This window comes from Somniosus microcephalus, chromosome 1 (assembly GCF_052327205.1).
Source record: "Somniosus microcephalus isolate GS21.2 chromosome 1, FLI_Smic_1.0, whole genome shotgun sequence".
Lineage (NCBI taxonomy): Eukaryota > Metazoa > Chordata > Chondrichthyes > Squaliformes > Somniosidae > Somniosus > Somniosus microcephalus.
In genome coordinates, this window is record NC_140987.1 from 351,523,006 (window position 1) to 351,595,094 (window position 72,089).

Here is a 72,089-nt window from a genome sequence, read left to right on the forward strand (position 1 = left end):
GAAACATGGCTGCAAGATAATCGTGACTGGGAACTAAACATACAAGGGTATTTGACAATTAGGAAGGACAGACAGGAAGGAAAGGGAGGTGGGGTTGCTATGTTAATCAAGGATGGAATCACTGCAATAGTCAGAACTGATATTGGGTCAAAGGATCAGGATAGTGAAAAAGTTTGGGTGGAGATAAGGAATAATAAGGGGAAAAAGTCACTAGTGGGCATAGTCTATAGGCCTCCTAACAGTTGCAACTCTGTTGGTCGGAGTATAAATCAGGAAATAGTTGGTGCTTGTAATAAGGGAACAGCTATAATCATGGGGGATTTTAACTTTCATATTGACTGGACTAATCAAATTGGGCATGGCAGCCTTGAGGAAGAGTTCATAGAGTGTATTAGGGATGGGTTCCTTGAGCAGTATGTAACTGAACCAACCAGGGGGCAGGCAATCTTAGATCTGGTCCTGTGTAATGAGACAGGATTAATAAAAAATGTCCTAGTAAAGGATCCCCTTGGAATGAGTGACCATAATATGGTTGAATTCCAAATTCAGTTTGAGGATGAGAGAGTTGGATCTCAAACCAGCGTACAGAGCTTAAATAAAGGAGTCTATGAAGGTATGAGAGTAGAATTGACTAAAGTGGACTGGGAAAACAGATTAAAGTGTAAGACGGTATAAGAGCAGTGGTCTACATTCAAGGAGATATTTCACATCTTTCAAGATAAATATATTCCACTGAGGAAAAAGGGGAATAAAAGAAAAGACAGCCATCTGTGGCTTAGTAAAGTAATAAAGGATAGTATCCGACTGAAAACAAGGGCATATAAAGTAGCCAAATCTAGTGGGAGGATAGAAGATTGGGAAGCATTTAAAAGCCAGCAAACAATAACTAAAAGATTAATTAAGAAAGGGAAGATAGATTATGAAAGTAAACTAGCAAAAAATATAAAAACAGATAGCAAGAGTTTCTACAGCTATATAAAAAGAAAAAGGGTGGCTAAAGTGAACGTTGGTCCCTTAGAAGATGGGACCGGGAAACTAGTGGTGGGGAACATGGAGATGGCAAAGACGCTGAACAAATATTTTGTATCAGTCTTTACAGTAGAGGACACGAAAAATATCCCAACACTGGACAAACAGGGGGCAATGGGGGGAGAGGAGCTAAACACGATTAAAATCACTAAGGAGATGGTACTCAGTAAAATAATGGGACTTAAGGCGGATAAATCCGCCGGACCTGATGGCCTACATCCTAGGGTCTTGAGAGAAGTGGCGGTAGGGATGGTGGATGCATTGGTGATTATTTTCCAGAACTCCCTGGACTCAGGAAAGGTCCCGGCAGATTGGAAAACTGCTAATGTAACACCCTTATTTAAGAAGGGAAGTAGACAAAAAGCTGGAAACTACAGACCAGTTAGCCTAACATCTGTGGTTGGCAAAATGTTGGAGTCCATTATTAATGAAACAGTAACAGAGCATTTGGATAAACATAATTTAATAGGACAGAGTCAGCATGGTTTTATGAAGGGGAAGTCATGTTTGACAAATTTGCTCAAATTCTTTGAGGATGTAACATACAGGGTGGATAAAGGGGAACCAGTGGATGTAGTGTATTTGGACTTCCAAAAGGCATTTGACAAGGTTCCACACAAAAGATTACTGATCAAGATAAGAAATCACGGGATTGGGGGTAATATACTGGCATGGGTGGAAGATTGGCTATCTAACAGAAAACAAAGAGTTGGGATAAATGGTTCATTCTCGGGCTGACAATCAGTAACTAGTGGTGTTCCGCAGGGGTCAGTGCTGGGACCCCAACACTTTGCAATCTATATTAACGATTTGGAGGAAGGGGCCGAGTGCAACATATCCAAGTTTGCCAACGATACAAAGATGGGAGGGAAAGCAGTGAGTGAGGAGGACATAAAAAACCTGCAAAAGGAAATACATAGGCTAAGTGAGTGGGCAGAGATTTGGCAGATGCAATATAATGTTGGAAAGTGTGAGGTGATGCGCTATCAATTACTCATAAAAGACTGAGAGTTAAGAGAGTAACTAAAGGCTTTTATTAACAAAAGAATGAAGGTCTGCCTCGAGTGGTCGACCGGTCCAGAATACAAAGGGGCTGGGGAGCAGTCACCTTTACACTAGGACTTGTGGGAGGAGTCAGCCGAGGCATGTCCAGGCATGTACACAGTGGAATACAAACAGTGGTTTACCACATGAGGTTATGCACTTTGGCAGAAAAGATCAAAGAGCAAGTTATTATCTAAATGGAGAGAAACTGCAAAGTGCTACAGTACAAAGGGATCTGGGGGTCCTGGTGCATGAAACACAAAAAGTTAGTATGCAGGTGCAGCAGGTGATCAGGAAGGCCAATGGAATCTTGGCTTTTATTTCAAGGGGGATGGAGTATAAAAACAGGGAAGTCTTGCTGCAGTTATACAGGGTATTGGTGAGGCCACACCTGGAATACTGCGTGCAGTTTTGGTTTCCATATTTAAGAAAAGATATACTTGCTCTCGAGGCGGTTCAGAGAAGGTTCACTCGGTTGATTCTGGAGATGAGGGGGTTGACGTATGAGGAAAGGTTGAGTAGGTTGGGACTCTACTCATTGGAGTTCAGAAGAATGAGAGGCGATCTTATCGAAACATATAAGATTGTGAGGGGGCTTGATCGGGTGGATGCGGTGAGGATGTTTCTACTGATGGGTGAGACTAGAACTAGGGGGCATAATCTAAGAATAAGGGGCTGCCCTTTCAAAACTGAGATGAGGAGAAACTTCTTCACTCAGAGGGTAGTAAATCTATGGAATTTGCTACCCCAGAGAGCTGCAGAAGCTGCAACATTAAATAAATTTAAAATGGAGATAGACAGTTTCCTAGCAGATAAGGGAATTAGGGATTACGGGGAGAGGGCAGGGAAGTGGACGTGAGTCTAGATTCGGATCAGCCATGATCCTATTGAATGGCGGAGCAGGCCCGAGGGGCCGTATGGCCTACTCCTGCTCCTACTTCTTATGTTCTTATGATCTTATAATAACTACCCCGCTGTGATACCAGCCCACCAAAAGTTAAACAAAGACTAACCTTGATTTGGCGGGAGATAAAGGCCTCTTTTGAGAAGTATATCTGGGAGACCCGGGGTAGCGATCGATGTTCTGAGAAAGATTGAGGTGCTGAGGAGGTTCACAGGATCCGGGGCTTCAGCTGGGCTTCTACATCGGTACGGAGTTCAAGCGGAGACGACGGAGGATCGAGCTTCGGGATGGGAGGTCGAGTCAGCATCTAGCCCCGGGGTCACTGTCGGGAGATCATCGACCAACCCTGTGATGCTGACAAGTATAGGTGAAACCTATATGAAAACAGTGAACCAACTGGGCTGTGCGACGAAACCCATATGAGAATGGTAAAACAGTTGGTCTCTCCCCGCACCGACTTCCAGGCCTGCTGACATCCAGCCTGTCCGTGTCCTTCACCTCGAGGAAGAAGAGAGAGTGTCGCAGCCCGCAGCGCTGACCACGTGGAGACAGGACGCCTGAAAGGATCAAAACGCAGACCTGTTTCAAAACTCTATACTTTCCAACTGGATTGGTGAGCATGTTTCTGGCCCCTCACAATCTGATCTAGATAGGCTTAGGGGGTGGGCATTTAAGGGTAATTTTAACAATGAGTTGTTATCCCTCGATGTTCCGTGTGTTTCCCCATTTCGTGATGACTTTTGTAAAGTATAATATGCCTGTATATATCTTAGCCAGTACTGTATTATGATTTGTTTTTCCCTCCCATGTACCTTATTGGTTTGCAGTTTGATTTGTTCCTTTATGCAATAAAGCTTCATTTCGTTTTTCATTAAACCTGATCTATAGAGTTTTCTCTACATTGTAGTTCCTGCCTCAAAGTCCAGTGTCTAGAACCTAAGGGGCGAGTGGGTTGAACCACTCAAGGTTTTACTGTGCAAGAGAGAGAGGCCTCTAGAGAGAGAAACCTCTGCGATCTAAAACCCCTTACAGTGCACCGTGGCTGCAGTGTGTACCATCTACAAGATGCACTGCAGCAACTCGCCAAGGCATCTTCGGCAGCACCTCCCAAACCCGAGACCTCTACCACCTAGAAAGACAAGGGCATCAGGCGCATGGGAAAACCATCATCTGCAAGTTGCCCTCCAGGTTACACACCATCCTGACTTAGAAATATATCACCGTTCCTTCATCGTCGTTGGGTCAAAATCCTGGAACTCTGTACCTAACAGCACTGTGGGAGTACCTTCACCACACTGACTGCAGCGGTTCAAGAAGCCACAACCACCAAGGGCAATTAGGGATGGGCAATAAATGCTGGCCTTGCCAGCGACACCCACATCCCAGGAACTAATTTTTTTAAATGCTACTGTACGCCTACTATTTACAAACTTACATTTTGTTTTGACTATAAACTCTTCTGTAACTTTAAAAACTGTTTTCACTTTATTTACACAGCGATGGGGCCGGCCTTTCAGTACCTTGCAGTAACTGCGCAGAGAGTTTGCACTATCATTATTAGATCAGTCAAATTCCATGTGAAAATATGAAGAGTGACATTAATTGACAGTATAATGGATTGCATACCCCAGACTGGAGGCAATCAGTTCCACCCGAAAGCACAAAATTCAGCTCTCTCATGCCTGTTCCTGCAAGCCACATTTTTTTGCACTCGAGTTTATCTATCTAACGATTGCAGCGTATTCTGATTTTTGTGTCATGCAAGAAAATTAACGTTTTTAGCATGGCCAAAAGAGCATTATGGGCTAGAAATTATGATACTGACTCACCCTCCCGAAACAAATTAAAAATAAAAGTAGTTTATTTACAATTGTTAATTTAGCATACTGGCATTTCAGTTAACCCCCCGCCCCCCACCCAGCCTGTCTCTGAGTTGCCACGGCGACCAGGACAAGGACAGCTGTGAGAGTGAGTTAGTTTTGCTTTGTCAATGTAAAGTCCTCTTTTGGTTGGGATTAAAGGTTTCAGTTTACAAATTAACATGATATATCTAGGGTTAGATTCCCAGTGAAAGGAACTGGACTCTGTAAAATTGTATTGAAGTTCCGACAATTACTTTTGTCATCTGTAATTTATATGTAACCTTTCCAGAAAAGATTACTTTTGCCTGGAAAGTATTCTTTGGTGAATAGTGGGTAGAGTATAATCACATTTTGCCTTGCTGTCCTGAGGTTGTGAAAGGTGCTATATAAATGCAAGTCTTTTTTTGTTTCTTTTTCCCCTTAAATACATCTATGCTATTCGCCTCAACTATACCTTGTGATAGCTTGTTCTACATTCTTATCACTCTTTGGGTAACAACGCTTCTCCACATTCATACTGATTCTTCATATGGTAATGTGTAATATGAGGAAATCAACTGCTGCCTGTAACCCTGCAACACTAAATGGATAGTGTTGGGGAAATTAATGCAAGATGAGAAGGGCTTCATTGTAAAGACTGAGATCAAAACCTTTCCTATCCTCTTGGAAAGGGACATAGTATACAGCCTTGATGGTGGCAGTCTGTGTGACGTTTCCAACTGCTTCAACGACTCCATCCAACTCTTCACCAAGTTGATCAGTCATTTACACTGTTACATTCTTCCAATCATCATCTGACAGAATAAAGGAGGTCCCTATTGGATTTATTAGAGACTATCTTATATTTATGACCTCTAGTTTTGAAATCCCCCACAAGTGGAAGCATTTCCTCTACGTCTACCCTATCAAACCCTTTCATAATCTTAAAGACCTCTATCAGGTCATCTCTCAGCCTTCTCTTTTCTAGAGAAAATAGCCCCAACCTATTCAGTCTTTCCTGATAAGTATATCCTCTCCGTTCTAGTATCATCCTTGTGAATCTTTTTGCAACTTCTCCAGTGTCTCTATATTCTTTTTATAATATGCCAACTGTGGTCTAACCAAAGTTCTATACAAGTTTAGCATAACCTCTTTGTTTTTCAATTCTATCCCTCTACAATTGAACCTCATGCTTGGTTTGCTTATTTATGGGCTAATTAACCTGCATCACTACTTTTAGTGATTTGTGTATCTGTACCCCCTGATCCCTTTGTTCCTCTACCCCATTTAGACTATTACATTTGCAGGGCTACGGAGAAAGAGCGGGGGAGTGGGACTAGCTGAAGTGCTCTTGCAGAGAGCAGGCATGGGCTTGACGGGCCGAATGGCCTCCTTCTGTGCTGTAGCCTTTCTATGATTCTATGACTATCCAAGCAGTATGTGGCCTCCTTATTCTTCCTACCAAAATGCACCACCTCACACTTATCTATATTGAAATTAATTTGCCAATTACACGCCCATTCTGCAAGTTTATTAATGCTTTCTTGCATTCAGTTACAGAGGGGCTATAGCTGTGTAGGGGAAAGGATTAATCACAGTTCACACTGGTTTAGTTAAGGGGCTGTAGCTGTGTAGGGGAAAGGGTTAATCACAGTTCAAACTGGTTTAGTTAAGGGGCTATAGCTGGGTAGGGGAAAGGATTAATCACCATTCGCACTTGTTTAGTTGAGGGACTATAGCCGTGTAGGGAAAAGGGTTTATCATAGTTTGCATTAGTTTAGTTACATAGGATTACATAGGATCACATAGGCTATACAGCACAGAAACTGGCCATTCAGCCCAACCTGTCCATGCTGGTGTTTATGCTCCACTCGAGCCTCCTCCCGTCTTTCCTCATCTAACTCTATCAGCATAACCCTCTATTCCCTTCCCCCTGAAAGGCTTATCTAGCTGCCCCTTAAATGCATCTATACTATTCACTTCAACCACTCCTGGTGGTAGTGAGTTGCACATTCTCACCACTCTTTGGGTAAAGAAGTTAGTGTCTATTGGCTGCGTAGGGGGGTGGGGCTAATCACAGTTTGCATTGGTTTATTTGGGCTGACTCTTAATTGCCGATTTAGAGTTAAGCAAACAACAAATAAAGACTGTAAATTAACAAAAATGTTAAAGGAACCTTAACAAATCAAATTAAAATTTTATTTCCGGAGGTGATGTTGCACTCCAGTTCCTCTGGTGCCCACCGGTCGTGGAAGGCCTCGAACGTGCCAGTGGACACAGCATGCTCCATCTCCAAGGACACCCGGGCGCGAATGTAGGCATGGAAGAGAGACAGGCAGTCGGACCAGTGACCCTCTTAGTTGGGCTGCAGCTGTGTAGGGGTGGGGATAATCGGCTGATTGACAGGGGGCGGGATTATTCAGCTGATTGACAGGGGTGGGGTTAATCAGCTGATTGACAGGGGCGGGGTTAATCGGCTGATTAGAACGTAAGAAATGCAGGAGCAGGCCACTCACCCCCTTGAGCCTGCTCCGCCATTTAATGAGATCATGGCTGATCTGATTTTGGCCTGAACTCCACTTTCCTGCCTGTTCCCAATAACCCTTGACTCCCCTGTTGCTCAAAAATCTGTCTATCACAGCCTTGAATATATTCAATGACTCAGCTTCCACAGCTCTCTGGGGTAAAGAATTCCAAAGATTCACGATCCTCTGAGAGAAGAAATTCCTCCTCATCTCCATCTTAAATGGGTGACCCCTTAATCTGAAACTATGCCCCCTCGTTCTAGATTCCCCCACGAGGGGAAACATCCTCTCAGCATCTACCCTGTCCAGTCCCCTCAGAATCTTATATGTTTCAATAAGATCATCTCTCATTTTTTTAAACTCCAATGAGTATAGGCCCAACCTGCTCAACCTTTCCTCATAAGACAACCCTTTCATCCCAGGAATCAACCTAGTGAACCTTCTCTGAACTGCCTCCAATGCAAGTATATCCCTCATTATATAAGGGGACCAAAACTGTACTCCAGGTGTAGTCTCACCAATGCCCTGTACAGTTATAGCAAGACTTCCTTACTTTTATACTCTATCCCCCTTGAAATAAAGGCTAACATTCCATTTGCCTTCTTCCACTTGCTGCACCTGCATGTTAACTTTTTGTGTTTCATGTATGAGGACACCCAAATCCCTCTGTACTGCCGCATTCTGCAATCTTTCTCCATTTAAATAATATTTTTATTTTCTATTCTTCCGACCAAAGTTGATAACTTCACATTTTCCCACATTATACTCCATCTGCCAAATTCTTGCCCACTCACTAAAGCTATCTATATCCCTTTGCAGACTCTTTATGTCCTCCTCACAACTTGTTTTCCCATCTATCTTTGTATCGTCAACAAATTTGGCGACAATACACTCGCTTTCTTCATCCAAGTCATTAATGTAGATTGAAAATGGTTGAGGCCCCAACACTGATCCCTGTGGCACCCCACTAGTTACAGATTGTCATCCTGAAAATGACCCATTTATCCCAACTCTCTGTTTACTGTTAGTTAGCCAATCACAGAAATCCCACAGTGCAGATAGAGGCCATTTCGGCCCATCGAGCCTGCACCGACACATATCCCATCCGATCCCTGTAACCCCTACACCAACACATATCCCACCCTATCCCCGTAACCCCACGTATTTAATCCCCCTAACACTAAGGGTCAATTTATATCATAGCCAATCAACCTAACCCGCACATCTTTGGACTGTGGGAGGAAACCGGAGCACCCGGAGAAAACCCACGCAAACACGGGGAGAATATGCAAACTCCACACAGACAGTCACCCGAGGCCGGATTCGAACCCGGGTCCCTGGCGCTGTGAGGCAACAGTGCTAACCACTATGCCACCGTGCTGCCAATCCTCTATCCAATCTAATATATTACCTCCAACCCAGTGAACTCTTATCTTGTGCAGCAGTAACCTTTTAGGTGACAGGGGGCGGGGTTAATGGGCTGATCGACAGGGGGCGGGGTTAATGGGCTGATCGACAGGGGGCGGGGTTAATGGGATGATTGACAGGGGTGGGGTTAATGGGCTGATTGACAGGGGGCGGGGTTAATGGGCTGATTGACAGGGGGCGGGGTTAATGGGCTGTTGACAGGAGGCGGGGTTAATGGGATTGACGGGGGCGGGGTTAATGGGCTGATTGACATGGGGCGGGATTAATGGGCTGTTGACAGGAGGCGGGGTTAATGGGATGATTGACGGGGACGGGCTTAATGGGTTGATTGACAGGGGGTGGGGTTAATGGGTTGATTGACAGGGGGCGGGGTTAATGAGCTGATTGACAGGGCCTAGCCCGACACCGCCTGTGACGTCAGTGGGAGTGAGGCCGCCGCTCGCTGCAGCCGGAAGCGGAAGTGCGGGCGCTGTTTGTTGTGAGTGGGGCGAGGGCTGACTTGATGCTGGTTAGTCGGAGTTGAAGATGTCGTCGAGCCTGGAGAGTATCCTTTCACCTCGGAGCCCAGCCTGGGCGGGTGGAGTGGGTCTGCCGGGGCCCTGTGCAGGTCATACCCCGGCCGCCTGTACTTCGAGCCCGGGCAGGCCGGTTCCTGGTTCGGTTGCAGCAGTCCAGACAGGCTGCTGGACGCGGGACGCCGGCCTTTCCCGGCTCCGCACCCGGCCGATGATTGGAGAGGGTCCCTTTGGTTCGGGACAGGGAAGCCCTCGGGGCCTGGGTGGATGGGATGGGACGGCTCTTTCTGACCCACACAGTCCACCAGCGGCCCGGGCAGGAATGGTGAGACTTGTGGATCGTGTTGGATCAGCTAAACTGCCCTTGCAGGGAGTGTAAGGGATTTTAATCAGCAGTACCTGGGCTAGGTGTTCACCTGAGCCTGGCAGGTTGTGTGGGAGACGGTCCATTGCTGAGTTAATCCACGATCATTCACAGCTTCACTTTAAATGTTTCTCCTCTTGGATACAAACCAAATCTGGCCATGGCATTAAGTGACCAGCTTTTGCTGGTGGCACTCCAAGCCAACCAACCAATGGGTGGTTCAGGAGAGTGCTAGGGGATGATGCTTTTTATGCAAGTTTGTTTAAAATACATATGTGTATTTCGATATCTATGGGTAATAGTAACTCTCTGTTCCTAGGACCAATCTCTTTATCACTACAGTGCTGAAAGTGCTTTAATGTAACCCCCTCACCTCCTTATAATAATCCATAAGGAAAAATGTGATTAGTGAGAATGGAATATATGAGCAGTGGGAAACTTTGAATTGGAATTTTATTTTGTGAAAAATAATGTTTGGATCTGTTAACGTGCTAACACACTGGTTCAGATCGTATCTGTAAACTGCCAATCATTGCTCTGTCTGTAGCATCTTCCACTTATGTTTTTACTCTCTGATCCCATCATTATCTATCTGACAAAAAACATAGAAACATAGAAGATAGGAGTAGGCCATTCGGCCCCTCGAGCCTGCTCCGCCATTCAATGAGATCATGGCTATCTCATGGAATCACTCAGTGAATTTTTTCGAAGTCATTTTAGTGGCTGTGGTGTTTTCTGACTGCACGCTGAGATATTTCTAACAAACTTAGAAGAAATACACTAAAAATAACATATTTTATTAAAAGAACATTATTTGTTAGACCTTCTGCACCAACTTCTCCCCACTCAGGTTTGTCCCTCATCGGGACCCAGAGTTCAAGTTCAGCTTTCTCTCTGGAGCTGGCAGTTTTTACTTCTATCAGCATTTCACCGGCTCTGTGTGGGCAGTTAGTGCTTCTCTGGTGTTTTCATGATGTCTCACACCTACATTCTGTTCCTTGTAAGTTTTTATAAAGTTGTTAGAAATCTGTTGAACCAAAATACTGAATATCTGGTCTGTTTCAGGGGTATCATCTAGAAATGTGCATAATGAAATGGACTGTATATAGTGTATTTGCATCATGAAAAAGAGTCTTAATAGACATGCAATAGATTCACTGATCTTGTTACTTGGTATTCTGTTTACATCTGCACACACAGTTAAAATGGTCAGCTATCATTTGCCAAATATGTTCGCAGAGCCATACTGTGTGTAAAACATTCCATTCATGTTTCAGATGTTCCATGTTTATTCGAGTTCTTAGAGACAAAATGGTGCTTCTAGTGTTGCAGAACAATTAGGTATATATTTGAATGTAAAATAATCAAACCTTCATGTACATATTTGTTGGCTGCAACTTTCAGGAAGAAAGTGATTGTTATTTGAGCAGCACTTCAGGGAATTTGCATCTTAGCTGTGCAGTCTCGACTGTTGGTTATCAAACTTGTAGTGATTGTATCGCAATTATTAATCATGCTTTTGAGAGCATTGTGCGTTAGCAAGAGTGGACTGGTTATTGGTGTCTGCTGTGATGCCTGCTGCAATAAAATTAGAATTCAGTTGATCTGGAAAATCTACAGTATACATTTTTTAAAACAACCATTGGTGCTTGGGAGTGATTTTAGCAGCAGTCTCACTTTGGCGATCATGTGACTTGTGGTTTCTGATGTCATCGGAGTACTTCAGTAAGATTATTTCCTGGTACTCACTCCCAGATATCTATTAATCTTGAATATATGGCGCTTTCCATGATTCTCCTGTTTAGTAAGTAAGGATTCGAAACTACTTTGCATTTCTGGAATTTTTTTGCTCCTCCTTCCACCTTAAAAAAAAAGAAAAGTGGTTTCCCTGACTCGTACTTTAATGAAATGGTGCACAAATTTGAAAAAAGGCACAATAGTTGATTCAGTTGATAAGTGTATTGCCCAGCGTGGGACAGAGACATGCAGACCAGGAAGGTTCGATTTCTCTCTTTATATGCTGAGCTAGCTGATAGGGATGTGCTACTGGGCTAGTTTGGGGGGGTGGGGGGGTGGGTTGTGGAGCAGGGGGGAATTTCCAGGGTTACGGCTCTTAATTGATAGCCTGTGATTCTTCCGACAAAGTGCTTGTGTGTTGATGTTGGTTAAAGAGCAGATCAGGTTCAATATCTCCTGCAGCTGAATGCCATTACAATACGCTCTATGCTCGTATGTGAAGAATTGCCATGTTGACAGGGAACCAGAGAGGTTCATCCCCCCCCCCAATAAATCAGCATCTGCCTGGCAGAGGGAGGACAGGAAAGGAAGAGGGGAAGAAATCATGTTAGAAAAGATAACAAAAGAGAAAAGCTATGCAGAAAGAATTTTTTTTTTTAAAGCTCAATTTAAAGAAAGTATAAGAACTACCAGTAAGGCAGAGATAGCTCATTGATCATCCATCTATAAGGAAATCATAAATAGAAACAGAAAATGCTGCAAATACTCAGCAGGGTCAGGCAGCATCTGTGGAGCGAGAAACACAGTTAACGTTTCTCAGAAACCATCAGAAAGGTCATCGACCTGAAACGTTAACTCTGTTTCTCTCTCCACAGATGCTGCCTGACCTGAGTATTTCCAGCATTTTCTGTTTTGTATTTCCAACATTTGCAGTATTTTGCTTTTGTATATAGAAATAAGCTTGCTTATGGTTTGTGATTTCTATTTCTTTGATTTTTTGGTGTCCCCATGATGGATGTAGGTCCAGGGCTAGGAGCTCTAACACTTATGACCTCAAAACCCCATGAGTTCTGAAAAAATCGAACGGCTTAACTGTGACCTTTTAGCACCATCCTTTAACAGAAATATTGTTACAGGAAACTCTTTGGTATCTGGCACCGACGGGACCGGGATGGTGCCGGTTGATTAAAAATTCCAGATGATGGAGAGGGTTATCTACCAAGGCTATTTTTAACAAACAAAAATAAAAAAATCAAGAAATGTGCAGTATACAGTAATTGGGTACTCCCGGCAGTGCGGGAGAGTCAGACTCCTAAAAGTGCAATTTTGTGCCAAATTGTTTAGTCCTGTGTTCGAACTTGAGCAAAAAAAATTCTAGCTTTATATTCTGAAATAGGATCTTAAAAAAAAAAAGTAGAAAAACCTTAAGTTTGTTAGATGCTCAATTTCTTTCACTGGTATAATTCAAGTTAAAGCATAATAAACAATGGAGTTACACACACCATCAAATGGAATTGGAGCTATTAAGATGCTGAGGGTTGCCCATTTTTGGGTGATTGGGTGGGTTGGAGGGGCAGTGGGGTGGGAAAGAGACAATACTATTTTGGACTCCACAGGAAGCCCCTGGTTGAGTTTAACATTTGATGCATCTTTTAATGTTTAATGCCTCTGTTACTACAGGGTTATAGCCTATGAAACCCAGGCAGAGAGGACCTGCGGGAAGGAGGGTGCGTGCGTGCGTGACGTTGGAGCCTCTTTGGGTTTCTGACGTTCTTCCATCTCACCTGAAGGCACTAAGTCGTGCTGGGATACAGTTCCACAGGTTCTGCCCCCTCCTTCCGTGCCAATCGTTGTTTGGTGTGATTAATTGGTGTACACTCAACAGCTGGTGTCTTTTGTAATGTAAAAGAGTTGCCTGCATTATTTTGAAGTGTTTCAAGACCTGTGATACTGTTTCATATTGTCGCTGGTCCTGCCGCCTTCCAGTTCAGCTGGCATGACGGACAGGGTAATGACCTGTATAATTGACACTACATATGTCTGTTTGGCCAGAGTGCAGTGTGGGCTAGAACATTGCAACTGCAACTTGCTCAGACCACCCATCTGCAAAATAGTAGAAATGCTACTGTTACTGTTTTCTAAAAATGTAAGAATCACAATGTTATTTATTATGCCAACAAATTAAGTCATTTAGTGCCTTTAAGTTAGCTTAACACCTCCTTAATATCTACAGTAAGAAATAGTCTGGTTGAAAGTTTTAAAATCTGTTCTGTTTCAAATGCTTGTGTATTATATAGAATATTTACTTTCAAAATGACACTTACTGCTTTTAACTTGAGGTTTCTTATAATGAATTGATAAGGAAACTACCTTGAAACACTTAACCTAGCTCAGCTACAATAAATATTAAATCAGGGTGGATTTTTTTCCCCATTACTGTTCTCCAGCTATTGCATGCTGTGTAGGATAGCAGCGACCATTTTGGACAATACATCCTTAACGTTTTTTTCAGAACACTTGTTTAACCTCAAGTTTGCTGCAAAGGACCTTTCCAGAAGTGCCAAAAAATGTGATAAAGAAGAAAAAACAGAGAAAGCCAAAATCAAAAAGGTTAGTGTTTTTTGTGCAGCCAGCAGGTGAGGGAAGCTGCACGGTACTGAGCTGGTCAGTTTGTAGCTAGCAAACTGGCACTGAAACACTACTCACGGCTAGTACTTCTGCTTACCCTTTTCCTTCAAGCATGCATTCTGTCTTCCTCGGACACATTTTACTTCTGTTACACATTACCTCCTGGCTTCTCCAAAGGTTGTATTTTCAGCGAATCAAATGTGAACATCGGACAAGTGACATCAGACCACCACCACCTTTGTCGCACAAAAATGTGTGAAATTGGGACAGGGTTGCTCTCCACTATTGTCAACCATGGAACACAGTCACACCCAGACATGACTAATAAACATCATAAGGCAGTTTAAAATTTCTAACCAATGCTATAGACATCTGCAGTCATCTGCTTTCCATGTATTGGCACCTCCTTGAGTCACTTGCAGAAACTGCAGACTGCTGTTGATGGTTTCAGATCGATTTCTGTTGGGAAATCTACTTTTTGTGAACTTTAATCTTTTTTCCACAAAGTGTTCTTGTCATGATCTAGCTTATCTGAGCTAGCTACAGGAAACTTTTGATTAACCGGCCCCTAAATAACCGGAACGCTCTATCCACCGGCAAAATTCAGGAGTCGGTTCAGATAACTTTTTTTTAAATTTTTTTTTTACTCCATTTGTTGCTGTGCAAGGGTGTAGCTGAAGCAGTTGCTAAGCTACAGAGACGCTTGCAAATTGTGCCGATTGTTTTGAAGCTGTAGGGTTTGTTGCTTTATACGGAGCTCTGAGCTCCGTATCTTTTACTATAGCGTTCGGTTATCCGGAATTGTTGATGAACCGGCAACACGTCGGTCCCGTCCGTGCCGGATACCAGAAAGTTTCCTGTAATTGGTTGGTTGAGTGTCACTTTGTAGCAAATTCAGTGGCAGCTCTTGATGACTAATGAAAGTATCGGTAGTGTTGTAATGTATGACATCAGCAAGCAGCTTGAAAGTGGCATTTTTTTGTTAAGTTCCCATGTCTACAGGAAGGCCAGAAGTCGCTACTTAGAGTGCTGATCTGAATGCCTGTTAAAAGATTTCTTTCTTGCCCAACAATGATTTAATTGAATTATAAAATGTTGTAACTACTCATCTTTCAAGAACAAAAAGGCCCAGATTTTGCGGTCAGCGGCGAAGTGACAGTGCTCGCTGCTGATCTCGAAGAAAGCTGCCCACAAAGATCTAGCGAGATCTGGCGTGAATTTCACCTTTACTGACGTTAATTTCACCTTTCCCAATGTTAATTTCATTCTGGCGTTACCTATAGGGGATATCCAGCAACAGGGTTGCCATCAAGCAGGCTAAGCAGCCAATCATGTTGAAGAGTTCTCAGACAGCAAACCAGATAGTAAAAAGCAGGTTTTATCATTCACTTTTTAATACTTTTATAGAAAGCAAAATAAAGATTAGGACATACACATGGGATTAAAGTAGAAGCTGAAATATCTGAAGAAACTTTAAAAAAAAATGTTTTTTAAATCATTGAATTTTTATCATGTAATGTAGGAAATGAGACTCTACAGATAAATTAGTTTTTCAGGGCTAGTGGTTTTTCAGCAGTAATTATGACTTAGTACACCATTAAAAAATCAGTTACACTTCATTAAACAAGGCTTAACTTTTTTTAAGGGTTGTTATGAGAATAGAGCATAAAAAGCTGAAGTTCATGTTAATTCTCTGATTGTGTTGATTGCCTCTGTGAGGACTGCAACAGTACACCCTGTGGAGGAGCAGGGACTCACTGACAGCAACTTCAGGATTTCCATGTTCAACTGCGCATGTGCGGACTCCAGCAGTTGCTGTCAGTTTCAGAGTAATGACGGTGAGCACTGACAGTTTTGCCGTCATTACAGCCGCTAATTCTGGGCCTTACTTTTATTTAACACATTTAGGTGTGTTATTAGTGATGAGTCAGGTTTTAGCGAAGAGCAGCATCGCTAATGGTGTCAATGTCTGTCTTTCATGTAAAAATTAGCTGATGCGCTATCAATTACTCATAAAAGACTGAGAGTTAAGAGAGTAACTAAAGGCTTTTATTAACAAAAGAATGAAGGTCTGCCTCGAGTGGTCGACCGGTCCAGAATACAAAGGGGGCTGGGGAGCAGTCACCTTTATACTAGGACTTGTGGGAGGAGTCAGCCGAGGCATGTCCAGGCATGTACACAGTGGAATACAAACAGTGGTTTACCACATTCTTCCGGCCAGGTAGTGCCTCCAATGACGCACAGCCTCCACAATCGCCTGGGCCTCCTTCTCAACAGCGGAGTGTCTGGTCTCCGGGCCTTGGAGGGTTCGTGAAAAGAAGGCCACGGGTCTCCCCGCCTGATTGAGGGTAGCGGCCAGGGCAAAGTCGGACGCGTCGCTTTCCACCTGGAAGGGGATGGATTCGTCCACTGCGTGCATGGTGGCTTTGGCAATGTCTTCCTTGATACGGTGGAAGGCTAAGCGGGCCTCTGCCGTCAAGGGAAAAGAGGTGGACTTGATCAGCGGACGGGCCTTGTCCGCATAGTAGGGGACCCACTGGGCATAATAGGAGAAAAACCCTAGGCACCTCTTCAGGGCCTTGAGGCAGTGGGAGTTCCATAAGGGGACGCATCCGGTCGGGGCCGATGACTCCATGTTCCACAACACAGCCAAGGATGGCGAGGCGGTTTGTGCGGAATATGCACTTCTCCTTGTTATATGTCAGGTTCAGGAGTTGGGCGGTGCGGAGGAATTTTTCGAGGTTTGCGTCATGGCCCTGCAAGTCCCGGCCGCAGATGGTCACATTGTCCAGATATGGGAAAGTGGCCTGCAACGCATTTTGATCTACAATCCGGTCCATCTCCCTTTGGAAGACGGAGACCCCGTTGGTGACGCCAAAGGGAACCCTAAGGAAGTGATAGAGGCGGCCGTTTGCCTCAAAGGCAGTATACTGGCGGTCCTCAGGGCGGATAGGGAGCTGGTGGTACGCTGATTTCAGGTCAATGGTCGAGAAGACGCGGTACTGCGCGATCTGGTTGACCATATCAGCTATGCGGGGGAGTGGGTAGGCGTCCAGCAGGGTGTAGCGATTTATTGTCTGGCTGTAGTCGATGACCAGGCGCTGCTTCTCGCCAGTCTTAACGACCACAACCTGGGCTCACCAGGGGCTGGTGCTGCCCACAATAATCCCTTCCTTCAGGAGCCGCTCCACTTCGGTTTTAATGAAAACTCTGTCCCCGGCACTGTATCGCCTGCTCTTTGTGGCGATGGGCTTACAGTCGGGGGTGAGGTTAGCAAACAGTGGGGGGTGACTCTGAGTGTGGAGAGGTTGCACCTGGTGTGCGGCGGGCAATTTGGGAGCTGCTGGCTGTGGACTGTGAGTGGGGGAAGGGGTCCACCGTACGCCATCGTAACACTTTTAAGGTGGCACTGAAAATCTAACCCCAGCAGGGCGGCAGCGCAGAGGTCGGGCAGGACCAGAAGTTTAAAATGATCGTACACGGTCCCGTCTACTACGAGTGTCACTACGCAGTAGCCGCCGATGTCTGCCGACTGGGACTCGGCGGCCATAGAAATCCGCTGGTGCGCAGGCAGGACTGGGAGAGAGCAACGCCGCACCGTGTCGGGGTGGATGAAGCTCTCCGTGCTCCCAGAGTCAAAAAGGCAGATTGTATCGTGGCCATTTACCTTAATGTCCATTGTGGAACTGGCCAGCTGGTGCGGTCTCGCTTGGTCCAGCGTAACGGATGCCAGCGTAGGGGTCGGTGTGTCGCTGCGGGTATCAGATGAGGCGGTGTTGGGGGCCTGCTGCGTTCCGGCTGTCGTCCAAGATGGCGGCGTCCATGATCCCCCATGTGGCTGGAGGCGTCCAAAATGGCTGCTGTACCGGTGGTTCGCACATGGCCGGGGCGGCCCAAGATGGCGGCCCGCATGGCCCACACGCGGCGCTGCTGGGGTTCGGGGTGGCTTTGGCCCTGCAGACGTTAGCGTAGTGTCCCTTCTTCCCGCAGCCCGAGCAGATCGCGTTTTTCGCCGGGCAGCGCGCTCTGGGGTGTTTTGCCTGGCCACAGAAGTAGTATTTCTGGCCTTGGGACACTGCTGCGGTAGTTGGGCCGTGGCTGGGGTGGCACGGCGCTATGAGGTGGTCCTACCGTGTCCCAGGCTGTCATTCCCCGCGGCATCCACGGTGCAGAGGAGTAGGCATCCATGCCCTGGTAGGCTGCATCCAGTGATAGTGCGAGTTCAGAGGCCTTGTTGAGGTCGAGGTCACTCTGCTCCAACAGTCGCTGTCGGGTGTAATTGGATCTGTGGCCCGCGACAAAAGCGTCCCGGATAAGTTCCTCTGTGTACACGGCAGCCTTTACATCCTTACAACCACAGGCCCGGCCAAGCACAGACAGTGCCTGAAGGTATTCCACGGTCGATTCCCCAGGTTGTTGTTTACGACTCCCCAGAAGGTGCCTGGCGTACAGTTCGTTCACTGGGCGCGTGTACTGGTCCTTGAGGAGCTTGATAGCGTCCGCGTACGAGGTCGCGTCTTGGATGACCGAGTACACTCGGTGGTTCACTTTGGAGGTCAGGACATCCAGTTTGTCCTTGTCCGATTTGATTGCTGCGGAGGCGGTCAGGAATTTTTCGAAACACTTAAGCCAGTGAGTAAACTTGGTGGATGAGTCCGCCTCCCGATGATCTAAGTCCAGGCATGCTGGTGTGAGGATCTTCTCCATTATAAAATTTTGTTAATAAAATTGATGCGCTATCAATTACTCATAAAAGACTGAGAGTTAAGAGAGTAACTAAAGGCTTTTATTAACAAAAGAATGAAGGTCGACCGGTCCAGAATACAAAGGGGGCTGGGGAGCAGTCACCTTTATACTAGGACTTGTGGGAGGAGTCAGCCGAGGCATGTCCAGGCATGTACACAGTGGAATACAAACAGTGGTTTACCACATTAGCTAATATACCAAAGTACTTCAAGCCAATATCTTTCTAATTTTCTCTAAGGAACATGATGAATAGAAGTTTTGTCACAATTCAAATGATTATAATTTTGTAGGTGCAGCATGGCAAGCTAAACCAGGCCCACAGATGACGTGGCTGCCATAACACTAATTCACCGTGGTATTTTTTTTCAATCATGGTAGTGTTACCGTAGAATCTACAGCAGTGACTTTATGCTATTGTTTAATGTTCAAACCTGCTCCATAGTTTATAGTTTAAGGTGAATGATCTGATAGAATGCTTATTCCTCTGCTGGACTCGGGGAATATGAGGGAGCTGGTACCAATTCCAGAAGGCGATTACAGTTATGGTTTCTGTTCAGTCCCTGGCCAAGGCTACATTACCAGATACTGTGTGTATGAAGTCATACTTTAGTTTGTAGAGAGCAAGGGCTCACTTGCAGATGTGGTCTTTGGCAAAGTAAAGGCTAAAAACATGACAATAACTATGGAATTTATGAAGACTGCAATTCCCCATTGTTCACATGCCCATAGTATGGCATTCTGTAGGACACAGAACTTTAGATGTTAGGTGTATCATGCCTTTTTTTTTTTGAGAGGAGAAGCATGTACAGCTGCCTGAGTTTCATGGGGAGTCTTTGGTTGGATCTGGATGATAGATTTTCTACATTAAAGGTGATATATAAATGCATGTTGCAAAAAAAATGACCACAAACATGCAGGGCACATGTGAGTGCCTGTTTAGTTTACGTCTTTTTCTGAATCACGCCAAAGTGGGCAGTCATGTCATTGAGTAATAAATTTTACAGTCTTAACTGTTCTAATTGTTAAACCCTGTGGATAAGTTCAGATGATGGTCCCATTTTATACTTTAATGCAATCCATCCATGATGACTGCATACTTTGAAATGTTCCATGGAGAAAAAAAATTAACTTTTTTGTTACGGGAAAATTAAGTGTACAGCTGCAAGGGGTGCAGTGAATTCCTGTACCTTTAACAGATTGTTGGAGGAATAGTTGAGGGAAACTTTTTATTTGCTAATTTTTGTCTCACCAGTCTGGCATTCTTTGAGACTTCTGTCAAGTAGATTGACACAGTTTTATAGGATAAACTAATTTTTATTCCCTCTTAAGGCAGACTACAGATGGCAGTGTTATTTACCAAGATCGTTAACTTGACAATATTCGTATAATTTTGATGAAATGCCTGTGCAAGTTGAACCCAATTGGATTTGGTAACGATGTATTTTTGTAGATCATTTATATTGCTTGTGGATCAGTTGATACGCTGTTCGTGTTGCAACTGATGAATCTATGATAAGTAGAAGTTTTACGGAAGTTGAGGAATATGTTCATAATCGAATACAAGTGGTCAAACCAAGAGCAGCAAGTATAATGGAAAAAAAGTTTGTGATATAAATGTGGCAGCAGTAAGTTTTTGTAGACTGGAAGTGTACACAGAGGTAACATTTTTAATATATAGGTTTGCCACTTGACATTAAATGGACTACTTTTAAAACTGAAATTGCAGTTTTTGCATGTCATTGATTTGCATTGTGTGGGGGGAATGATGAAAGCAGATTTTCATCATTGCACTAAAAACAAAACCGGTTTGCGGGGATTAAAAGGAAAGACTGATGCAGATATAACGTGAAATAAATACACCGGTTGTGTTTACCCCGGCAATACTTTTAATAACAAAGCTTAACTTGTTATGTATTTTGAAATGTCTGCTTTCACGTTTTACATGATTGCTTATAGGCAATTCAGAAAGGTAATACAGAAGTAGCAAGAATACATGCAGAAAATGCAATCCGGCAAAAGAACCAGTCCATCAACTTTCTGCGAATGAGTGCCAGAGTGGATGCTGTGGCAGCGCGTGTTCAGAGTGCAGTTACAATGGGCAAGGTAATGGACCTTTCTGATATCTACATCCAAGTTAGCATACTTAGATGTGAGCCAATAGAAAAATATTTCAAAGTATTAGAAATGTCATATTTAACTTGGTGTGCGTGTTCCATTTTTGAATATCAGGATGGGAGCAATGACAGTCTTGCATCTCTGCTTTAATGGATGTCCACTGAGAAGTGGTCCCTCAATGGCATTGTATAGTGAATCAGCCTTTGTTATCTGCCGCCTCCCAAATCTGTGCCCACCTTGTACATGGTTCCCTCCAGTTTGAATCACTCCAGTCAGGTTTCCCTGAAAAGGCCCTAACCAAAGTCACAAATTACATCCTCTGTGACTGTCTCTTCGCAACATCTCATTCGACCACACCAGCCTCGTCCAATGCCTCTCCACCATTCTCCAGCTTAGCGGGACTGCCCTCACTTGGTTCCACTCTTGCCTGTTAAATCGTAGCCAGAGTATCTCCAGCAATGCATTCTTCTCCTTCCCCTGCATAATACTATGGAATCCTTGATCCTTGTACTCCTCCTCCTCCTCGTCTACATGCTGTCTTTTGACGATGTCATCCACAAACATGAGGTCAGGTTCCATATGTATGCTGATGACACCCAGCACTACCTCTCCATCCCCGTTCTTGACCGTTCCCACTGCCTCTGTGTTGTCAGATTGCTAGTCTGACAACCTGCCTTGGATGGGCTACAGTTTCCTCCACTTTAATATTGGGAAGACTGCAGCCATTGTCTTCGGCCCCCCCACCACAAACTTTATTCCCTTGCCATTGATTCAGTCCATCTCCCTGGTCAGTGTCTCGGGCTGAACAAAATTTTTCACAACCTCACCATCCAATTCAACCCCAAGCTGAGCTTCAAACCCCTATCCTCTATCATTAAGACTGCCTACCTCCACCTCCATAACATTGTCTGCCTGCCTGAGCCTTTGCCACCTCCATACTCAAGTAGTACAATGCTATCCTGGTCGGTGCCTCATCCTCCACCCGCTGTGAACTTCAGCTAATCCAACACTCTGCTGCTGGTATCCTGTCCTTTACCAAGTCCGGCTCACCCATCACTCCTGTCCTTGCTGACCTGCATTGGCTCCTGATCCTTCAATGCCTCACATTTAAAATTCTTATCCTTGTGCTTTGATTCCCTTCATGGGCTTGCATGTCCCTATTTCAGTAACTGCCTTCAGCCCTACAACCTTCCTCAAATTCTGTTCTTCTGACTCTGGCCTTGTATGCATCTCCTCCCACTTCACTCTACCTTTGGCAGCCAAGGTGTAGCCATGCCTTCAACCACCTAGGCCCCACGCTCTGGAATTCTCTCCCTAAACCCCTCCAGATCTGCACATACCTCTCCTCCTTTAACACCCATCAGCCCTGTGTTCGCTGACCTACATTGGCTCCCACTTTGGCAACACCTCGATTTTTAAAAATTTTCATCCTTGTGTTCAAATCCATCCCTATCTCTCTAACCTCCTCCAGCCCTACAACCCTCAGATCTCTGTGCTCCTCCATTTCTGGCCTCCTGCTCATCACTGATTTTCTCTCGCCATTGGCAGCCGTGCCTTCAACTGCCTAGACCCTAAACTCTGGAATTCCCTCCATAAACCTCTTCGCCTCTTACCTCTATATACGGGATGGTTTCCTGGACCAATATGTCGAGGAAACAACTACAGATCAGGCCATCTTAGACTGGGTATTATGTAATGAGAAAGGATTAATTAGCAATGTTGTCGTGCGAGGCCCATTGGGGAGGAGCGATCATAATATGATAGAATTCTTCATTAAGATGGAGAGTGAAGTAGTTGACTCAGAGACTAGGGTCCTGAATTTAAATAAAGGAAACGATGATGGTATGGGCCGCGAGTTGGCTAGGATGGATTGGGGAACGTTACTTAAAGGGTTGACAGTGGATAGGCAATGGCAAACATTTAAAGGTCGCATGGATGAACTACAGAATTTGTTCATCCCTGTTTGGCATAAAAATAAAACAAAAAAGGTGACTCAACCGTGGCTAACAAGGGAAATTAGGGATAGCGTAAGATCCAAGGAGAGGACATATAAATTGGCCAGAAAAAGCAGCAAACCTGAGGATTGAAAGCAGTTTAGGATTCAGCAAAGGAGGACAAATGGATTAATTAAGAGGGGGGAAAATAGAATATGAGAGTAAGCTTGCTGGGAACATAAAAACTGACTGTAAAAGCTCCTATAGATATGTGAAGAGAAAAAGGTTGGTGAAGTCAAGCGTAGGTCTCTTGCAGTCAGAATCAGGGGAATTTATAATGGGGAACAAAGAAATGGCAGACCAATTAAATACATACTTTGGTTCTGTCTTCACAAAGGAGGACACAAATAACCTTCCAGGGATGTCGGGGAACATGGGGTCTAATGAGAGGGAGGAATTGAATGAAATCAGTATTTGTAGGGGAATGGTGTTAGGGAAATTGACGGCATTGAAGGCCAATAAATCCCCAAGGCCTGATAATCTACATCCTAGGGTACTTAAGGAAGTGGCCCTAGAAATAGTAGATGCATCTTCCAAAATTCTATAGACTCTGGAATAGTTCCCATGGATTGGAGGGTAGCTAATGTAACCCCACTATTTAAAAAAGGTGGTAGAGAGAAAACGGGGAATTATAGGGCGTAAGCCTGACATCGGTAGTGGGGAAAATGCTAGAGCCCATTATAAAAGATGTAATAGCAGAGCACTTGGAAAACAGTGACAGGATCGGACAAAGTCAACATGGATTTACAAAAGGTAAATCGTGCTTGACTAATCTACTGGAATTTATTGAGGATGTAACTGGTAGAATAGATAAGGGAGAACCAGTGGATGTGGTGTATTTGGACTTTCAGAAGGCTTTAGATAAGGTCCCGCATAAGAGATTGGCTTGCAAAGTTAAAGCACATGGGATTGGGGGTAAGGTACTGACTTGGATAGAGAACTGGTTGGCAGACAGGAAGCAAAGAGTTGGAATAAACGTGTGTTTTTCCGAGTGGCAGGCAGTGACTAGTGGGGTACCGCAGGGATCGGTGCTAGGACCCCAGCTATTCACAAAATATATATTAATGATCCAGATGAGTGAACTAGATGTAATATCCAAGTTTGCAGATGACACAAAGCTGGGTGGGCATGTGTGCTGTGAGGAGGATGCAGAGAAACTCCAGTATGATTTTGGCAGATGCAGTATATAATGTAGATAAATGCGAGGTTATCCACTTTGGTGGCAAAAACAGGAAGGCAGATTATTATCTGAATGGCAATAGATTGGGAAAAGGGGAAGTGCAAGGAGACCTGGGTGTCCTTGTGCACCAGTCGCTGAAGGTAAGCATGCAGGTGCAGCAGGCGGTTAAGAAGGCAAATGGTATGTTGGCCTTCATAGCGAGAGGGTTTGAGTACAGGAGCAAGGATGTCTTGCTGCAGTTGTGCAGGGCCTTAGTGAGACCACACCTTGAGTATTGTGTGCAGTTTTGGTCGCCTTATCTAAGGAAGGATGTTCTTGCCATGGAGGGAGTGCAGCGAAGATTCACCAGACTGATACCTGGGATGGCAGGAATGACGTATGAGGAGAGATTGGGTCGATTAGGCTTATATTCGCTAGAGTTTAGAAGAATGAGGGGATCCCATTGAAACTTATAAAATTCTAACAGGACTAGACAGACTAGATGCAGGAAGGATGTTCCCAATGGTGGGGGAGTCCAGAACTAGGTGTCACAGTCTAAGGATAAGAGGTAAGCCATTTAGGACTGAGATGAGGAGGAATTTCTTCACCCAGAGAGTGGTGAACCTATGGAATTCTCTACCACAAGGCAGTTGAGGCCAACTTATATTAAATATATTCAAGGAGGAGTTAGATATATTTCTTAAGGCTAAAGGGATCAAGGGATATGGGGAGAAAGCAGGGACAGGGTACTGAATTTGGATGATCAGCCATGATCTCATTAAATGGCGGAACAGGCTCGAGGGGCCGAATGGCCTACTCCTGCTCCTATCTTCTATGTTTCTATCCTCCTTTAAGTCGCTCCTTAAAACCTACCTTTTTGACCAAGCTTTTGGTCACCAGTCATAATAACCCTTTGTGATAGCGCTCCTATGAAGTGCCTTGGGAGGTGCTATATAAATGCAAGTTATTGTTGAAAACTCACCTTTGACCAAGCTTTTGGTCACCTTTCCTAATATGTGCTCCTTTAACTCAGAATGCATTTTTTTTAATTATGCCTCTATGAAGCACCTCGGGACGGTTATCTACATTAAAGACACTATACAAATACAAGTTGTTATTGTGAGCCTTATATTTTATCTAAATATTTGGCCAGAACAGCAGGTGATGTATGCTAGTTCTTTTCCATATGTGGAATACAGAATTTGTTCCAAGTGTGTGACATAACCCGACCCTAAATACAGGAAACCTTGTGTTATCCGGAGGCTAAATGTCCGGCCAGCTCGAGCCACTGGCAAAAATCAGGAGCTGTTTTTTTTCTTTTCGTTGCTTTTTTCTCAACAGGCAAGGTCTGTAGCTAAGCTTCAGCTAGAGACGCTACAGAGACGCTTGCCGACTGTTTAGAACAGGGTTTGTTGATTCTCACGGAGCTGAAAATCTCTGTATGCTTCAACATTAGCGCTGGAGTGTCCAGCAGTTTTGAGGGAACGGCAACAGCTCGGTCCCGTCGGTGCCGGATAGCACAAAGTTTCCTGTATCTTGTCAGGAGTCCAAACAGTTTAAAATACATTGTGCAGTAGTTCTTGCCATTACTGTTTGCCACTTCCCCATTCTGATTGGCCCTAACACACTGGGGCATCAACTGTGCAAGTCAAACCATCTTGCTGGGGCCGCACAACAAATTACTGCAAAATTCACTCAAAGATGCAGAACATAAGCAAGATAGAGGCCAACAAATCTCTCATAAAATCACGATTCTTATTAGTACCCACATATTCCTTCACTCCCTTATTTGATCAAACTGCAAACTTGTCATCAGTGGTGCTAGTACATATTATTGCATGATGTACAATAACAAAAAGCTATTGTGTCCAACCAGACTTCCACTCACAATGCAAGTTTCTTTAACTTGTAACTATATGACATGAGCTATACCCTTGCAATGTATGTGTTCATATAAAGGATACGATATATGGAACTGCTGAGTAGCAGCTTTGCTGCACAGATTGATTATGATTATGAATTATTTTCTGCATTTAGCCAAATTGTCACTTTTTTTGTTTTAGGTAACCAAATCTATGGCAGGAGTTGTCAAATCCATGGACATCACCTTGAAAAGCATGAACCTGGAAAAGGTACCTTTTAACCTAGACGACTTTAGTTCAGTAACCAGTCATTGTAGCTGTGTCTCTCAAAGAAGGCCAGCTTTTAGTTACTAATTTTAAAAATATTGCATTCAAACTAAAATGGATTTGTAACTGTCGCTATGTTTTTTTGTGTATGTATAATTTTCATATCTCAGTTTAATTGTGGGAGTTCCTTCAACCAATGAGACTGTAGAACCAGAGCCCATTTTTCCCTTCAATCAGATCCTGGAACTGGGAGCTAATTAGATCCCAGAATCATTCTTTGTCTCATTTGATTAACCTTTTGGTGACTGAACCAATCACATTCTGCCAAAAGAAAATTTGTGTGCTACATCAGACATGATTGTTGTTCACCTATCCCACAATATACTTCTGAAAATTGACATTTATAACACACTAAATATCTGTAAAAAGCATAGCCTAGCTGATGGTTTTGATCCAAATTGCTTGCAAACAGCAGCAATATAATTTGAGTGAAAGCCTGAATTTGATTCTGTAGATTTGGAAGTAGACGCTATCAATAGGGAACGGTAACATAGTGGTTATGTTACTGGACTAATGATCCAGAGACATGAGTTCAAATCACACCACGGCAGCTGGGGAATTTAAGTTCAGTTAATCAAATAAATCTGGAATAAAAAGCTAGTATAAGTAATGGTGACCATGAAACTATCGATTGTCGTAAAAACCCATCTGGTTCACTAATGTTCTTTAGGGAAGGAAATCTGCCGTCCTTACCTGCTCTGGCCTGTATGTGACTCCAGACCCACAGCAATGTGATTGACTCTTAACTGCCCTCTGAAATGGCCTAGCAAGCCACTCAGTTGTAATAAACCGTTACGAAAAACAATAATAAGAATAAAACCAGACTGACCATCCGGCATCGACCTAGATACCAGCTACGGACACGACAATGGCACAACCAGCCCAGTCGACCCTGCAAAGTCCTCCTCGCGAATATCTGGGGACTTGTGCCAAAATTGGGTGAGCTGTCCCACAGATTAGTCAAGCCTGATGTAGTTATACTCACAGAATCGTAACTTTGTCAATGTCCCAGACTCCTCCATTGCCATCCCTGGGTATGTCCTGTCCCACCGACAGACCCATCAGAGGTGGCGGCACAGTAGTATACAGTCGGGAGTGGCAATCCTCAACATTGACTCTGGACCCCATGAAATCTAGTGGCTTCAGGTCAAGCATGAGCAAGGAAACCTGCTGATTACCACCTACTGCCCTCCCTCAGCTGATGAATCAGTACTCCTCCATGTTGAACACCACTTGGAAGAAGCACTGAGGGTAGCAAGGGCACTACTGGCCGAGAGATTGAAGTCCTCCACCCAGAGTACATTCTGTGCCCTTGCTACTCTGTGCTTCTTCCAAGTGGTATTAAACATGGAGGAGTACTGATTCATCAGTTGAGGGTGGGTGGTCGGTGGTAATCAGCAGGAGGTTTCCTTGCTCATGCTAGACCTGAAGCCATGAGATTTCATGGGGTCTGGAGTCAATGTTGAGGACTCCCAGGGTCACTCCTTTCTGACTGTATGCCACTGTGCCGCCACCCCTGATGGGTCTGTCCTGCCAGTGGGATAGGACATACCCAGGGATGGTGATGGAGTTTGGGACATTGGCTGAAAAGGATGATTCTGTGAGTATGACCGTCAGGCTGTTGCTTGACTAGTCTGTGGGACAGCTCTCCTAATTTTGGCACAAGTCCCCAGATGTTGGTGAGGAGGACTTTGCAAGGTCGACCGGGCTGGGTGTGCCGTTGTCGTGTCCGTAGTCGGTGCCGAGATCGATGCCGGGTGATCTGTCCGTTTTTTTATTGTTTTTCGTAGCGATGAGTGGTATGTAACAGTCTCATCACACAAGTGCCAGGCAATGACTATCTCCAACAAGAGAGCGTCTAACCACCACCCCTTGACATTCAACGGCATTACCATCGTCGAATCCCCCACCGTCAACATCCTGGGGGGTGGTCACCATTGATGGACGCTACAGATGCATTCGCACCCGTACGACCAGATTTAGGAACAGCTTCTTTCCCAGGGCTGTCATCCTACTGAACTCCACAAATAAACTCTCAAGCCTGCACATCTGCCAATGCACTTTATTATGGTTATGTTTGTTAATGTATTACAAGCCAAATGTATGTTGAATGTTTAAATGTCTTAATCTAAATGTACACTCTCGGGAGCCGCGCAAGCCTACATTTCGTTGTACTGCACTTGTGCACTAACAATGACAATAAAGTTGATTATGATTATGAACTGGACCAGCCACATAAATATTGTGGCAACAAGAGCAGGTGAGATGCTAGGTATTCTGCGGTGAGTGTCTCGCCTCCTGACTCCCTAAAACCTTTCCACCATCTACAAGGCACAAGTCAGGAGTGTGATGGAATACTCTCCATTTGCCTGGATGAGTGCAGCTCCAACAACACTCAAGAAGCTTGACACCATCCAGGACAAAGCAGCCCGCTTGATTGACACCCCATCCACCACCATAAACATTCACTCCCTCCACCACCAGCACACCGTGGCTGCAGTGTGTACCATCTACAAGATCTACTGCAGCTGCTTGCCAAGGCTTCTTTGACAGCACCTCCCAAATCCACGACCTCCACCACCTAGAAAGACAAGGGCAGCAAGCACATGGGAACACCATCACCTCCAAGTTACACACCATCCTGACTTGGAAATATATTGCCATTCCTTCATCGTCGCTGGGTCAAAATCCCGGAACTTGCTCCATAACAGCACTGTGGGAGTACCTTCACCACACGGACTGCAGTGGTTCAAGGCAGCTCACCACCACCTTCTCGAGGGCAATTAGGAATGGGCAATAAATGCTGGCCTCGCCAGCAACGCCCACATCCCACAAACACATAAAAAAATATATAATCCAGCCATTAATAAAACTTTTCACCCAGACAAAATTGCATAGGCTTTGAGCACTAGCTCTATTATGATTGAACCTGTCAGATGTTCTCATTCCATTTCTATGATAGGTTTGTTGATATCTGGCTTTTATACCTCTCCAGTGAATGACGCTCATAAATAGAATAAAAGATTGTGGTGGAAGCAGTCTATAAGAATTCCAGGATTCAGAAAGTCAAGGCCTCCTTTCCAGAGTGTACAAAATAAAACATTATTCATGTTGCCTTCTTGAAGACAATGTAGTCATTGTAAAAGTTATTGTTTGACCAGACATATTTCATATACAAAAGGGGCGAGGTGCAAAAAAGGCCACCTTGTATTGATGATTTCTTGTGTGGAGATATCAGTTGCATGTAAAAGTGAATTGCCAGACCCAGTAGAATGTAGAAAAATGTCAGATACACCTCCAATTATTGATACACTGTCCAAGTGAATAGGGAGACTCCATAGAGGACAGGAACTGCAGTATTTGAAAGGAAAATAAAAATTGGTTTTGGGGATGGAGATACTGTGACACTGCTATTCCATTACCATCCAAGGGAGCATGAATCTGGGAAGATGATAGAATAACAATTCATGACATTAGTCCAGAAAGGTAGGCTGTTTAAATATTTCAGCCCAGTGCAAAGTTGCATTCTATTGTATGTGAAAGCGATTAATTGAATTGCTTGAATATGACTGGAAATATACAATGGGAATACTTGAAATCAGTATCGAAGACAGAAAAGGAAATTTCTGTAAAAGACTGACTCTTTATCTAGCAATAGTAAGAGAAGGAAGGGACCATCCAGCACCATCCTTTCAAAGCCTGTATAGAATGCAAGGATAGAGCTGCAGATTCAAGGTTTTTGGATTTGGTCCATCTGAATAGGAATAAGTCTTAAAAAGGATGGCAGATGAGGGGGGTGGGTGTTCCTAAGATATAGGCCTAGAAATTCAGTTGCTTGCGCCAGCCGGTAGCGCCTTAGGAGGAGGAGGAGATGTTGGGCGCTAGGCGGCTAGCGGCCGGGCACAGCGCGATCTGCGCCTCTCCCCAACTTCACTAGAGATTTAGCGTCAGCGCACAGTCTTTGCGCGCGCTCAGCTGCGCGCGCAGATCCTGACGTCATTTCATCGTGCAACGCCCTTTGTGCGCCCCAAACCGGAACTTCAGTGGCGCCGCCCTTCTTTGCGCCTGGTGCCCCCAGCGACTGGTAGAGGGGAACGGTTCCCAGTCGCTGCAGGGTGCAGGGGGCGCTATTTAAAGGGGACTCCTCCTGCATTATAAGTGACAGCCATTTTGTGCCAATCCTTCTGTGTGTGAGACAAAGGCAGAGAGCTTTCTGCTTTGACTCAGCGCTCGCACAGGTACTTCTGGCTTCAGGCCAGAGCTTTGCACTTGGATTTCACTTTCAGTGCCATAGCCTTGAGTCGCCACATATACTGTAATGGGGGCTACAATGGGTGGAAACGTTGGCTTTCTGCATTGCATTCAAAGGGATCAGAGACGCCGTGAGAGAGTGCCAGTCATGGCCAGACGGAGAAGGGCCAACAAGTGTCGGCACAGGAGGCCTTACCCACCCAGGGTATACCGCCAGCAGCTCTCGTATCTGAACATGTCTGAGGAGCAGTGTGTTCGGAGGCTGCGATTCAGAAGGGAGGTGGTCACTGAGATCTGCCACCTGCTTTGCAGAGATCTGCAGCCACAGCTGAGGAGCAGGACGTCTCTGTCGGTGGCAGTGAAGGTGACGGTGGCTCTCAACTTCTATGCCACCGGCTCCTTCCAATCCGCTACTGGGGACATTGCCAACATCTCCCAGTTCGCGGTACATTGCTGCATCCGACAGGTGAACAATGCCCTTTTCAGAAGGAGACGTCAGTACATCTCCTTCCCCATGACCCTGGACAAGCAGCAAGAGCGTACAATGGGATTTGGAAGAATAGCGGGCTTCCCCAGGGTCCAGGGCGTAGAACTGATGAACCAGCATTGGTCAGGCCTTGCTTCAGGGCTGCAATGCGCAGGGCATGGCAGCCAGACAAGTCCACCCTCCCCCTTTAAGAGTTGACCGGCGCCAGAGTGTCTGCCGTCAATCAGCAACTCGCCGCACCTGTGCTGCGCCCGCCCTCGGGGGTATCGCCCCCGGACCGCCGGCTTAGCGCCTAATGATAGTCGTGCATCGCCTGTTTTAGTGCAGCAGCAACCTCTTAGGGCGATGCGACTGAATATCGGCGAAGGTGGCGCGAACTTTAGCGGCTACCCGACTGTAGCGCCCCGAACGTGGCTATACTGAATTTCTAGGCCATAATCTTGTATCTTTATATTCTAATAATTAAAATGCATGTCGTTTTTTGTTGTATCCTGGCAGAGCACAACACTGGCTTTAACGTCTGTTACGGAAACCAGTCAGTTGGAAATAGCAGCACATCTGAACATAATGAAACTTGTGTTCCTGACCAGCAGCTCTTATCCCATGTGTATTCTGGTTAGCCCACTTAGCAGCCAGGAACAAATCAAAGGGAAGAGAAATCATCCCATTGGCATCCACTGAGGATCTAAACTAGAGAGGAGGGAGGCAGTAGAATTTTATGAAGCAACCAAGAAATTACAGTATGTGCAAAAGGACAGGACTGTGGCAGAAATTTAATACAGTTTAGAGGTGCCAATAAAGATGATGGAATTTTAATAGCAAAAATTTAAACTACAGATCAGATTTCAAAAATTATTTTTTCCCCCAATCTTAAGTTTGATTGAATCATGTGGAGATAGCATCATTACAGACATGGATGAGGATGCTCACTTTGAATCCGTGCAAGTCTCTAGTAAAAGAAATAGAACAACAAATAGTAATACATTTAATTCTGTGCCAACCTGTGTGGTACATCAAGTTACAGAAAGAAAGAAATGGGTGCATGGAGATCTTTTCTGCAGTAATTTGTGCCTTCCTGAGTGCTTTTAAATTGCTTCAGTGGAGGTCCAGACAATTGTAATGCAATGTTATTAACTCTCTTGCAGATTTCTGCTCTAATGGATAAGTTTGAGCACCAATTTGAGACATTAGATGTGCAGACCCAGCAGATGGAGGACACCATGAGCAGCACCACAACTCTAACCACACCACAGGTGAGGGACAGATGCCATTGGCATTTTAGTGATGGAGTGGACCAAGTATGTGCGATATGATACAGATAATGGATGTCTTTTTGAGGATCTATTGGAACGACAAAACTAAATGATAGAAAAGGTTCTCATTTGCTATTACAATAATGGTGAAAGCTCAGCTTGTGGCCTATATCCTTCCTGTTATGTTTGATTATTCTAGGTTGCAAATCATAGAAATTTATGGCACAGAAGGAGGCCATTCGACCCATTGTGTCTCTGCCGGCCAAAAAAAGTAGAACAAAAAGTTCTATTTGTGAACTGTGTATAAAATATTAGATATGTAACTAAAACTGAGTGAAGCCAATTGGCTAAATGAGTCCATCATTTAGGTAGCAATAGCTGCATTGGAGCCTTGGCATTGTCCACATTCCTGCAATATGATTGCTGTGTCTTTTCAGTCTGCTGTTAATGACTTGTTGCAGTTATCACCAGTGGTAATGCTATTTTTCACTTGATAGTAGCACGGTATTAGCAAAATGGAGACTAGCTTGCTGGTGATGGCTTTCACAAGTATGAGATATCTACCATTTGTGATTTCCAGTGGAAGGGTCTTTCCTTAGAACGTGTTGTCACTGTAGAGAGGGAATGGAATGAATGCATGCCCTGTATATTCTAAAATGCAGTGATTCATGCTTGTGTGTCTTCTAGCCTCCTATGACTTGCTGCTCTACTGGACAGTAAATATGTAATTTACTCTCGTACATCGCTATAAGAATATAAGGATCTCAAACTGATGAGACAAAAATAGCCATTGATTAGTGGAAAGTTTTAGCACAGTCTGCATGTACAATGAAGTAGAAGCAATTTCAACATAGCCAACCTCAGCAATGACCTTGGAGCTGATGCTAAAGTTGAGGGGTGTCCCACAGAGTCATAGTCATAGAGTTATACAGCACAGAAAGAGACGCTTTGGCCCATCGTGTCCACACCGGCCATCAAGCCCTGTCTATTCTAAGCCCATTTTCCAGCACTTGGTCCATAGCCTTGTATGCTATGGCGTTTCAAGTGCTCATCTAAATGCTTCTTGAATGTTGTGAGGGTTCTTGCCTCTACCACCCTTTTAGGCAGTGAGTTCCAGATTCCAACCACCCTCTAGGTGAAAAAGTTTTTCCTCAAATCCCCTCTAAACCTCCTGCCCCTTACCTTGAAACTATGCCCCCTGGTTATTGACTAAGGGAAAAAGTTCCTTTCTATCTACCCTATCTATGCCCCTCATAATTTTGTACACCTCAATCAGGTCCCCCCTCAGCCTTCTCTGCTCTAAGGAAAACAACCCCAGCCTGTCCAGTCTCTCTTCATAGCTGAAGCCCTCCAGCCCAGGTAACATCCCGGTGAATCTCCTCTGCACCCTCTCCAATGCAATTACATCCTTCCTATAGTGTGGCGACCAGAACTGCACACAGTATTCCAGCTGTGGCCTAACTAGCGTTTTGTACAGCTCCATCGTAGCCTCCCTGCTCTTATATTCTATGCCTCGGCTAATAAAGGCAAGTATCCCATATGCCTTTTTAACCACCTTATCTACCTGTCCTGCTGCCTTCAGGGATCTGTGTACATGCACACTAAGGTCCCTCTGATCCTCTGTCCTTCCTAGGGTCCTACCATTCATTGTGTATTCCCTTGCATTGTTAGTCCTCCCAAAATGCATCACCTCACACTTTTCAGGGTTAAATTCCATTTGCCATTGTTCTGCCCATCTAACCAACCCATCTATATCGTCCTGTAGCCTGAGGCTTCCCTCCTCACTATTTACCACTCCACCAATTTTCGTGTCATCTGCGAACTTACTGATCATACCTCCTACATTCATATCTAAATCATTAATGTACACTACAAACAGCAAGGGACCCAGCACCGATCCCTGCGGTACACCACTGGACACAGGCTTCCAGTCACAAAAACAACCAGGGGGCAAGCAACTTTAGATCTGGTCCTGTGTAACGAGACAGGATTAATTAAAAATGTCCTAGTAAAGGATCCCCTTGGAATGAGTGACCATAACATGGTTGAATTCCATATTCAATTAGAGGGTGAGAAGGTTGGATCTCAAACAAGCATGCTAAGCTTGAATAAAGGAGACTATGAAGGTATGAGAGCGGTATTGAGTAGAGTGGATTGGGAAAATAGATTAATGGGTAAGACGATACATGATCAGTGGTGTACATTTAAGGAGTTATTTTACAACTTCCAAAAAAAATATATTCCACTGAGAAGAAAAGGGTGTAAAAGACAGCCATCCCTGGCTAAGTAAAGAAATTAAGGATAGTATTCGACTAAAAACAAGGGCATATAAGGTAGCCAAATCTAGTGGGAGGATAGAGGATTGGGAAAACTTTAAAAGACAGCAAAAGATAACAAAAAGATTAATTAAGAAAGGGAAGATAGATTATGAAAGTAAATTAGCAAAAAATATAAAAACAGATAGTAAGAGTTTTTATAGTTATATAAAAAGAAAAAGGGTGGCTAAAGTAAATGTTGGTCCCTTAGGATGAGACCGGGAAATTAATGGTGGGAAATATGGAGATGGCAAAAACACTGAATAAATATTTTGTATCAGTCTTTACAGTAGAGGACACTAAGAATATCCCAACACTGGACAAACGGGGGCTATAGGGGGGGAGGAGCTAAACACGATCAAAATTACTAAGGAGGTGGTACTCGGTAAAATAATGGGACTCAAGGCGGATAAATCACCTGGACCGGATGGCTTACATCCTAGGGTCTTGAGGGAAGTGGCGGTAGGGATTGTGGATGCATTGGTAATAATTTTCCAAAACTCCCTGGACTCGGCAAAGGGTCCCGGCAGACTGGAAAACTGCTAATGTAACACCCTTATTTAAAAAGGGCAGTAGACAGAAGGCTGGAAACTATAGACCGGTTAGCCTAACATCTGTGGTAGGTAAAATTTTGGAGTCCATTATTAAGGAGACAGTAACAGGACATTTAGATAATCATAATTTAATAGGACAAAGTCAGCATGGTTTTATGAAGGGGAAGTCATATTTGACAAATTTGCTGGAGTTCTTTGAGGAAGTAACATATAGGGTGGATAAAGGGGAACCAGTGGACGTAGTGTATTTAGACTTCCAAAAGGCATTTGACAAGGTGCCACACAAAAGATTATTGCTTAAGATAAAAAATCACGGGATTGGGGGTAATATTCTGGCATGGATAGAGGATTGGCTATCTAACAGAAGGCAGAGAGTTGGGATAAATGGTTCATTCTCAGACTGGCAATCAGTAACTAGTGGTGTTCCGCAGGGGTCGGTGCTGGGTCCCCAACTCTTTACAATCTATATTAACGATTTGGAGGAGGGAACCGAGTGTAACATATCAAAGTTTGCAGATGATACTAAGATGGGGGGGAAAGTAGTGAGTGAGGAGGACATAAAAAACCTGCAAGGGGACATAGACAGGCAAAAAGTGGGCAGAGATTTGGCAGATGGAATACAATACTGGAAAGTGTGAGGTTATGCACTTTGGCAGGATAAATCGTAGAGCAAGTTATTATCTTAATGGCAAGAAACTGGAAAGTACTGAAGTACAAAGGGATCTGAGGGTCCTGGTGCACGAAACTCAAAAGGTTAGTATACAGGTGCAGCAAGTGATTAAGAAGACCAATGGAATGTTGGCTTTCATTGCTAGGGGGATAGAATATAAAAATAGGGAGGTATTGCTTCAGTTGTACAAGGTATTGGTGAGACCGCACCTGGAATACTGCATACAGTTTTGGTGTCCATACTTAAGAAAAGACATACTTGCTCTCGAGTCAGTACAAAGAAGGTTCACTCGGTTAATCCCGGGGATGAGGGGATGGACATATGAGGAGAGGTTGAGTAGATTGGGACTCTACTCATTGGAGTTCAGAAGAATGAGAGGCGATCTTATTGAAACATATAAGATTGTGAAGGGGTTGGATCGGGTGGATGCGGGGAGGATGTTCCCGATGATGGGTGAAACTAGAACTAGGGGGCATAGTCTTAGAATAAGGGGCTGCTCTTTCAAAACTGAGATAAGGAGGAACTACTTCACTCAGAGGGTGGTAGGTCCATGGAATATGCTGCCCCAAAAAGCTGTAGAAGCTACATCATTACATAAATTTAAAACAGAAATAGACAGTTTCCTAGAAGTAAAGGGAATTAAGGGTTACGGGGAGTGGGCAGGAATTTGGACATGAGTCTAGGTTTGGATCGGACATGGCCCTGTGGGTAGCGGAGCGGGCCCAGGGGCCGTGTAGCCTGATCCCGCTCCTATTTCGTGTGTCTAATTCTGTTAGATTCAGGAGATGGTTCTGTGATAGTAGATTGGCGGTTAGGATCAGATCAGCCATGATCTTATTGAATGGCGGAGCAGGCTCGAGGGGCCGATTGGCCTACTCCTGCTCCTATTTCTTATGTTCTTATAACCTTCGACCATCACCCTCTGCCTCCTGCCACTAAGCCAATTTTGGATCCAATGTGCCAAATTGCCCTGGATCCCATGGGCTCTTACCTTCTTGACCAGTCTTCCATGCGGGACTTTGTCAAAAACCTTACTGAAGTCCATGTAGACTACATCAACTGCACTACCCTCATCCACACACCTAGTCACCCCCTCGAAAAACTCAATCAAGTTGGTTAGACATGATCTCCCCCTGACAAAGCCATGCTGACTATCCTTGATTAACCCTTGCCTCTCCAAGTGGAGACAAATTCTGTCCCTCAGAATTTTTTCCAATAATTTCCCTACCACTGATGATGTTAGGCTCACTGGCCTGTAATTCCCTGGTTTATCCCTACTACCCTTCTTGAATAATGGTACTACGTTAGCTGTCTTCCAGTCCTCTGACACCTCCCCTGTGGCCAGAGAAGTTCTGAAAATTTGTGTCAGAGCCCCTGCAATCTCCTCCCTTGCCTCACACAGCAGCCTGGGATACATTTCGTCTGGGCCTGGGGTTTATCCACTTTTAAGCCCCACTAAAACCGCTAGTACCTCCTCCCTCTCAATACTAATTTGTTCAAGTATATCACAATCCCCCTGCTTGATTTCTATGCCTACATCATCCTTCTCCATAGTGAACACAGATGCAAAATATTTATTTAAAACCTCGCCTACATCTTCCGGCTCTACACAAAGATTGCCACTTTGGTCCCTAATGGGCCCTACTCTTTTCCTGGTTATCCTCTTGCCCTTAATATACTTAGAAAACACCTTGGGATTTTTCTTTATTTTGTCCGCCAGTGTTTTTTTGACTAGTCAAGCAACCATATAAACAGAAGATGCTGGAAATACTCAGGTCAGGCAGCATCCAGTAATGTTTGATTGGTGACCTATCGTCAGAACTGGAAAAAGTTACAGATGTACAGGAAACTTTGTGCTATCCGGCACCGACGGGACCGAGCTGTTGCCGTTCCGTCAAAACTGCCGGACAAACCAGCGTTAATGTTGAAGCATACGGAGCTTTTCAGCTCCCTATCTGGCAACAAACACTGTTGCTTAGCAACAGCTTCTAAACAGTCGGCCGTACCTTGGAAGCGTCTCTGTCGCTTAGCAACAGCTTCAGAGAGACTTTGCAGAGCCTGACTGTTGGGGGAAAAAAAAAAGGCACGAGAAGAAAAAAAACCTAACAAAATGGCTCCTGATTTTTGCCGGTGGCTCGAGCTTGCTGGACATTTAGCCTCCGGATAACACACAGTTTCCTGTAACAGGTTTTCAGCAAGTGCACAGGCAGGGGAAGGGGCAGAAAGAACAAGAGGGAAGGTTTGTGGTAAGGTGGAAGGCAGAAGTGATTAAATGACAAAGGGATAATGGAACGAGTAAAGAAACAAAAGATGGGTCCAGAGGAGCTTTAAATGGCAACAGCAGAATCATTGCCAGAGCAATTAGGCTCCAAACCTCATCATAAATTGCAGATTTTGTAGAGATGTAAATGTTTTACATTGAATTAAATTCAGTAATCTTCTAAGGATGTTTGCAGATGAGTTTGTAACTATAAGTACACACACCATGTCTGTGTGCTTGCTCTGTTTTTAGATGCCTGAGGATACATTGTTAGTATCAGCTTGGCTCGGTTGGTAGTGCACTCGCCCAAGTCAGAAGGTTGTAGATTTAAACCTCATTCCTGCAACTTAATCTCAGAATGTAGGCTGATACTTTAGATAAACTCAGTACTGTCACCTTGCTCAGGTGGACGCAAATGATCCAGTGGCCCTTTTTCCTTCAATCAACGCCACCAGAGAAAGCTGATCAGTTGCTCATCTATCTTGCTTGCCGTTTGTCGGACCTGGCTGTGCGAATATTAGCTGTCTTGTTTGCTTGCAAAACAATAATGACTTCTTCAAAAGTAATTCGTGTATTATTTTGGGATGCCCTGAGGATATAATTTGCACTGTATAAATGCAAGATCTTTTTTAGCATTCTATACTCCAGTTTATATTTCATTTTTTTTCTTCCAGCACCAAGTGGATTCACTGCTGCACGAAATGGCTGATGAAGCTGGGTTAGTATGGATGCATATTAGTATGGATGCATATTTTCTTGAGGTTTTTGATGATGCAGAGTTCATGTTTAAGTACTGCCCTCTTATGGTGTGACTGTGACTTAGACTTTGAACTGATGTTCCATTTGTTTTCAAACCCCCTCTGTCAGCCTTGGCTCAGAACCAAAATGTTGTGGGTCCACGCCCCACTCCTGAGACTTGAGCGCATAATCTGGCTGACACTTCAGTTTAGTTCTGAGGGAGGTGCACTGGGGTTCCCCTGATGTCCTGGCCAACATTTATCTCTCAACCTTCCCTCCATCATAAGGTCAGAAGTGGGGATGTTTGCTGATGACTGCACAGTGTTCAGTTCTATTCGCAACTCCTCAGATAATGAAGCAGTCCATGCCCGCATGCAACAAGACCTGGGCGACATTCAGGCTTGGGTTGAAAAGTTGCAGGTAACATTCGTGCCACACAAGTGCCAGGCAGCAACTATCTCCAACAAGCGAGAGTAACTGCTGCACCTTGACATTCAACGGCATTACCATTACCATCCTGGGGGGTCACCATTGACCAGAAACTTAACTGGACCAGCCACATAAATACTGTGACCACAAAAGCAGGTCAGAGGCTGGGTATTCTGCAGCGTGTGTCTCACCTCCTGACTCCCCAAAGCCTTTCCACCGTCTACAAGGTGCAAGTAAGGCGTGTGATGGAATACTCTCCACTTGTCTGGATGAGTGCAGCTCCAACACTCAAGACGCTTAACACCATCCAGGACAAAGCAGCCTGCTTGATTGGAGCCCTATCCACCACCTTAAATATTCATTGCCTCCACCACCGGTGTACCATAGCTGCAGTGTGTACCATCTACAAGATGCACTGCAGCAACTCGCCAAGGCTTCTTCGACAGCACCTCCCAAACCCGTGACCTCTACCACCTAGAAGGACAAGGGCAACAGCTGCATGTGAACACCACCACCTGCAAATTCCTCTCCAAGTCACACACCATCCTGACTTGGAAATATTTCGTCGTTCCTTCATCGTCGCTGGGTCAGAATCCTGGAACTACCCCCAACAGCACTGTGGGAGTACCATCACCACACGAGTGCAGCGGTTCAAGAAGGCGGCTCACCACCACCTTCTCGAGGGCAATTAGGAATGGGCAATAAATGCTGGCCTTACCAGCGATGCCCACACCTCAGGAACGATTAAAAAAAACACTAAAACTGGTTATCTGGTTATTTAACTCGTTGCTCTTTCTGGTACTTCATTGGCTGTGAAGTGCTTTAGGACGTCCTGAGAGTTTGGAGGGTTCTAAATAAATTCAAAAATAAAAACAGAAAATGCTGGAAAAACTCAGCAGGTCAGGCAACATCTGTGGAGAGCGAAACAGAGTTAACGTTTCAGGTCAATGACCTTTTGTCAGAACGTCTAAATAAATTCAAGTTCATTTGAGTTTTTCAAAATAGGTTTTCTGCTCTTCTGCTCTGAATGTTCTATGCAAGATAATTATGGATGAGGTAGGCCATTGTACCAAAAATCCTAATGTTCCCCTTTCAGCTGCCTGTTTTGTTTTGAAGATTCCCAGATTTCTGCCTCCACTGCTCTTCCTGGAAGTCTGATCACACATTTTATCATTCCTAAATTTATCTTTTACTAGTTTGAACATGTGTCCCCTTGGTCTACTCTCGTGATTTAATTTCAAGTAGCATTCCAGATTTACCTCCTTCACTCCCTTAACTACCTTGTATATCTCTAATAAGATCACTTCGCAAACACCTTTCCCTAAGCTGAAAAGCCCAAGTTCCTTCAGTCTTTCCTCATAACTTGACCTTTGATGCCAGGGACCAGCCTGGTGGCTTCCTCCCGCACTTGAATGTCTCAGTTATATCACTGCGACCAGAACTGGCAGCAGTACTTGTGGTGTGGTCTGACCAGAGCACAGCACAGCTTAATAAAGTGGAACATCAATATTTAATCTACAACTAATTTTGGCAAAGAACAGTATAATGTTTTGTATGACATGATCTGTTAGCCTCTTGGGAATAATATTCTTTAACTGGCAAAGGATAGTTTTTTGATTTTTTTCACTCTGTGGGTAGTTTTACTGTAACGCAAGTATTATTCCATTTACTTGCAATTGGTACATTAGAATGTTTTTCACTGACTCACTGAGTTCTTCTAATCTGCTTTTAATTTCCTATTTTACCTAAAACTATGTTTTGCTAATTATTGCAAATTACAGTGCAGATACTTGCACATGTTTCTGGTACCATTTGGAAAAATGGCTTGTAATGTCAATTCTGCACCATGTCGGTAGGGAATATATTTCCCTCTTGAAGTATTTTTTTTATTAAGCCCACCATTATTAAAACAGATGCTGATCTTAGTTTTGATTTATTATGTATATTCTCATTATTTAAACTTGATGCCTTTCACTTCACTGAACTTGCTGTGGAGGAGACTTTGTGTTAAAGGACTGCAGTATATCTCGGTTTGGCACCTGGAATTATAAAGTGGAGAAAAAGAAGTGTGATGACAGATGGCTAATTTGTGTCCTGCTGTCGCCCGATGGAAGTAGACATTTGTATTTTTAATCTAGTGTGCATTCTTCTGACCTACCGACCATTGCGGAAGTGTGCAAAGAAGCCCCAGTGATTTGTGGTCAAGTTTTACTATGTTTTCTGTTTCAGGACAAAGTTACTATAACCCCATTACTGTTTAAAGGCTGAGGTGTTTTTCCGGCGAATATGGTCGCCGTGTGGCAGTGGTATGGCACCTGAACTGTGTGGCACTGAGATGCTACAGGTCCAGTGCAGACTGCTCCTGCCTCCTGGGGTAATGATGCAAGATCAGTGCAATCTGTCAATTTCCTGCTTATGATTAATTCTCTGGATATTCTGTCGGGACAGGGAAATCAATTACTGCTGGCTGGGCTGACGTGCAGTAATAAAATATAGAAACATTTGCTCTGTGCAGACGCAGCTAGTGGCTGCTTCAGTGAATTTCTGGCATATTGGCAGATTTATTGTCACTGTCTCATAAGTAGGCTTGATGTGTGTAATTGAAATTCATTTAAAGACATTTCAAGTTCGTGCAATATTCAGATATGCTATTAAGGTGGCTAGTTATAATGGACACCCCATTCAGTAATCTTTTTTTTTAAAGTTCTGGGCTCGTAGGAACTTGAAACGTATTTCAAATGTTACTATTAATAAATGAATCTTCATGGGGTCTAATGCACCATTTAATTGCAGAAGCAAAATCTAGTTTGAAAGTGGCATTTTTTTGCTGCTTACAGAAGGAAAGAGATCTGATTGCTGACTTTAATTTACTATTTTTTTAACATGATGCTGAGATTTACTAAAGCCATTTTGTTTTTGCTAAACTCATGCATTCCATGATTGTATTCAGCATGTGGTGCAGCCACCATGCCAATAACTTAGCATTGAAGTGAAATGTTGCAACTTAACCTAGCTTTAAAAGAGCGCCATCTCCTGTATTAGTGACTACATAACATGCCCTGCTACTGCTGTAAACCAAAAGAGCTTGTTGCTCAGGCAATGCATTTCACATATATATGCACCCACATGATGTGCAAAGGAATCTCGAGTCCACTAATACCTTGAGTGTCAATTTGTGCTTTTTAAAAAAAATTAAGAATAGCCTGGTGTTGGGCACATTTTTCAAATTTATAGAATAGTCTGTATTTAGGGGCCCAACTCAATGAGCTAAATTCACTTTTTTTCCTAACTGCCATAGTGTTCTGTCTCTGCATGGTTACAGCAATGAACCCCATCTGATAATTAAACTGAGTTCAAAAGTGGTGGTCACTTCCATTGTGCTTCTAAAATTCCAAACTCGAACTGAGTTTCTTTTAAAGTAAACTTCCAATGGTATGGCCACTGTTCTAATAAAGGTTCTGACAAAAGGTCATTGAGCTGAAACGTTAATTCTGTTTCTCTCTCCACAGATGTTGCCTGACCTGAGTGTTCCCAGCATTTTCTGTTTTTAGTTCTATGAGCAAAGTCTAATGTAGGGTGTTTTTTTTTTCTAGCCTTGATTTGAACCTGCAGCTTCCTGAAGGCCAAATGGGATCAGTTGGTGCCAGTGTGGCATCAGCAGAACAGGTAAAATACAGCAACATTATTTTTGTGTATTTAACTATATACAGTACCTGATTCTCATTATACTGTACGGTACTTTATTTGGAACTGAAGAGTTACTGACTACAGCACTTTCTTCATTTTGGACTAATGGTTTTTTTAAACTGCTCCCTGTCATTTTACTAGATTGTTTATTGATCTGTATAATGCATGGGTGCTAAGTCCGCCTCACACTGATAACATCTGTGCTGGAAACCAGACGATGCAATTGGTTGCAAGCTGACCTTTTATCTCTGGAGCTTGGAGTCAGTACAGCCCTGACTGTTCAGTTGAAAATCTGATGTCTATGAATCCCATGTAAAACAGGATTAGGTAGTCTCAATTCAATTGCTGGTGGGATAAGGCCCATAACTTCTCACAATTTGGCAGAGACTAGCTGTCCCACAAAGGCTGCAGCAATAGTTTATAGAGGAAGTGGAAGCAAAGCGCATTGGTGCAAGGAGGCTGCTGTTCTGAAGCTGTGGTTAAGACATATTGTTGGTGCAGCGCAGATGGCGATGAAGTCTGTGTCTAGTTTATGGTATACCTGACCTGGGAGAGAGTGCTTCTTGCCAGCATTGCTCACCCTTCAGATCTGTGTTTCATAAGTTGACGGTCACAATGCCCATGAATACTTCCACTTGCACACAGATTAACCTTCACTGCATTGCTGAGATGATTGGTACCAGAAAGATCATGGCCTCGAGTCCCTGCTGTAGATTCTGTGGTGTTGTATGCCAGGAGAACATTTGTGCAAGGGGAACATAGAACGAGGAGAGCAGATCCTGTGCCCATAATCTGCAGGGTTACAGTTCTGTGGTTTGCTGCATTGTGTGTGCTGAGTGCTTGTGCCCATGTTTTACTTCAGCCATATTAGGGTCACCGATTTCATGTGAAAACATAAGTGAAGACCTTGCACAATTCGACAGGATTTGCCCACGGTTTTCTCACTTGCCTTTCACATCCATTTGGAATAGGAGCAAGAGAAGCTCCATGGGTGAAGGAGCATTTAAATTGCCGTGGGATTTGTATTTTTTGCAGTGTTTGCAGTACAGTATTTTTATTGGACATTTTTTATCATTCTAAAATTTGAGAAATATTGGGATAATTTTATTAAAATCAAAATAAGTTGCTTTTTGATTGCCTCAGTCTATACAGTATTTCATAGTTGATCTTGGTACAAGATGAAAGGCATGCGAGGCACATCAGACACCAAACCTTACCTGCAGACCTTAGTACACCTACCAGCTAGTGACCAAGTACAACTGCCTCAGCTTGCTGTGGATCAGCAGGGAGCCAGTTACAGAGCTTTGCTATCTGCAGCATGGACACCCGCAGCCATGTTGCAATGTATAGATAGCATTGCTTAGTGGTTGACTAGGTCATCACTGTCCTCAACTGTTACCCCTGTGGCTCAGTCTCAGCTCGCACCCACTCCAGCACTGTAAACTCCTTTCCTACTGAACAGCAGTAGAAGTTTTACCTCCCCACACCCGCCATCTCCCAAATTGTGCCCACTTACCTTTCGGTGGTTTTCCCTTTAAACATGACATCAGATTTTCTTCCTGGGCCACTGTGTGCAAGGAGTGTAGGGGGGAAATGAGAATTCTGACTGTCTAATAAGGTAATTCCATTTTTATTTGCACCCGAGTTGTGCCTGTAGCAATCCAAGCAATATTTGAAAGGTTGTTACTCACCTTACCTGTATTACAGTTTTTGTTTTGAAGAGCCACTAGGTGGTGTGTCAGAGTGGGAAATGCCAAAATGCTGCCCATTTCAACATTATTAAAATGCTAATCCCTAGGGATCAATCAGATTGAGTTGGGGAAATTTTCATTACATACATTTGCCCTCTTGGCAGTGAGGTGAGCATCTGTGAGAATCAAAGCATGGCAAATAAGAGGAAAGGGATTTAGTATAATGCTAAACTGTAGTGATCCTAGGCAAATTCCGTCATTTTTAAAATATTCATTTCAGGATATGGGTGTCGCAGGCAAGGCCGGCATTTATTGCCCTAGATGCCCTAAGAAGGTGGCGTGGGCTGCCGCCTTGAACTAGTGCAGTCCAGGTCTGTCGAGGTTTTGATATAACTGGCTTGCTGGGCCACTTCAGAGGGGAGCTAAGAGTCATTCACATTGGTGTGAGACAAGTCACATATAGGCCAGACTGGGTAAAGGTGGCAGGTTTCCTTCTCCGTTGAATTTTTACGACAATCTGACAACTCACGTTTTTTTTTAATTTCGAGATTTTTGAAAAAAATTAAATCAATTTCTCAAACGGCCATGGGTGAGTTTGAACTCGAGATCTCTGGATTACTCATCCAGTAAGATAACCATGCTGCTGTACTCTTCAACCCTTGAAAGCTTAAATGTGCCATAGACTGAAATATTTTCATATTACTTTTTAATGCAATTAACTACTGAATTAATTCAATTCCATTGCTTTATACAGGATGACCTTTCCCAAAGACTTTCAAGGCTCCGAGATCAAGTGTAAAGACGAGAAGAAAATTATTGGCCTTACTATTCTGGGAATGATTTCCTGGTTTTATATATATATATATCCATATGGAAAAAAATAACTCTCTAGTGTTGCATAGCATATTGGGATTTTCTTTGTAGTATAGTCACTGGTACACTGTCACCAACAGTGTCAATGTTCAGAAGTAAACCTATAAGATGGTTAATACATTGTCATGCACATACTTTCCTTCACTATCTTTTGTACAGCACATTTCCCAGTATAAACTGGGAATCCCAATTTTTTTTTGGAAAAAAAATTCAGGTGCACTTTTCTATCTGAAAGAAGTTGTCCATGATCTGTGTGTGTTGAGGCAGTTTTCTCTCTCAAATGTATTATAATTTTACTATTAAAAATTGTATCTTAAATATTCAGATTACATCGAGCAAAACAAGTCTGGATTAAAAGATGATTGAAAATATTTTTTGTATTATGGTATGTTTACCCTATTTTCACCACACCGTGGAAGGTCTTGGCTTTTAATCTGCTTTTAATTTAATATGGACAGATGTTTCTGTAGTTGCTAGAATGGTCTCTGACTATTGTAAAATGTAATCTATTTATGGAGCTTGAACAAGACTGTTCATTTTTATGAGATGTAACCTGAATGGGGAGGGGTATAAAATGAGCACTATTGTACTAAATCTCCTGATGATCACACACTGATTGCAGGGCTTGTGTGTCTGTATGGGAATTTCATGTCGGTTTGATTTTTATTCTGGGTTTCTTCCGTTGTACTCTGACCCCCACAATTAAAGGTTCTTTGAGCCAAAATGTGTGCATTACTGTGCATTGAAACCATTCTCACCCATTTGGAATCTTCCTCTGACAACAGGCATTCATTTAAATTGCAGGCCTAATTTTCTAAGGGGACAGTGACTTTTTATTTAATAGGAGCAGTGGAATAAACTTGGCAATTTAAAAGCAAAAGGGTTAATAGAATTGAGATTTTGTTTAACTTTATCCCAACCTGCCATTTTCTTGTTGCTTGCTGCAATGCAAGTCCACCAACTAACTGATATGATTTCCCCTGTGATTTTGCTGATTAGAAGCTGAAGTGGAATTTGTAACATTTTTGTGGGAGAGTGGTGCATGGACTAGTGATTTTGCCCTTGCCCTGCCATTTCTTAAATAATAACCTGGAGGACATTAGAATGGTCTTCTCTGCACGGGCTTTCTTTTCTTTTTAATTTACTTCCCTCAGCAAACATTGGCCTAAAAATTCAGTATAGCCACTTTTGGGGCGGTAAAGTCGGGCGGCCGCTAAAGTTTGCGCCCGGCGCAAAGTCGAACCCCCTTCGCCGATATTCAGTTGCATCGCCCTAAGAGGTTGCTGCTGCGCTAAAACAGACGATGCACGACTATCATTAGGCGCTAAGCCGGCAGCCCGGGGCGCTAACACCGGAAGTTGGGCGCAGGGCAGGTGCGGCGAGCTGCTGATTGCCGGCAGACACTGGCTCCGGTGAGCTCTTAAAGGGGGAGGGTGGATTTGTTTTTTTGAAAGGCCGAGACTAGGGGGGGGCTTCTCTCGATCACTTTGTTATGTGGTACCGGTCTCCTCCTCCTCCCAAAGAAGGAGTGTTGCAAAACGGCTGCCGTTTCTACTGCAGGAGTGCCCTTTAATTTGCGCTCCCCGCGGCCAGCATCGGCTGAGCACCGTTCGACTCAACAGTCGCTAGGGCCGCCAGGCGCACAATGGGGCGGCGTGAGTGAAGTTCTGGTTCCGGGCGCACAAAGGGCGTTGCACGACGAAATGACGTCATGATCTGCGCGTGCAATGACTTTGCGCCGGCGCTAAATGTCTACTGAAGTTGGGGCGAGGCGCAGATCGCGCTGCGCCCGGGCGCTAAGCACCTAGCGCTCGAGATCTACTCCTAAGGCGCTAACGGCTGGCGCAGCCAACTGAATTTCTAGGCCATTGACTCGTGCTGGATATGGCTCTACTGTTTCTAGCCCAAATAGCCATTCTTCACACGAGCTGTGTGCATTGGCAGACTGTACGTGGGAGGCATCGTCCCATCCTTGCCTGATGTCAACAGCTGTGCACTTTCCAGCAGGGTTCACTGGATAGCGATTGGAATCCGAAACTTAGGCTGACTTCCCCCCCCCCCCTCGCAGCGTAGGGCAGAGAGACCAATTGTCATGCCCCAACCCGTGCCTCGACTGGGAGGAATTATCTGAAGGCTGACCAAGGATCGATCTTCAGACTCTGGTCTGTAAGATTCTGTTCTACTCTGGGCAGTGCCTTTACCCACAAGGCCATTGAAGGGGTGGCATGCTCTTTGACTTACGGATCTGGCTTTAAGATCTGGAATTGTTTCCTAGCTAATTGCACATGCATTTCTGTCATCACTTGCGTACAATTACTGCAGCATGTGTTTCCAATTTTAATTTACACAAGGAACCAGCTCTTCCTTTTCTAATCTTCACTTGTAACAACATGCAGATCAGTGTAAATTCATTTTGAGCATTGTAATTGAAGTAATCCTTTTTATTAAGTTTAATTTCTATTCATGCAGTACTGATGTGATCAAAGCTGCTAAGTTTGTTGAGCAATTTATCTTGCAGTAATTTAAAAACCATGCTTTTGTTTGCTTTGTAATTCACTTAAGCTTGCCTGGAATATTAAGGCAAATAGCATTTTATCGGCCATAAACTGACAGTTTAAAAAGCACTTCTGTTTTAGCAACCATATTTTACACCGCCTGCAATAATGTGAAGTCTAGCTATTCCTGCCTGTTCCTCTAGCCTTGCAGCTTGACTTGGTCTCCTAATCCGCTTGCTACTGGCCGGCTTTGTCGATCAACCTCTTGGTAATTATGCAATTGAAATCCTTGAGAAGCTTCTGTCTCGATGGTACTTGGGGGTCATTTCAAACTGAAGCATGAAAAGAAAAACGGGCGTTGCATTTATATAGCACTTTTCAGCCAATGAAGTATTTTTGATTTTGCTTCCCACCAGCCATTTAAATTAAGAGCTGACTTCTGTGAACTTCACTGGTAACCATAAGACAACAAGCATTGCTCCATGTATGTGATTGAATATGGAGATGCAGAGCTCTGCCACCAACTCCCAGCTCCACAGGTTCCCTGCTTTTAACAGTCTGTGTTGGTTTTGCTTAGACATTTACAGCATAGTTGGATGCAATTTTGCCTATCGTATGTAATGGCTCTTTTCTCGAGAAATCCCAAACTACTCCTGCCCTGTTCTTTCTCCATAACTCTGTATTTTCTGCTTCAAATATTTATTCAATTTTCCCTTAAGAAGCAATTGTCTCTCCCCCAACTATTCCCTGTGGCAAAGCATTCCATATTCCCAGCAATTTTCTACATGATAAAATTTCTTCCAACTCTTCTCACTTTAAATTGTTGATCCCTTCATCACTGACTTGGAGAACAGAGGAAATAACCTTTCCCTATTCACCCAATAAAAGCCCTTCATAATTAAAAGAAAAATCTTAATTAAATCTCCCTTCGACCTTCTCTGCTCCAGTGCAAATAATCCCAGTCTATCCTCTATAGTTTTCCATCACTAGCATTGTCCTGGTGAATCTCGGTTGTACAGACTCTAATGCTTTAATTTTCATTTATAGTGGGGTGGCCAAAACTGCATGCAGCATTCTTAGCTGTAGCCTAACCATTGTCTTGTACAAATTTATCCTCCTCTCTTTGCTCTGTCCCTATTTATAAAACTAAAAATGCCATTGGCAATTTGCATTAGAAGCGAACTTGCATTTGTATAGCACTTTTCATGACTGCAGGACATCCCAAAGTGCTTCACAGCCAATGAAGTACTGTTGAAGTGTAGGATACATGACAGCCAACCTGTGCACAGCAAGCTCCCACAAACAGTAATGTGATGTTGACTAGATAATCTGTTTTAATAATAAAGGTTGAGGGATAAATATTGGCCAGGACACCAGGGAGAACTCCCCTGCTCTTCTAAGAAATAGGGCCATGGCCTCTGTTTAACATCTCGCCCAAAAAAGGCACCTCTGACAGTGTAGTATTGCACTGAAGTGTCAGCCTATATTTTGTGTTCAGAGACCTGAACCCACAACCTTCTGACTCAGGCGGGAGTGCTACAGCTGAGCCACGGCTGACACATTGAGACAGATTTTGCTGTCAAAATAACGGTGCGGCTATGGCGCTCGCCGTTATTTATATGTACAGCAACTTCAAGCGAGGAACAGTTGCGCAGTTAAACTCGTATCTAAAAGTTGATGGCTTGAGTTACGCTGCTCCGCCATTAGCTTTGTGAAAATGGCATTTCGCTGTCTGCCTGGCGTGAAGCTGCTGTATATGCGCGGTAGATACAAACTAAACTCGCCATAAAAAGTCACGTCTTGTCATTACAAGCGTAAGTACCTTTTAACAATGCAATATGTGCTAATTACTGCCAATCAACACCTGGCACCAAAAATTAACTATTACAAGTGTGAAGTCTCATTCCTTCAAGTTGTAATTGCTAGAGATTTTTTTTTTAATGTCAAATTAAAAATGTAACAACTTTTTTTACTTTGCAGTTCTCTTTCTCTCAATCCAATCTTTTTTTCCCTCTCTTTATCCCTATTTCTGTACCTGATTTGACATTGAATCTACCGACTCTAATTCACCCTCCTCAGTCTTTGCACTGTTAATTTCACAATCCTTCAATCTGATTGGTTAAGGAAATACGCAGTTGCTTGTCCTGTTCACTCAGTTCCCAGGTGCTCCATTATCAGCTCACACTTCCAGCAACTTGCGGTGCAAAAATGTTTAACTCCTAAACGTGAATGAACAAGTTTAACTAATGGCAGTCGCCATTAGATGCCCTGCGACAGCAAGATGTGGGCCAATAGTCTTATTAGCACACCTTCTGTGCCAATGTGTGATCTCTGTGACCTCTGAATGAGAAGCATTAATTGTTGCAGTTTTCTGCTGTGGAATCTCACCTGCTCGGTAGTAGGTTGAGCCAGTTCTGGTTAATTTAGTTTACATAAGCCAGCCCTTACAGCCAGTAGTGGTTGGAAACTTTCATCTCAATAGTCAGGAAGGTGAAAGGGATTGAACCCACTGTATGATCCAGTCCTTTTGAAGTTTGCTGTTGAATTTGTAACTTATGAGCAGATTTGGAATGAGGATCTGTGTAAGATTAATATTGCCAATGTCCCACAATTCAATCATGCCGCACTTATGCTAAGTTTCACTTAACTGGATTATGCTTAGTCTTCCTACTAAATGTAAAATTGGAACTTTTTCATTATCTATGAAATAGAAGGTTTTTTTTGGGGGGGGGAGGCTGATGGATTTTTGAGAGAGACTGTAAATCAGTAATCTAATCCAAGGCATCCAATAACATCAAGAACCACAAAAACAAAGCTCAAATGGTTTATAAGTCATCTGAACCCTGAGATTAAGTTACTGCCCTGAACTCGATAGTTGATTTTATTTATGTGGGTATGTAAATGTATGTGTGTATTGTTTCAATGTATATGGAAGTCTTAATTTGAGGTTCTGTACCTATCGTAACTAAATCCGTACATTAATTGTCCGCATGCCTGCATATACTTAATGCTGTTACTGTAGACTTATCAGTCTGTAGCTTTTGTGTCAAACTGATAGAGGCTTTAAGGTAAGATCTCAAAATATAAGCCATTTATTCAAATAAGGTTAAATTGGCAATCCTAGAAGCTGTTTGTAGAACTATATATATAGCTTGCACCTTGAGTCAGCATCCTTTAGGAACTGATCTTAGTTCTAAAGAGCTTTTCAGTGAAGCCAGAAAACTGCTTTATAAAATAGCGCCCATGTACTTCACTAAATTGTCACCGATATATTTCTTTGGTTTAAAGCTCTGCTCCCCACCCCCCATATTTAATAGTTTATGACATCTTGAGACAATTGCTCGTCAATGTCAACACAATTCCAGACCTTAGTGCTTTTTTGGAGGTTCCTGTTTGTGTGAACAGTAGGCACTGATAGGCTGGCAATAAATAAAGCCTTTCATTTCTAAGGAAGACATGATCCACATCCTGAGGCTGTAGATTAAATGACAGTTGTAATCTTTGCACTGTAGCCCTCCTTAAGAATATGTTCACCAGATGGCGGGAAGAAGCAGCTTTCCTGCTCCTGGCAGTTTCTGATCTGTATTACTTCATGTTTTTCAAAGCTTCAAGCTACATCAAAAACAAATGCAAAGCCTTTTTGAGCATGATACAAAACTCACAGATTCATTTTAAGCCTTGAATTCACTTTTAGTGGTCTGAGTAAAGTGCATATTATAAGCACTGTTGAGGTATTGCAAGATAAAGTCTGTGTGCTTGCATCTATTATACTTTTAAAAGTATGATTTTATATATTTTGCAAATTACAACATGGAATCACTTATAATGGTAGCTTTTTGCTTTGCTTAGCTATTTAGATGGAAATGAGCCAATTAACCTATTGAGGGCAGTAATAATATTCCTTTACCACATGTTGAGCTCCAATTCAAGAATTAGTGTAATTTAAGAATCTGTATTTTTAAATGAATTCTACAACATTATTTTCAGCATTATACATTTACAGAAAATGCTACACTGGCTGATGTATCATTTTAAAACTCCAAATTCCCTCCTCCTTCAGAGATTGAAATCTTTCCGAAACAGCATTGGTGAGTTGTCTCCTTGTTTGAACAAGAAAGCACCTAACTGCATCAAGGACTATGGGCTTCCTGAGCTTTAGAGTAAGAGATGGAGGGAGAGTGAGGTGCATAGGCTTTGACCATGTGTTGGGTTTCGATGGTGTAAACGTCATGCTGAAGCTCACGCAGTTTCTAAACTTTCTCTGAACCCGCAGATCAGATTACACCCTTTAACTGATTTATTATATAAAACCTACACTTTGTTTAATGTGAAAAGACAATATGCCCACCGTGTCTTGCTTTGAATGATGGAACTGTGGTCCACAGACGGATGCTCTAATGTATGGTCAAAGCAGTGTGAGCTATTGCAATCTCATAGAGCATTGGAAGGACACTTACAGACTCCCATGTTGTAAGCTTTATTCTTTGGGAGCAATTTAACTGAGACTTTAAAACAAAGAGAATGCATTGCTAGTTTTATTCCTTTAAGAAGAATGGGTTATGACAAAGGTGGTGAATTTTTTCTGTTAAGTGTAATAAAGCAATTGAGTGATAAATTGTTGAGGTAAATTCCATAATACCTGCGGGAAGCTACTTGACGGGAGAGCAGGTCAGAGTTCGGGCTACAGCACTGTAATGGCGATTTCCTAACCCGTCTTCCCATCGATCAATGATCCCCACTGGGATTTACCCAATTTTTCCTTCTTGCTTTAAATCCTATAGGGATGGAAATGTTGTCCAGCAGCAGCAGAAAAAAGTAGCGTAAGGAAAATTCACAGTGCAGGCGATAGCAAAGACCAGTTGGTGAATTGAAATTGATAAATCTTGAGATGCCAAGTCTAAAGGGGAGAGCCAAGATTCAGCACTTTGCTGTCTTGTGTAATCCTCAGAGGTTTCTCCCCCAGTTCAGTTGGAGGTATCCGTTATCTTTTATCCAATATATTGTTGATTAAAGATAAGGGTAAAGGGCATTTCTGAAAAGGGGAGAGCCAGTGCAAAACTTTGGCTTTATTTAGTTCCAAACTTGCTCTGTGTCTTAAGTTGTTACTGTGAAGTTAGGAATCACAGACTGGATCCTGAGGAGACCTTGCGCAGACTTTCTTCACACCTTATCCTCTCTTTTTTCGTCCTTCTCTCTCATCCTACACACTCTACGTGACAAACTGCAGCTCTTTCACTAAATGGAGGCCAGCCTTACTGAAGATGCGGTGTTAGTTGATCTGACCCTAGCAAACACCTGATCACAGACTGGCACCACATGTACTTTAGAGGGTAGACCAGAGCAGGGGTATTCACGCAGTGACTCCCTGGCCACAAGTGTGCAGGAGCTAGGGCAGAGAGATAGGGTGCTAAAGATGACATCACATTCTAGCACTGCTGCAGAGGACTCAGATGCTGACTTCAAGGGCTCAGGGTACCAAAGAAGGCTGATCGGCATACAGCGTGCAATGGTAGGTGCTCCGGGCCCCCTGCCACCGAGCTTGCACACACTGGCTCTGAGCATAGAGGAGCCTAGCTCTAACGTGTCGGGGCTTCGCACAGAGCCTGGAGACCAGCGAGTGGTCAGCTCCATGAACGCGACAGTGGAGTACAATGATGGAGCCTCGGGTAACAGCTCTGACAGCTTCCATGGCAGCTCACGTTGATTCCCATTAAAGCTCAAACAGTTGCCATCTTGGCTTTGGGGGCTAATATTGACCGGGGCTTCTAGAGTGTCACATCACTCTTGACTCCATTGGAGAAGCACCTGCTGCCCTCTGAGAGCACACCTATTCCTCCACCACCCACTCCACCCGTACCCTTGTTAGTGCCACACAGCAAGCTGGGCCAAACTGATGCTTGTTGTGTCTCAAGGGGTTTTATACCCTTACCTATATAACAATTAAGAAGGACTCCGGGGTGGAGAGTTTAGTTAACGGCCATTTTATTTACAATATGCTTCTTCACTCAATGCACTACATTTCCCATAGTGCATTGCAAATCACCACTATGGTATCCCATGTGGGACAATTCTAATACACATTCAAAATACACAACATATTTCCTCCCCCTTAAAATAGAATGTCCACAAAACAGAATAACTGAAAATGACTATAACTTTGGAAGAGAGAGTAGACTGCCTCTACATTCTGCTAACCCTGGGGATTATTCTGCCCCATGCACACAGGTTAGCACTAACTGTAACTAAGGCGTGCTGGAGGCTGCCTTTCTCTTTGGGGGTAACGCCTAGTCTCAGGAGCAGGCTCTGGCTGGCTCTCCCGTGACCCTGCAGGTGTGGCTTCCTCCCTCGATGGCACAAGAGTGGATGGTGCCTCCGTCTCAGGGTCGGACGACCAGTCCCTGCTGGAGCCCCCAGCAGGTCCTTGATCCTCTGTTTCTTGGGTTACCTGTGGTGACTGTCTTGGCAGTAACTGGTCTACATGCCATCTCCATGTTCGGTCGTCTCCGGTGCGGACTCGGTATGAAACGGGGCCCGTCTTTAAAATGACCGTAGTCGGGACCCACCACTCCGGGGTGGTGTAGTTACGCATGAGGACTTTGCCCCCCACCACAAAGTGTCATTCTTTGGACCTCTGAGCTTGTCTGCTGACTTGATCCTGCTGATTGGCGTGCACCACTGCTTCTGTGGACGTTGGCCTCAGCAGGTCAAGGCGTGTCCGTAGCTGCCTTCCCATGAGTAGGTAAGCAGGAGATGCTCCAGTCGTAGCATGAGGCGTGTTTCGGTATTTCAGCAAGAAAGCAGTCAGACGCTGCTTTAGAGGAGCATCACTTCTTGCCGCTTTCAACGCGTGTTTCAGCGTTCTGACAAATCTCTCCACCAATCCATTCGTGGATGGATGCTAAGGTGCGGAGAACGTGTGCTGGATTCCATTGCTCTTGAGGAACTCCTCCATCTCCTGGGACGTGAACTGTGTTCCATTGTCAGTTACGATCTGCTCCGGCAGACCAAATCGCCCGAACATCTCTCTCAGAGTCTCGATGGTTTTCTCCGTAGTGGTAGTGGACATTACTGCAACCTCCGGCCATTTGGAATGGGAGTCCACCGCGATCAGGAACATCGCTCCTTCCACTGGTCCTGCGAAGTCCAGATGGATCCGTTGCCACGTTGTCGCCGGCCATTCCCATGGATGCAGTGGCGCTGCTCTTGGAATATTCCTGGTTGTCTCGCATGATGGGCATGATTTTGCTGCAACTTCAATTTCATGATCCAGACCGGGCCACCAGCAGTAACTTCGTGCCAGCTCCTTCATCCGGACAATACCACAATGTCCTGAGTGCAGCTCGTTGAGGACATGTTTCCGCAGCTTTGGTGGTATGATCACTTGCATGCCCCAAAGGAGGCATCCTGACGTGACAGACAACTCCTTCCCTCTTGACAGGTAAGGTAGGAGCTCAGGTGGTGCATCTGACACCCGTGATCCATCTCCTCGCATCACCCGATCCAGCACCTTGGATAGCGTAGGGTCCACTCTGGTCTCTTTCTTGACCTGCCGGGCCGTGACAGGGGCGTTGCTCACCATGTCAAAGTAGAAAATCTTCTGCTCACAGCCTTCGGAGGGCACAGGCAGCGGAAGTCTTGACAATCCGTCCGCATTGCCATGTGCTGCTGACCTCCGGTATTTGATGTTGTAATTGTGAGCGCTTAACATCAGTGCCCAGCGCTGCATCCTGCACGCTGCCAGGGAGGGTATTCCTGTGTGTGGATCAAAGATCGATGTCAGAGAACGATGATCCGTCAGCAAGGTGAATTTCCTTCCGAACAAGTAGTGATGGAACTTTTTGATTCCAAAGATGATGCCCAAAGCCTCTTTTTTGATCTGCGGGTATTTCACCTCCGCCTTGCTCAGGGACCTTGACGCAAATGCAATCGGCTTCTCTTCGCCTGAGGGAAAGATGTGGGACACGACTGCGCCGACGCCATAAGGCGACGCGTTACAGGCCAGCTGAATCTGCAACGACGGGTCAAAGTGCGTCAACACTCTGGGGTCAGTCAAAGCTGCTTTGGCTTTCTTGAATGCAGCTTCGCACTCCTTCGTCCACGCCCAGGCCTTGCCCTGACACAGCAACTCATGTAATGGCTTCAACAGTGATGCCAGCTGTGGAATAAACTTTCCGTAATAGTTCAGGAGACCTAAGAATGACCGCAGCTGGCCGACATTTGTAGGTGCAGGAGCGTCGGCAATGGCTTTCACTTTCGACAGTGCTGTGTGTAGGCCATCCGCGTCGATGACATGGCCTAGGTACTCCACTGATGGCTTGAAAAATTCGCATTTGTCCTTGCGAATGCGTAAGCCATATTCTTCAAGTCTTCCCAGTGTCTTCATCAGGTTCTGCAGATGCTCGTTGTCATCCTTTCCTGTGACAAGCATATCGTCGAGATAACATTGTACCCCTGGAATGCCGCTTAAGATCTGGTCCATAGCCCGCTGAAACAATGCTGGTGCTGACGTTATACCAAAGGGTAGGCGACAGTACCTGTAGAGGCCCTTGTGGGTGGTGATGGTGAGGTACTTCTGTGAGTCCTCTTCTACATGCATCTGCAAGTAGGCTTGGCATAGATCAAACTTGCTAAACTTCTGACCGCCTGCTAGACCCGCGAAAAGATCTTCAATGATGGGGAGGGGGTACTGTTCAGCTGAGAGAACAGGATTCACTGTTACTTTGAAATCTCCACATAAGCGAACCGCGCTGTCACTCTTCATCACTGGTACCACGGGCGTGACCCACTCACTGTGCGAAACCAGCACCAGGACCCCTATCTTGACCAGACGCTCCAGGTCAGCCTCCACCTTTGGTCTGAGGGCGTAGGGAATGTTCCTGGGCTTCAGGAATCGTGGCTGGCTGTCAGGCTTCACCTTGAGTTTGACCGTAATCCCCTTCATACTCCCCAATTCTCCGTCAAAGACAGCCGCATGCTTTGTCAACACTGCCGCTATCCCCGCCTCTTCGACTGACACCGCATTCACTTTTTTCCAATCCAGATGAATTTTCTCCAACCATGGCCTGCCCATCAGGGATGGATAGTCACCCTTGACCACGTAAACTGGCAGCATCACGGTTTGTCCATTAAGCTCCACCTTGACCTCCGTCTTACCCAGCATTGGGACTGTTTCCCCAGTGTAGGTCTTTAAGATGAGCTTGGCCGGCGTCAGTGATAGATGGTTCAGTTTTTCTTTGAATAGCTTCACTAAAATCAAGGAGACAGCGGCTCCCATATCCAGCTCCATTTTGACCAGTATTCCCTCTAGTAGTGGAGTGACTCCATAGCCTGATGAGCCTCCATTCACCGTTAACACATGGAGATTCAGCTCCCCATCAGAGTCTGTGTCACTGTCTTCCTGTTCTTGTTTCACCATGTGTAGGTTTTTCTTTTTAGAACGCCAGTTGGATGTGTTTCCTTGTTTGTTTTTGTGTGTCTCTGTGTAGGATTGTTTGCTTTGCCCTTTACACAAACGTTCAATGTGTCCTTTCTTTTCACATTTCCGACAGGTCAGGTCTTTACACCAACAGTCCGATGGCTGATGACCTGACCTTCCACATCTGTAACACTCTCTGGCGCCCCTTGCATGCTTATCCGGTGTAGCTGCTACCCTGTGCACTCTAGTTGCAGCCCCCAGCAGCTGTGCATCTTTAGCTGCTAACTCCATAGACACAGCGAGCTCCACTGCTGATTTAAGCATCAGTTTGTCAGTCGTGAGCAAGCGCTTCTGTGTTGCTTCACATCTTAATCCACACACAAACCTATCACGGACAGTGTCATTTAGAGTTTCACCAAACTCACAATGCTCAGTTAGCTTCTTTAGCACTGCAACATATTCGGCTATGGACTCACCCTCCCCTTGGTTTCATTTGTGAAACCTGAACCTCTCGGCAATCAGCAGCGGCTTGGGTGTGAAATGTGTTTCTAAAACTTCCACAATCTGATCATATGTCTTAGCGCCGGGCTTATCCGGGTGCATCAAACTCCGTAATAAGCCAAATGTTTTTGCTCCGATCACACTGAGGAACGTCGTCACTTTCACGTCATCTTTAATGCCATTTGCAGTCACGAAAAATCCAAAACGCTCTGTATAAGCACTCCATTGCTCTGCCGAGCAGCGCGGCAGAGTGACTACAAGAGGCCCCAGAGGCTCAGGTAGGCCTCAGTGCGGCATCGGCAGCGGCGGGAGGCGGAGCAGCGCGGCAGAGCGACTACAAGAGGCCCCAGAGGCTCAGGTAGGTGTTCCAATCTCAGGCAAGGAGAGAGGTAAAAAGTATTCAAGGTGTGACGTCACCACAAAACAGGTAGGTGATTGGTTGGAGTATTTCTCTCATTTTAAAACTTTAAGTCTGTGGTTTATAGTTTTTAAGGTTGCTGTGGTGTACCAGGGACAGTTTGTAAACCAGTGCCCTTAAATATATCATTTAACTGTAGTGAAATTGGTGGGATTCATTTAATTTTAATTAATTAGTTAAAGGGTAAGTGCGAGTCATCAAAGAGTGCTGTGAGTTTGGGTAAGAGTGAGAGTTCTTTAATTGTTATTTCTCTTTAAATCATTCTTGATAAGATTACTTTAAGCAGTTTAAGTAAAGGGGAAAAGTTAAATATTTGGGATTCTGTTGGTTTAAGAAGAGTAAAACAAGGTTACACTGCAGTAGGAGTAAATTGGCACAGCAGGCAGTGGAAACCAGTTTTCTAACCAATCAGCAGGGGTGACTCATTTGGCTGTAAACAAACAAACAGTATAAAAAGACCAGTCCTAGTGCGAGCAAGCACTGAGTGCAAGTCATCAAAGATTGCTGTGAGTTAGGGTAAGTGGGGTGTTAGGTGCTCTTTTCAAACTTTAACTCTGTGGGTTGTAGTTAATAAGGCCTTTCTGGTGCAGAGTGACTGTTGGTAAACCATTTAACTGGTGTAACTAGAGGGATTGATTTAATTTAAATCCAATTAATTAAAGGGGATACTAGCATCTAAAATCGGGCAGAGGGTGTCCATAACTAACAATAAAAAATTTAATTAATTACATAGAATGGAGCAGGTGATGTGTTACTGTTGCAAGATGTGGGAGCCAGTGAACCCCATTGAGGCTCACGGTGATTACGTCTGTGACAAATGTCTGCTGCTATAGGAACTCCAGCTCCATGTTGATGAGCTGGAGTCTGAGCTTCAGACACTGCGACACATCAGGGAGGGGGAGAAGTATCTGGACTCTGTGTATCAGGAGGTGGTCACACCTATGAAGTTAAGTAATTCAGATGTAGCCCATGGTCAGGGACAGGACGGTGTGACTACGAGTGAGGCAGGTACGGGGATCCAGGAGGTAGAGCTGGAGGAGCCGCAGCACTTGCTCTTGACCAACAGGTTCGAGGTTCTTACTCCCTGTGGGGACAGGAGCAGGGACTGCAGGGAGGATGAGCAACCTGGCCACAGCACCGTGGAACGGGGGGCCATTCAAGAGGGGGGAGTAAATAGAAATGTTGTAGTGGTAGGGGATAGTATTATTAGGGGGATAGATAGAGTTCTCTGCAGCCGAGAGCGAGAGTCCCGAAGGCTGTGTTGCCTACCCGGTGCCAGGGTTAAGGACATCTCCTCTGGGCTGGAAAGAAACTTGCAGTGGGAGGGGGTGGATCCAGTTGTCGTGGTCCATGTTGGTACAAACGACGTAGATAGGACTAGGAAGCCGGTTCTGTTAAAGGAGTATGAGCAGCTAGGGGTCAAATTAAAAAACAGAACCTCAAGGGTAATAATCTCTGGATTATTACCTGAGGCACGAGCGAATTTGGCTAGGACAAATAAAATTAGAGAGTTAAATGCGTGGCTCAAAGACTGGTGTGGGTGAAATGGGTTTTGCTTCCTGGGACACTGGCACCAGTACTGGGGCAGGAGGGAGCTGTTCCGTTGGGACGGGCTTCACTTGGCCAGTGCTGGGACTAGAGTCCTGGCGGATCATATAACTAGGGCTGTAGAGAGGGCTTTAAACTAACTAGTCGGGGGGGAGGTTCCTAGAGAGCAAATAATAAAAATGACAACAGAGAAGGTCATAGACTTAGGTAGCAGTGGGGAAATTAAAAACCAGAGCATGTCAGGAAGGGGCAGAAGGTATGGAGTAAAAGGTAAAGTAATAAAAAGGGCAAAAGCAGGAACTAAGTGTCACAAAACATATTTGAAAGTTCTCTATCTGAATGCATGTAGCATTTGTAACAAAATAGATGAGTTAATGGCACAAATAACTACATATGGGTATGATCTTGTGGCCATTACAGAAACATAGCTGCAGGGTGACAATGCCTGGGAATTAAACATACCAGGTTATTTAATGATCAGGAAGGACAAGCAGGAAGGAAGGGGAGGTGGGGTGGTTATGTTAATAAAGGAAGGAATCACTAATACAGAGAAATGATATTGGGTCAAAAGATCAGGATAATGAAACAGTTTGGGTGGAGGTAAGGAATAATAAGGGGGAAAAAACACTAGTGGGCATAGTCTATAGGCCTCCTGTTGGATGGAGTTGCAACTCTGTTGGACGGAGTATCAATCAGGAAATAGTTGAGGCTTGTAATAAGGGAACATCTATAATTATGGGGGATTTTAACTATCATATTAATTGGACAAATCAAATTGGGCAGGGCTGCCTTGAGGATGAGTTCACTGAGTGTATTAGGGATGGGTTTCTTGAGCAGTATGTAACTGAACCGACCAGGGGGCAAGCAACCTTAGATCTGGTCCTGTGTAACGAGACAGGATTAATTAAAAATGTCCTAGTAAAGGATCCCCTTGGAATGAGTGACCATAACATGGTTGAATTCCATATTCAATTAGAGGGTGAGAAGGTTGGATCTCAAACAAGCATGCTAAGCTTGAATAAAGGAGACTATGAAGGTATGAGAGCGGAATTGAGTAGAGTGGATTGGGAAAATAGATTAAAGGGTAAGACGATATATGATCAGTGGTGTACATTTAAGGAGTTATTTTACACCTTCCAAAAAATATATATTCCACTGAGAAGAAAAGGGTGTAAAAGAAAAGACAGCCATCTGTGGCTAAGTAAAGAAATTAAGGATAGTATTCGACTAAAAACAAGGGCATATAAGGTAGTGAAATCTAGTGGGAGGATAGAGGATTGGGAAAACTTTAAAAGACAGCAAAAAATAACAAAAAGATTGATTAAGAAAGGGAAGATAGATTATGAAAGTAAATTAGCAAAAAATATAAAAACAGATAGTAAGAGTTTTTATAGTTATATAAAAAGAAAAAGGGTGACTAAAGTAAATGTTGGTCCCTTAGAGGATGAGACCGGGAAATTAATGGTGGGAAATATGGAGATGGCAAAAACACTGAATGAATATTTTGTATCAGTCTTTACAGTAGAAGACACTAAGAATATCCCAACACTGGACAAACAGGGGGCTATAGGGGGGGAAGGAGCTAAACACGATCAAAATCACTAAGGAAGTGGTACTCGGTAAAATAATGGGACTCAAGGCGGATAAATCACCTGGACCTGATGTCTTACATCCTAGGGTCTTGAGGGAAGTGGCACTAGGGATTGTGGATGCATTGGTAATAATTTTCCAAAACTCCCTGGACTCAGCAAAGGTCCCGGCAGATTGGAAAACTGCTAATGTAACGCCCTTATTTAAAAAGGGCAGTAGACAGAAGGCTGGAAACTATAGACCGGTTAGCCTAACATCTGTGGTAGGTAAAATATTGGAGTCCATTATTAAGGAGACAGTAACAGGACATTTGGATAATCATAATTTAATAGGACAAAGTCAGCATGGTTTTATGAAGGGGAAGTCATGTTTGACAAATTTGCTGGAGTTTTTTGAGGAAGTAACATATAGGGTGGATAAAGCGGAACCAGTGGATGTAGTATATTTAGACTTCCAAAAGGCATTTGACAAGGTGCCACACAAAAGATTATTGCTTAAGATAAAAAATCACGGGATTGGGGGTAATATTCTGGCATGGATAGAGGATTGGCTATCTAACAGAAGGCAGAGAGTTGGGATAAATGGTTCATTCTCAGACTGGCAATCAGTAACTAGTGGTGTTCCGCAGGGGTCAGTGCTGGGTCCCCAACTCTTTACAATCTATATTAACGATTTGGAGGAGGGGACCGAGTGTAACATATCAAAGTTTGCAGATGATACTAAGATGGGAGGGAAAGTAGTGAGTGAGGAGGACATAAAAAACCTGCAAGGGGACATAGACAGGCTAAGTAAGTGGGCAGAGATTTGGCAGATGGAATACAATACTGGAAAGTGTGAGGTTATGCACTTTGGCAGGATAAATCGTAGAGCAAGTTATTATCTTAATGGCAAGAAACTGGAAAGTACTGAAGTACAAAGGCATCTGGGGGTCCTGTTGCACGAAACTCAAAAGGTTAGTATGCAGGTGCAGCAAGTGATTAAGAAGGCCAATGGAATGTTGGCTTTCATTGCTAGGGGGATAGAATATGAAAATAGGGAGGTATTGCTTCAGTTGTACAAGGTATTGGTGAGACCGCACCTGGAATACTGCATACAGTTTTGGTGTCCATACTTAAGAAAAGACATACTTGCTCTCGAGTCAGTACAAAGAAGGTTCACTCAGTTAATCCCGGGGATGAGGGGATGGACATATGAGGAGAGGTTGAGTAGATTGGGACTCTACTCATTGGAGTTCAGAAGAATGAGAGGCGATCTTATTGAAACATATAAGATTGTGAAGGGGTTGGATCGGGTGGATGCGGGGAGGATGTTCCCGATGATGGATGAAACTAGAACTAGGGGACATAGTCTTAGAATAAGGGGCTGCTCTTTCAAAACTGAGATGAGGAGGAACTACTTCACTCAGAGGGTGGTAGGTCCATGGAATATGCTGCCCCAAAAAGCTGTGGAAGCTACATCATTACATAAATTTAAAACAGAAATAGACAGTTTCCTAGAAGTAAAGGGAATTAAGGGTTACGGGGAGCGGGCAGGAATTTGGACATGAGTCTAGGTTCGGATCGGTCATGGCCCTATGGGTAGCGGAGTAGGCCCAGGGGCCGTGTAGCCTGATCCTGCTCCTATTTCGTGTGTCTAATTCTGTTAGATTCAGGAGATGGTTCTGTGATAGTAGATTGGCGGTTAGGATCAGATCAGCCATAATCTTATTGAATGGCGGAGCAGGCTCGAGGGGCCGATTGGCCTACTCCTGCTCCTATTTCTTATGTTCTTATGTTCTTATGTTTCATCAAATGGTCCAAACGCTCCGGTTAGCATAGCCATTTTGTTATTTTTTTTTTTCTTTACAGTCCTTTTCCTCCACTTCGTTTCACTGTATCATTACTCTCCCCCTTCTTATTTGTGTAACACACGAACCGCCACCTTTACGAGGCGATTGCATCAGCACTAAACTGCGGGCACGCCATTAAGAAAACACAGGAACTTCTTACTTTAAACATCGCCGATTCCAGTGCAAAGTGATGCGCAAGTCCGTCGTCCTCGTCACCAGTTTTGTTGTGTCTCAAGGGGTTTTATACCCTTACCAATATAACAATTAAGAAGGACTCTGGCGTGGAGAGTTTAGTTAACGGCCATTTTATTTACTATGTGCTTCTTCACTCAATGCACTACATTTCCCATAGTGCATTGCAAATCACCACTACGGCATCCCATGTGGGACAATTCTAATACACATTCAAAATACACAACAATGCTACAGTCTAACAATCCATTCCCTTCACCACCGGTGCACCGTGGCTGCAGTGTCTTATCTACAGGGTGCACTGCAGCAACTCACCAAAGCTTCTTTGACAGCACCTCCCAAACCCACAAACTCTACTATCTAGGACACGAGCAGCAGCCGCATGGGAACACCATCACCACTAAAATACCCTCCTAAGTCACACACCATCCTGACCTTGACATATATCGCCATTCCTTCATCGTCGCTGGGTCAAAATTCTGGAACTCCCTACCTTACAGCACTGTGGGAGTACCTTCACCACATGGACTGCAACGGTTCAAGAAGGTGGCTCACTACCACCTTCTCAAGGGCAACTAGGGATGGGCAATAAATGCTGACCTTTTCAGTAATGCCCATATCCCGAGAATGAATAAGAAAAAGTCTGCAGCCAGGCTTTCAAGGCCCAGAGCTGCCCCAGGTTGCTCACCTTTGCCATTTGAAGTGTCCTCACTGCAAGCTTAGCAGCAACCCATCTCCAAAGCTGTAGCCACTGGGGTCAACTTCATTGGAGCACGAGGATAGGTAAGTGAGCACACAAGACAGGCACTAAGGTGTTGCCCAACGGTGATTCTTAATTATTCCTGTTAAATATTATACACAGATGGAATTAGGAACATAGGAACAGGAGTGGGCCATTCAGCCCCTCGAGCCTGCTCTGCCATTCAGTTAGATGATGATTGATCTGTACCTCAACCCCAATTACCTGCCTTTGCTCCATATCCCTTGATATCCTTACCTAACAAAAATCTATCGATCTCAGTCTTGAAAGTTAAAATTGTCCTAGGATCTACAGACATTTGGGAGAGAGAATTCTAGATTTCTGCTCTCCTTTGTGTGAACAGTGCTTCATGACATCAGCGTATTCATGCAGGTCACATTGGTAAAATAGGAACAGACTAATATGATTCTGAAACTCAACAAGAAACTAATCGGACCATGAAAGTGAAAGCAAGAAGAACTGAGGGAGTTCCAGAATATGATGCAGAGACTGGTGTCGGGAGGATCCATGGCGACAGACCCGCAGCCTATCCGGCTTAGTTTGGTGTTGTAAAGGATGACTCTGGACGGTGATGTGGGGGTGAACTTTCTGGCCTTCGAATGACATGCAGAGCAAGAAAACTGGCCAAAAGAACAGTGGGCAGGGATAGTGGCTAACTTTTTGATAGGACACACCTAAAAGGCAAACTTTGACTTTGAACTGAGGGATGCAGATGATTACCAGAGGTGGAAGGTGTTATGTTCATTAATAACTAGACATTCTTATTATGAACAGCTAGCTTCTAGCTAGTCATTTATTCAGTACATGTTCTCTAGGTACAGCATCTGTAGAGATTCAGCATGTGTACTTCTGTGTGCAGGCAGCCATCTTGACTACTGCCTTCTGGGTAGCCTAGTGCATCATGGATAGTGTAGTCTTAAACACATACAACTATATACACGGCAATACAGCTCTACGGCTCCATCTAGTGTACCACTCTAGAATGACATGTTATTGATCATTACATCCCCCTTTCTTTGAGGTTAAACAAAATCAATATCAATCAACTTACAAGAAACATGATAAAGAAGATATCAGTAACAATTTTGTTAGTGCTCTATAAACATAAACATTTTCACAACAGTCAACACATTTTCAAAGCTTTACTTTATACTCAAAGATTAAGTCTATCAGGCTTTTTTACTTCATGTGTGGATCTTCTCAGCACGGGTAAGTCTGATGTGTTTGCATGAGATTGTTCTGGTGGTGATTGACAAGATTCAGTTGCGGCATTGTCATCAATCTGCTCTTGGATAGTTTCTTGTGTCTTCAGGAGGGAACGGCGGTTCCTCCTGAGAATCTGTCCTTCCTCAGTTCTAACAGTGTATGACCTTGGTCCTACTTCCTCAAGAACTGTAGCTTTCCTGTTCCATGCATCTGGATCCTCAATCCTGACAACATCATCCCTTGTCAATGGTTTTAGAGTTTTGGACGACTTGTCATAGTAAGATTTCTGTTTCAGCTTTAACAGTTGAATTCTCTGTCTTAGTTCCTTACTTTGCTTTTCTTTTGCACAGCAGGGTAGCGTGGTGTGCAACTTGCGACCCATTAGTAGTTCAGCAGGTGAAGAACCAGAGTCTAAAGGTGAGGCTCGGTAGCTCAGCAGGGCGAGATAAGGATCAGACTTGCCTTCTGTCGCTTTCTTCAGTAGCTGCTTGAGAACTTGAACACCTTTCTCTGCCTTACCATTTGACTGAGCATACAAAGGACTGGATGTGATGTGCTGAAAGTCATAATGTGCTGCAAACTGTTGCCACTCCTTACAGTTGAAGCACGGACCATTGTCGCTAATGGCAATCCTGGGAATTCCATGTCTGGCGAAGATGGATTTCACATGCATTATGACACTGCTTGCTGATGTGCTTGAGAGCAGCGCCATCTCAGGATAGTTAGAATAGTAGTCAATCACTATTAGATATTCTTTACCATTCAAATGAAAAAGGTCCATACCAACCTTTTGCCATGGTGCTGTTGGTATGTCAGCTACTATCATTGGTTCCTTTGCTTGTTTGTTTTGGTGTTTCTGACATGTCTCACATTTGCCTATCACGTTCTCAATGTCCTTATTTATGCCAGGCCAATAAACAGTGTCTCTTGCTCTCCTTTTGCATTTTTCAATTCCGAGGTGTCCCTCATGGATCTTTTTGAGCATGTCTTGACGTAGAGCCTGTGGAATGACTATTCTGTTCTGTTTTATTAATAGTCCACTTACGACACTCAACTCTGACCTTATGTGAAAGTATTTTGGACAGGAACCTTTTGGCCAACCATGATGAATGTTCTCTATAACTGTTTGTAACACTGTATCTTTTACTGTTTCTTCTGCTATTGGCTTTGATTTTCTGTCTGACATGGGCAGCGCAGCAGTGACCATACTCACATGAACATCCACGTCTTCTTCAATAGAGCTCACATGACTCATTGTGGGTGCTCGGGATAGTGCATCTGCTAACACTATGTATTTGCCTGGTGTGTAGATCAGTTCAAAGTCATATCTTTGCAGCTTCATCATGAGTCATTGAATCCTTGGAGACATCTCATTCAGATTTTTTTTTATGATGGCAACCAGTGGGCTGTGGTCTGTCTCAACTGTGAAGGTGGGAAGTCCATATATGTAGCCATGGAACTTTTCTAATCCAACTACCAAGCCTAGACATTCCTTTTCAATCTGGGCGTATCGACACTCAGTATCAGTCATAGACCTGGAGGCATAGGCAACAGGCTTCCAATCTTCACCCTCTGCTTGTAGCAAGACCGCGCCTAGGCCATCCTTTGATGCATCCGTTGACACTTTGATTCTCTTTGTTGGGTCAAAGAAGGTGAGTACAGGTGTGGTTGTCAGCACTGTTTTGAGATTCATCCACTCTTGTTCATGTCTTTCTGTCCATGTGAACTCATTTGTTTTATGTAGCAGGTCTCGCAGACAGGTTGTCTTGGCTGACAAGTTAGGAATGAACTTTCCAATGAAGTTTATCATCCCCATGATGCGTAGCACTCCTTTTTTTCAGTGGGTCGGGGCATGTTGAGTATGGCGTTTACTTTTTCCATATCTGGCTCTATTCCTTTACCAGATAGATTATCTCCTAGGAAAGTGACTTCCTCGACGCCAAACTGACACTTGGCTTTGTTGAGCTTCAATCCATTCCGGCGTATGCTCTGTAGCACTTTAGTCAGTCTGTCATTGTGTTCTTTCAGTGTGGAGCCCCAGATGATGATGTCATCAACATAGACCCGAACTCCTTCCAGACCTTCAATTATGTGTTCCATCGCTCTATGAAAGATTTCAGATGCAGATATTATCCCGAAAGGCATTCTGAGGAATCAGTACCTGCCAAATGGTGTGTTGAAGGTACAGTATTTGGTGCTCTCTTCATTCAGTTTTAGTTGCCAAAATCCTTGTGAGGCATCAAGCTTTGTAAAGTATCTGGCACCTGACATTTCACTGGTGATTTCTTCTTGCTTGGGAATCTGGTAGTGTTCACGTTTTATGTTTGCATTTAAGTCCTTTGGATCCATGCATATTCTTAGATCATTGTTCTTTTTCTTTACACATACCATGGAGTTAACCCAGTCTGTTGGCTCTTCGACTTTCCTGATGACTCCGTGTGGTCATTCTGTCCAGTTCTTTCTTGAGCCGGTCATGCAGGGGTGCTGGAACTCTTCGTGGAGCATGTACCACTGGCTGAGCATCCTCCTTTAGCTGGATCTTGTAAGTGAATGGTAGAACTCCAAATCCTTTGAACACATCCTGGAAATTACTCACTGCATAATCCACTGAGTCATCTGGTCTGCTTATGGCACAGTTTATACGGTAGACTCTCTTGACCAGTTCTAAGTCTTCACAAGCTTTGTCACCTAGTAGTGAATCAAGTCCTTCAGCCACAACAGAAAACATGAGATGATGCACTTTGTCTTTGACTGTCACTTTAAGTCTGCATACACCTAAGCTATCTATTTTCTGTCCATTATAGTTCTTCAGTAGTACTGACTTTTTCTGTATTTTGGGCTTTTCTTTCATATTTTTAATGTCACTCATACTGATTAAGTTTGCTTTTGCCCCAGTGTCTAGTTTCAATGTAACTAATGCTCCATTTACCTGCAGTGGGATCATTCATTTGTCCTCTTTTACTGCATTAACTTTATGTTCAGCATTGTTTATTCCTGAGGGCTGCACATTTTCTGTATCCTTTTCTATATTGTCACATGACACCATTCCTACAAAAAATGCCTCACTTAAATCAGTGTCTTCAATCACATTGACTTGGACTTGTTGCCCTTTCTTTGTTTTTACTTTTGAAAAGCATTGTTTGACAAAGTGATTCTTTCCATGACATTTTGTGCACATTTTCCAAACGCTGGGCATTGTTTTAACTGGTGTTTGTAACCACAGCGTTTACAATTAAAAATTTCATCCTTCGATTGCTTTTCATTTCTGTTCTGCCCACGTTTCTTTCCTTTGTAGGACACAGCACCAACAGCAGCACTGACTACAATCGCATCATTATTAATTTCACTGAAAGTTTTCGCATGCTTTTGAGCTAGCTCACTGGCTTGGCATATTTTCACAGCATTTTCCAATGTTAGTTCGGTTTCTCTCAACAGATGTTCCCTGACCCTTTTATCCTGAATACCAAACACAATCTGGTCACGAATCATGGACGCTTTCAGTTCAGAGAAATTACATGTCTGTGCTTTCAGTTTCAGATCGGTCACAAAGCTATCAAAAGTCTCATTTTGCTGCTGTGTCCTTGAACAGAACACGTATCTTTCATAGGTCTCATTCTTTTTGCGAGAACAATGTGTATCAAATTTCTTTAGCACATCGTCTAAATTTTCTCTGTTCTCCTCTGGATTAAATACAAATGTATTAAATACCTCTATCGCCTGCGGGCCTGCAACCGTGAGCAGCAACGCTATTTTCCTTGTGTCTGGCTTCGTACTGAACCTGATGGCAGCAATGTAGAGTTCGAATTGTTGTTTGAAAGTCCGTCAATTGTAGTCGACATTCCCCGTGAGATTCAAAAACTCCAGTGGCTTCAAATTCTCCATGCCGCGTTTCACAATCTTCAGCAGAACTTCACCAATCCTGGTACCATGTTATGTTCATTAATAACTAGACATTCTTATTATGAACAGCTAGCTTCTAGCTAGTCATTTATTCAGTACACGTTCTCTAGTTACAACATCTGTAGAGATTCAGCATGTGTACTTCTGTGTGCAGGCAGCCATGTTGACTACTGCCTTCTGGGTAGCCTAGTGCATCATGGGTAGTGTAGTCTTAAACACATACAACTATATACACAGCAATACAGCTCTACGGCTCCATCTAGTGTACCACTCTAGAATGACATGTTATTGATCATTACAGAAGGAGGAAATCCTGGCCCCTACTGGGGTAACCCCCAGGGTGAGAGATCCTTGCCTGTACTGGAGTGACCCCCAGGGTGAGAGATCCTGGTCCGTACTGGGGTAACCCCCATGGTGAGAGCTCAACGGTTTGAAGCTTGGGCTTATGAGTTGGGGATACCCTCACGATCACAGATATATGACTTGATACACCTAGCTCGGCGATGGCTGCATATCGAGACAAATCACAAGGTGAAGCTCGTGGAGCTGCTTGTCATACAACATCTACTGCAACATGTTAACCTGCTATTGTTGTGATGGGTTAGAATGTATTGCAAGATAATGTCCTAACATTGGGGAAACTATGGGCTGTAGTCTGGGAAACCAGAACTCAGCCTTGGAGAGGATTATTTGATTAGTATAGTGCAAACCATGATCCATGTGGAGGCCACCCATTTGATTTTAAAGCCCATAAACATAAATGGTAAAGAGGTCACTGCACTGATTGATTCCAGTAGCGCCATGACCCGCCAATCTGGTCCGACCTTTCTGATTACTTCATGGAAAGTGGAGTTGAGGTAGAAAATCAGGCATGATCTTATTGAATAGTGGAGTAGGCTCGAGGAGCCATATGGCCTACTCCTGCTCCTATTTCTTATGCTCTTATGGGTTCAAAACAGGACATGTTGTGTGCATGGCGATGTGCAGTATTACCCTACTACTATCGAGACTTTAGAGTATGATGAGAATTCAACGTGATACAGAGCCAGTTTATACCCCTAAGGGGCAAGAGCTCTACTTGCCAAAATAAAAAGCCACGAACAACTAAAGAGGCAAGAGACAGAATAAAATTAAAAGAAAAAGCATACAAAAATGCAAAATCCAGCACAGATCCTGGCAACTACGAGAGATAAAAGACCAACAAAAGGTGACAAAACAGATAGTAAGAGCTACAAAAAGGGAGTATGAAAAGAAACTTGCAAGGGATATCAAAATCAACACAAAAATGTTTTACAATTATATTAGGAAAAAGAGGGTGGTCAGGAGAAATGTTGGCCCCTTGAAAACTGATAATGGTGATATTGTCAATGATAAAAAGAAATGGCGGATATGTTGAATAATTACTTTGCGTGAGTATTTACAGTAGAGGATGAGGATAGCATGCCAGAAATTCCAAGGAAACTAATATAAGAACGTAAGAACATAAGAAATAGGAGCAGGAGTAGGCCAATCGGCCCCTCGAGCCTGCTCCACCATTCAATAAGATCATGGCTGATCTGATCCTCACCTCAAATCTTCTATCACTCTCCATCCCACCCGAACCCATGTGACCTCCCGGGAGAGGCGAAAAACCAGATAAAAAACCCAATGGCCAATTTGGGAGAAAAAATCTGGGAAATTCCTCTCCGACCCATCTAGGCGATCGAAACTCTTCCAGGAGATCACTCTGTCCCTATATTTTCTACAGTACTTACCTTCTGTAAAGGCAATCTCCACCCCAGCCAGGAACAGGAATAAAACCATCTCCTGAAATCTAACACAGAATTAGAACACAAGAAGTAGGAGCAGAACCAGGCTACACGGCCCCTGGGCCCGCTCCACTACTCACAGGGCCATGACCATTCTGAACCTAGACTCATGTCCAATTTCCTGCCCGCTCCCCGTAACCCTTAATTCCCTTTACTTCTAGGAAACTATCTATTTCTGTTTTAAATTTATTTAATGATGTAGCTTCCACAGCTTTCTGGGGCAGCAAATTCCACAAATCTACCACCCTCTGAGTGAAGAAGTTTCTCCTCATCTCAGTTTTGAAAGAACAGCCCCTTATTTTAAGATTATGCCCCCTAGTTCTAGTTTCACCCATCATTGGGAACATCCTCACCGCATCCACCCGATCAAGCCCCTTCACAATCTTATATGTTTCAATAAGATCGCCTCTCATTCTTCTGAACTCCAATGAGTAGAGTCCCAATCTACTCAACCTCTCCTCATATGACCACCCCCTCATCCCCGGGATTAACTGAGTGAACCTTCTTTGTACTGACTCGAGAGCAAGTATGTCTTTTCTTAAGTATGGACACCAAAACTGTATGCAGTATTCCAGGTGCGGTCTCACCAATACCTTGTATAACTGCAGCAATACCTCCCTGTTTTTATATTCTATCCCCCCTAGCAATAAAAGCCAACATTCCATTGGCCTTCTTGATCACTTGCTGCACCTGCATACTAACTTTTTGAGTTTCATGCACCAGGACCCCCAGATCCGTTTGTACTACAGTACTTTCCAGTTTCTTGCCATTAAGATAATGGCCCAGACCTTGGTGTCGGGGGCTTGCCGCGCGTGCAAGCCCTCGATCTGCACTCACCCTGCGCGCTGACATCTGAAGCCCGGGCCTGCTTGCATTTCTTGTCACAGGCCCGGTTCAAATGTCAGCGCGCAGTGCTTACCTGATCCAGCGGCGTAGTTAGTGCGATGTGCCAGCTGGGATCAGGTGAGCACTGTACAACCAATCAGGGGAGGGGAAGGTTCA

At 44.0% G+C, this 72,089-nt stretch overlaps 1 protein-coding gene across 1 annotated transcript; it reads left to right on the forward strand.

The window, feature by feature from the left end:
• Nucleotides 1-9,201: 9,201 nt before the first annotated feature.
• Nucleotides 9,202-46,150, forward strand: chmp1b (charged multivesicular body protein 1B). The gene is made up of 8 exons (XM_085995400.1): nucleotides 9,202-9,315; nucleotides 13,900-13,997; nucleotides 20,718-20,864; nucleotides 26,093-26,161; nucleotides 32,102-32,209; nucleotides 38,683-38,726; nucleotides 42,769-42,841; nucleotides 45,308-46,150. Exons 1-8 carry the CDS (start codon nucleotides 9,297-9,299, stop codon nucleotides 45,350-45,352), a joined length of 603 nt encoding a protein of 200 aa, XP_085851526.1. The 5' UTR covers nucleotides 9,202-9,296; the 3' UTR covers nucleotides 45,353-46,150.
• Nucleotides 46,151-72,089: the final 25,939 nt, after the last annotated feature.

Excerpts from the sequence above, each read along its gene's own strand:
- chmp1b (XM_085995400.1), top strand. Across the intron at positions 20,865-26,092 it reads GTGCAGTTACAATGGGCAAG|GTAACCAAATCTATGGCAGG; the intron begins GTAATGGACCTT and ends TTTTTGTTTTAG. Across the intron at positions 32,210-38,682 it reads CAACTCTAACCACACCACAG|CACCAAGTGGATTCACTGCT; the intron begins GTGAGGGACAGA and ends TTTTTCTTCCAG.